Consider the following 72,089-nt stretch of genomic DNA (forward strand, 5'->3'; position numbering starts at 1 on the left):
ATCAATCAAATCATTGATAGCATTAGATTTTCAAATTTCAAAATCCCTTACTTTAGTCAGTTCGACGATGGCTTCCGCTTGTAGTGGGTGTGCTGTGACTGAATAGCGAGGCCATTGATCGTTTTTTTTTTAGAATAATCAGGAAAGTGTGAATTTCCTTTGCAGTCACGGTGTTTTGCCTTCCTCCCTGAAGTGTAAGAATGTGGATGTAACCTACAATATAGGCAGGACTTTCATCAGTGGTACTGTAAGAATCTTAAGAGAGAGGGCATGTGGGTTTAGAGGACTGAGGCAAACCCTTCCACCTCATTCTCCTCCAGTGACATTTAAGGTAAGATAAGGTTAGGTTAGGTTGGGTTGGGTATATGTTAAGTTTGGTTAGGTTAGGTTTGGTTAAGTTAGGCTAATAATATGGATGGGTCTGGGGGGGCGAAGCTCCCCCAGTTAGGGTACACGGTTCAACCCATGTCCTCGATTTCAAAACTAAAAATATTTTTTCTGGTCAATTTTATTCTGATTTGAATGAATCTGACATTCGTTTTTGTCAGAAAGCATTCTTTTGGGAGATAGGGTTGGGTAGGCCTGTCTCCAAATGAGTGATTTCTGACAAAAATGAAGGTCAAATTCATTCAAATCACACTAAAATTGACCAGAAAAAATATTCTTGGTTCTGAAATGGAGAAATGTAGTTTTCCAAAAATTGACCGAAGGCCCTATATATAGACATATGCTCGATCATGGTGTAAACATTACTTGTGATATTTGTTCATGTGTAACTCATTATAACTCCGATAAATGGTACCCAACAATGCATGGCTTGTGGCCACTCATATTTATAACATTTTCATATGATCCAGTGAAACCACTGGCCCAATTATTTGATTTTTTATTTTTGAATTAGGGACATTAGTGTAATTTTGGTCAGTTTTCACATATTACAACAACTGTTCTCATTCCTGCACTGCCTACGGGGATGTTCTACCCCCAGAAGGAGTACCATGGTGGTGCCCTTGTGCCAGCAAGCCCCAGCATCAGAGAGGAGGAAGGCCTGGACGACAGCAACGACGTTGTTGATCCTGACTTCCTGCCAGAGCCCCACCACGACCCAGAGACTCCAGGCCCAAGTGATGCGCCCCCTGCCACCAAGAGAAAGTGTGTCAGGCCTCCACATCAGGTGGTGGACACACTGTCATCTGAGGATGAGGAAAAGGACAAGAAAAAGAGGAGGGAGTTAGCAGTCCACAAGGGTCCAATGGGAAAGGGCCAAAGTCCAAGAAGACACCTACCAGACCTACAACCTGGAAGAAAGTGGACATCACGTATCCAGTCCTGCCCACTTTTGAAAACCCTGTTATTCTCCATGTGAAAACTCCACGACACTACTTCTTCACCTTCTTCAGAACCCAGGTGATCAAGCACATCACGTATCAGACCAACCTGTATGCCACCCAAAAGGATGTCAACACCAACCTCTCCACCACCAATGATGAAGTTGTGCATTTTGTGGCTCTGCTACTGTACATGGGTGTCATTGGAGCTCCATCACAGGAAGACTCCTGGTCTCTTAGACTCAGGGTCCCTCAAGTGGCTGAAGTGATGTTGTCAAAGAGATTTCGATTTCTGAGAAGGACATTGCATTTCAGTGAAAACTCACAACTACCTCGCACCATCGATCATTTGTTCAAGATCCGGCCCCTCTTCATCAACGCAGTTTTCCATAGTGTGCCACAAACCCCCAGGCAGTACATCGACAAGGTATTGATGGGCTACAATGGGAAGCCTGCAGGGAATCTGAGGCAGTACAGCAAGAACAAGCCAGACAAGTGGGGGTTCAAGCTCTTCTCCAGAGTCTCCAAGGATGGGTTTGTCTATGATATAGTGCTTTATCAAGGCAAGACGACCCTGCAGAGCCATGGTGTCCCCCTGACCCGAGAATAAGAAGCCCTTGGAATCACCAGCCAGATAGTTTCTGTCCTGGCCAGCATCATGACCACATCCTCAACCACTGCCATCTTTGTGGACAACTTCCTTACCAGCTTGGAGCTTGTGAGGTATCTACTGTACAGGGGAAGGACTGCAGGTACAAAGAAACTGCGAGGGACAACAGGATTAGCAAGCCTTCTCTGAAGGTAGTGAAGGAAATGGAGAAAGTGTCCCTCGTGGTGCCTACGACTACGTCACAAGTGACAACAGTATCCTTGCCCTTCAGTGGAAGGACAATAAGATTGTTACCATGCTGTCGACTGACCTGGGGGTGGAGCCAGTGACCACATGCCAGAGGTATTGCAACGAGACAAAGAAGAAGGAGGATTTTCCCTGCCTGAATGGAGTGAAGAGCTACAGTGCCAACATGGGGGGAATAGACAAGAGTGACATGTTGGTCCACCAGTACAAAACCCCCCATGAAGTTGAAAAGGTGGTACATGAGGCTGTGTTTGCCTACATTGTTGATGTCTGCATCACCAATGCTTGGGTGCTGTACCGCCGGGACTGCAAGGCACTGAATGAAAATGGGATGTCACTGAAGGACTTCCGGGTGTGATTTATTCAGCCTGCTGCAAGAAGCCTTCAGTATATCAGCCTCTGAGAAGCTCAATGGCATCCCCAACCCCAAGCAACAATGTGGACCTCCCCCCAGCCATTTGAAAACAATGCAGCCAGCAACAGGATGCTTCAGTGCACTTCGACAACACACTGTTTCATTATAGGACTACATAATAGATAGATAGATAAATAGATAGATAGAGAGACAGATAGAAGCAGGAAGTCAAATGATGAGAAGGTGTTGTGTCTGTGAGAATCTAGCAGCGCTAAACATGCTTACACGGAGGAAAGCTGACGACAGCGGCCAGTAAGGAGATGATGCAGTTAGCTGTCAGCAGTCCTCTCGTGAGAAAGATCTGTTGCCATGAGGAACATATGTGACACACCCCTACTACACCAGATTTTAGAAAAGAGAGTTTAGAAGGAGACAAGCGACCCTAGAGAGAGGTCGAGACGGAGATTAGCCTTAGAACAGAAAGAGAGAGAGAGATAGCGAGACAGGGAGGTAGCTACCCGGGACTTATACTCTTATACCTGTTTAATATTTCCAAGACAAATAAAAATAGTCCCATACTATTCTTTACCTCTCCCGTCACTACATGACATCTGGTGGGGAAACTACTACAAGATATAAAAGCCGCTCGACCACAAGTCTAAAATATACTTCTCTACAAGTAACTACAAAGTCTTTATGACATTTGGTAGCAGCGAACGTATACGAACCTCGTCTACGAATCAACATTAAATTCCTACAAAATATCAAGATTGAAAAGAACCAACAATATCAGCTCCTGACAGTATTCTCTCCATCCTGCCCCCTCCGTCTCCCAGATCATTACGCTGATGCAGAGGTCAAGAGATCACTCGACGCCTTGCAAGTAGCTTAACGACAAACCAGCAAATGCGGACATCATCTCTGAATTAAAAGCAAATTTCTACAAAAGCAACCGAGACTACAAGATTAGCTTCAGTTCTACAAAGTCTACAGCCATCTACAATCAACTACAGCCATCTACAATCAACTACAATTAACAACTCTACGTCGTCTGTATAATCTTCTACACGCACCTACAAGTAGCGGCAGTCTTCATCCCACAACGAATAAATCACTAGAGAAAAGGACCGAGACAACTTCCACATAGAATAAAGGGAACAAACAAACGAAGAGACACGACTCACAACTCATCTTCACTCAAGTTACTCATCGCTACTCATTCACTCACCACAGCTACCAGTGTGGGAAGCCGACGTCACCATGTGCTGAGATGACATCACAACGCGAGTCTGCCATGCCAAGCAACGTGTGACTGACACCAGGCACTTCTCACCCACTACTCATTACTCATTATTCACATAGCTCCTACTCATATTCACTTATTTTCACAGTTAAGTTGGAAATTCGACGTTCTATGCTGAGGTTTGCCTGGGACAGCCGTTAACCACTACAAATACCAGGCCATGGAGTTTCCTGAGTAATATCGTCCATCAACACACCACTAGAATTATCAAGAGATCTTCAATCAAACCTGTATTTTCTTCCGAGATCGACTTTTGTATCGACACCTCTACGATCTGTATCAAGTGGGTAAAATTATACTTGCTCATTTCTTCTCAGTGCTAAAATTAGCTATATTCAACTTATTTACTCATCTAGTTTGCTAGGACATAAATAAACAAGAGGCGTATTTCATAACATCATATCTTAATGACAGGAATATTTTCGCCACCACCCACGTTAATACCAGATGACACACAAATTGCCACAACATCAGACTCACAATTAAGAGACAACCCACCCATTGTACAACCCACACCACACGTTATAGATAAGGAAACAAATACGGGAGTTTCGGATGATGAGTGGGAAACCCCTTCAGATGTAGAGAGTATCGACTTTGCAGCTGCCTTGAATACGTATGCCAATATACTTAACAGGGTTCACCGGTCCGGTCATACATATTCTACCATTCCCTCACATAACGATAAACTCGTACAAGTTGAATTAACAGGGCAATCATTAAATATGAATCAAGAACCAAATACTGCTGATCTAAAAACCACACCTCACGTTTTTGTGTATCACGAGGATAAGACTGCCCCAAAATTCTCTGGCATAGACAAGGATCGCATTGATGTCATTTCATTAATCAGTCAGTGCGAACAAATGTTCATCAAGCGCCACATACTAGATGAACAAGAGAAAATTGCTATTTTTTCATCTTGCATAAGCCAGGAAAGATGTCCAGCAAGCAATTTATTGCGCTCCGATAAACTACATCGTGCTAGGACATATGATGAATTTAAAACTGAATTTCTGAAGAAATTTTCTGGAGGTATGAACTTCTTGCCAGGTATAATTCCAGAATTACATAAAATTGTAGATCTTGTAAGGGAGCACACTACAAACCATGTGCTCAGTGAAATAACTGCTGATGTCTCCACAATCAAGAGAACCCTATTAGCTACTCTGGAGAATTCTAAGTGGATAACAGATGATGGAAAGATGTCCCCAGACCTCGTCGTGGACATCATTGGTTATGTAGCTGCCTTGTGTAAATTACCTGATAGAACCCTTAAGATCGCCAAAACAATCGCGTACACCCCGGGAATGTGCTTACTAGACTTAATGAACGAGGTAGAGATGCAGTGCAGTAAAGCAGGTGTGGTCGACACACATGCACATTCTGGTAGAATCAGGGTACCTGAGACAGTATCAGCTGTGAAAACATCAACACCGACCCCAAACAGAGAACAAAATCGATCGCGACCAGAAATGAGGCAGCCCAAACAAACAAAGACGCCTAGACCTCGTTCCCACACGCCTTCCTACAGGCAGTTTCATAAGTTTCGCGCAGCCCGAGCAGGTCTCGCGCCATAAACAACACTTTTTATGGGAAATCACCTCGTAGGTCACAGTCAAGGGATAGGTCCATTCTGTGTCATTACTGTGCAAAACCAGGACACACAAGGTATGAATGCTTTATCAAGGCAAAAAGAGGATAATCAAAAGACACAAGGATTTGGTCCTTACTGTAGACATCATAGATACCAAGGGCACTGGACCAGTGATTGCAAAACAGTAGAAAAAATTGTGTCTATGTTCAAATCGGGGGAAGACCAAGTCATGACAAAAAACGAACAAACGTAAAGAAGAACAAGGTTAAACTTCACATAGGAGGCATGTTGGGAAATGAGTGTATCTTGATACCAGCTGTATGTGAGGATCAAAACGTTTCCTTATTTTTAGATACAGGCTCTCCAGTGAACTTAATAACACATGAAGAACTAAATAGAATTCTTAAAAATAAAAAGAAAGTAACTTTTCTGGATGAAGCTGATTTAGAATTATACACAGTAGATGGTCAAGAGATTACAGTAAAAGGTATGATAAGATTAAATCTCAGTTTCACAGAAACTACAAGACCATTCTCTGCATTGTTCTATATCGTTGAAAACTTAGCAATTAAAGCTCATATGTTACTGGGCTTAAGATCCATGAGAACTGAGAACATAACTATACTCCCACAAATGAATGGAATAGACTTTGATAATGAATTCATAGAGGAAATACTTTCAGAGCCCTCACCGATTGGTAGAAGAGAGCCAAAAAGAATTGGTAATATTAAAGGCTTTAACAAACATACACAAACAGATGAGTGTATAGATCCACTTACACCAGCAACCCCATCCTCCAGAATTAGTGACCCAGATAACAGTACTGATTTATAAATTTTTCCAGCCCATCTCACTAATGATTTGGTTATACCACCTAATTCATACATGAAGGTTACCATAAAGAGCAAATTACGGAATAGTACTGTTCTTGTCTTAGGAGAATTATGTAAAGTAAAGGGATTGTCAGTAGAAAACGCATTATGTCATACGAACGACGAAGGGCTAACTCAGATATTCATTATTAATCACATGAATGGGGAAGTTCAGTTGAAGAAGGGAACTTGCATAGTTAATATTGAAAAATGTTTCGCCCCTGTGAAGGAAATAAATATTGGTGGAGTAACAAGTGAGATCAAATCTACGGATAGAGAAAGAATAAAAGAGAATTTAATTCACTCAGGTGAATTTGACGAAGAAAATGATTTGTTAACCCTGCTGGAAACACACAGGGACACCGTAGCATTGCCCGGAGAACAATTAGGGTGTACTAACTTGATTAATCACATGATTAATGTGCACCCAGAAACACCACCAATTTTCGTACCAGCTTATCGCATACCACACTCCCAACGTACACTTGCAAATCAGTATGTCGATGAAATGTTAAAGCTTGGAATTATTGAGCCTTCAGTTTCTCCGTGGAACGCTCCCCTTTTCTTTGTGCCCAAGAGAAATGGAGAAATGCGTGCGGTAGTAGATTACCGTAAACTAAATAATTACACCATCCCAGACAGATTTCCCATGCCATTGCTAAGTGATGTTCTACAGAATATTGGTCCTGAGAATAATATATTCTCGACCATCGATCTCCTAAACGGATACTATCAGATTCCGGTATCTCAGGAGTCACGTAAATACACTGCCTTTTCAACAAACAGAGGCCATTATCAATATACAAGAATGCCAATGGGACTGAGGACAGCCCCAGGTACGTTCCAGCGTCTTATGAATTACGTATTGTCCGGAATTTTAGGACAAGGAATATTTGTTTATCTTGACGATATTATTATCACTTGAAGAATATTAAGGATCATCTCAGGAAATTAGACTTACTCTTACAAAAGCTTAGTGATGCTGGATTAAAAATTAAACTTTCTAAATGCAAATTTTGCTTTAAGGAAATAAATTTCTTAGGCCACAAATTAAGTTCTGATGGTATTCACACCACTGATGACAAAATACAGGCAGTGAGAGATTTTCCTGAACCCACTACGACTGACGAAGTTAGACAATTTTTAGGTCTGGCTGGGTACTATAGGTCCTTCGTACCACAGTTCTCTCATATAGCCTTCCCTCTATTCCAACTACTCAAAAAAGATGCTGTATTCCAATGGGAAGAAGAACAAAAAAGGGCATTTAACAATCTAAAAATTAAACTAACAAATGCACCTTGTTTAGCATATCCGAATTACACGAAATCATTTCTTATTTGTACAGACGCATCAGTTAAAGGATTAGGGGCTGTACTGATGCAGGAAGATAAAAGAGGAAAGAATCAACCAATTGCATTTGCCAGCAGACAAACAAGAGGTGCGGAAAAAATTATAGCACTACAGACTTAGAGGCACTTGCAGTGATTTTTGCATTACAAAAGTTTCGAGATTTGGTATATGGTTACGAAATCCACTTATTCACCGACCATAAACCACTGGTGGGTATGTTTAAAGAAAAACTCCTTTCTGGGAGGAGAGCAAGATGGAAATGTACAGTTGAAAACTACAATGTACAAATACATTATATACAAGGTAAAATGAATATAGTAGCTGACGCATTATCTAGGAACCCGAACACAATTCAGGTCGCGGCGTTAGATCTCAAAGGAAATATCCCAAACCACGAGGATATCGCAAAGGCACAAAGACTTGACCCAGTATGGTCAAAAGTAATATACAAGTTAGAAAGTGGAGATGACATACAATTACCCAAACTGCATGTCCCACTTGAACAATTCACAATGGTCAATAATACATTATACAAAATTAACTCTAAACAACCAAAACGCCTAAGAAATACTAACCAGTTGGTAGTACCTAATGACATGATACCCCAAGTATTACGAATGATACACGACAGCCCACATGCAGGACACCCTGGAAAGGATAAGACATTCAACCAAGCCCAGCTATTATATTACTGGCCTTCATTACGAAGAGATATAAACAATCATATAGACAGATGCGAATCATGTGCGAAACACAAAGGATACCCAATCACACCTGCACCGATGGGTAATTACCCTGTACCACATCAACCATGGGACGTTGTCGCTGTTGATTTACTCAAGATGCCATTATCATACAATAATAACCTATACTTATTCGTAGCAACGGATCATTTTTCCCGTTATGTCATTTTAGCTCCAATTAAAGATAAGACAGCAGAGACAGTAGCAAAGGCAATAACAGATAATGTAATATGTCGCTTTACTACCCCAAAGGTATTAATAAGTGATAATGGAGGAGAATTTAATTCTGAGATCTTACAAGAAATATGTAAACAATACAACATTAAAAAGGTTAACGTTTTGGCCTATCACCCAGCATCGAATGGGTTGGTAGAGAGACAAAATAAAAAGGTGTTAGATGTGCTACGACACATTCTCAGTGAAAATTATGCAAGCTGGGATGATTGGATTCCCAGAGTAGAGGCCTCCATTCATGGGTCTATAAATAAATCCATTGGTGACACACCACATTTCATTATATATGGCACAGATAAAAAATTACCATATGAGCTCCTAGAAGGTGACAGCATGCCTATATACAATTACGATGATTACTCTAAACTCCGTTTACGTGAATTCCAGGACATTCACAAAAGAGTGCAAAAACAATTAACGATGTCCAAGGAAGAAATGACGGAGGCATTTAACAAGAAGGCAAAAGATTCACCTATCAGCTTAGGAGACATTGTTTACGGAGTCATTCATACGAGAGACAATAAATTATCCCCTAAATTTGAGGGCCCATACAGAGTAATTAACATAAAGGCAAACAAAGTTTTAATTAGGTCACTTTCAAGTGGCGAGGAAAAACAAGTTCATACTGACCATTTAAAACGAGTTTCAAGGGAATTATCACATAATTATTCAGCCTCGGATACAACCGAACAGGTGAACGTACCTCAAGAAACCAAGCAAGAACACAACAATGATTACAAAAAGAAATTAAGGTCATATACCAAACAATCGAACATAGGTGCAACTATTCCAATGAAATCTACAGTACATCATTTACGAGAATTAAATATCGATTTAAACTCCTTCTATAAATGAAATAACAACCAACCGTAACGCACATCATCACTATCATCAACCACAGCTTTATAGGAAATTAATAGATTTTTTTTTTTCGGTAGGTTACGATGAAGGGACTTATGCTATGGATTCTCCTATACATAGTAAGAGTATATGCGCACCTAGACCCCAAGCATATAGTACGACAAGGATGCCTCATAGCTCCAACGGCCACGACTACAATCGTCAAGGACGTCATGAGTACTGAAATAAGTCTAGATTACTTGTATGACTTACCTACTTATGTAGAAAGACTTGCGACACTTGATGCGAACTCTGGACTTCAAGATAGGGAATTATGTTTCACAATCACATATCACCAAGGAAGTGGATGAAATGGTGAAGTTAGCGAAATGGAAACTAGAACAGGCGAAGTCAACTATGCTCGTCATGATCCAAGATCTCCCATCTTATGGAACGGAGGTGCTGAGCGACAGGAACAACATCACACATACTCGCCAAAAGCGCGGTTTGTTCGATCTGGGCGGCGCAATTCTTGGGAACATCTTTGGATTGGCTACAGAGGATGACCTTAAAGAAATAAACAACAAATTTAATAAGACAGCTCAGGTACTAACATACCAGGATAAATTCATCACAGGACAGAACTCGGCAATGAAGACAATTGTGAAAAATCTGAAACAAGCAGAAAACGTAGCTCTCGAGAGTATAGATAAAATAAATGACTTAGAGGGCAACGTTACTCTTTTCCAGCACTTCTCCATCATCACAGAACATATTGACACGATTCTACTACAATTAGAGAACACTAGAGATCATTTCAGGGCACTTATGCAAGGAATTTCGAATGCTGGTGATGGCAAGAACACGAATGACTTACTCCCAGTTCATGAGCTACGTCAGATAGTTAGTCAAGGCATACATAAACATAAATTGAAGCCATTGTTCCGCAGTAGGGAATTTATGCAATATTACCCATACTTAGAAGCAACACTAACACCAACATCAGTGATAGTTCATGTACCATTCATCACGGAAGACCTGTTTACAGTATACCAAATACACCCCTTCCCCTATAGAAATAACAACACTTTAGTCATCATCAACATCAACACAGACACCGAACTCATCATGGTCTCCAAGAGACGAGACACTGTCACTTTCGCAAGTGAGTCAACGATTGAGCGAAAGTGCCGCACATCCTTACATGCTGTTCATCTTTGTCCTGCGTACATTTTCACGTTTCAGCCTACTGATACGGTCCCTTGTGAAATGGCTATCATCAGCAATAACAATATTCATCATCATTGCAACTTCACTTTTGCTCCAGATAAACTTGTACACCATCAACGCATTGGACACTCGCAGTTTTTTTTCCCTCATAACACATCAGTTTACATAGTCTGTCCAGATATACCACCATCTCATACATCAGCCTCAGGATTATACATAGCACCAGACTACTGTGCGGTATTTACACCATCCATGTCTACTTTTTCCACCATCAATCACTACGCCATTATCAACCATACACACAAACATTTCCACCCACTGCCTGATATGAACTTAAACATGAGCACAAGTATTAAGCTGACTTCACCTAAGTTTGAAACTATGCAGCTGATCAATGAAACAATGAAGCCCTGGGAAGATTTGAGTTTGAGTATGTTCAACCCATATTATGTGTATAGCCAAGCACCTTCTGTCTTTATAATCATCTGCATTGTAGTTGCAGTATTGCTGTTGGCAATGCACAGAATGCATGCAAGAATTGCTAATTTGGAGTCATTGTTTAGTGGGGGGAGAGTTAACATCACAGTTAACCACCCTGAATGAAGTGTATATATTTTGTATATAGTATTAATTATATAAAAAAAAATAAATAAATAATAATAATAACACAAAGAAGAATGACCCATATATGACAGACCAGTACCATTATCTTTGAATGAAATATTAATAACTCTTACAATAATCTTAATTTTAAACTATTTTTATTCTTGCATGTATGCATTTCACTATAATATCCCAAGTACATACTGTATTACAGTTAAATAATTTACTTTAATGCATTTATTCCAATATGTATACAACTTATTTAAAATGTAGTATTACTGAATAATCACTATTTACTATGAATAATATATGTATACAATATTCATACAATTATGTTACTTTACAATATTATGTATTTCACTTAATTAGCTTATAAGTTCATTATAATGTGTATGTAGTATGTATTAATATATTATAACTATTAAATGTCGATGGTACGCCATTTTCATATGGGCCGAGCAAATATAGGACTACATAATAGATAGATAGATAAATAGATAGATAGAGAGACAGATAGAAGCAGGAAGTCAAATGATGAGAAGGTGTTGTGTCTGTGAGAATCTAGCAGCGCTAAACATGCTTACACGGAGGAAAGCTGACGACAGCGGCCAGTAAGGAGATGATGCAGTTAGCTGTCAGCAGTCCTCTCGTGAGAAAGATCTGTTGCCATGAGGAACATATGTGACACACCCCTACTACACCAGATTTTAGAAAAGAGAGTTTAGAAGGAGACAAGCAACCCTAGAGAGAGGTCGAGACGGAGATTAGCCTTAGAACAGAAAGAGAGAGAGATAGCGAGACAGGGAGGTAGCTACCCGGGACTTATACTCTTATACCTGTTTAATATTTCCAAGACAAATAAAAATAGTCCCATACTATTCTTTACCTCTCCCGTCACTACATGACATCTGGTGGGGAAACTACTACAAGATATAAAAGCCGCTCGACCACAAGTCTAAAATATACTTCTCTACAAGTAACTACAAAGTCTTTATCTACAGTATGTTACACGAAAGACCTACAAGTTCTGCAGTAACAAGGGGAACATCATTACGCTCCAACTTCCTCTGCAGGGTGTAAAAGGTGCACCTGTGCCTCAATGAGGAAAGAAACTGCTTCCTGCAGTACCATGAGACTGTGTATAATACAAGGAAAAGCCAGTATTTGTCAGTTTTAGTGGCAAATAAAGTTTCACAAAAAGTCATATTTATTTTCAAGTACTGTTTTTTCAGTATTATATTTTTATAATATAGTAAACATTATGCTGTTATTCTATGCCTTTGTTAACTCAATATTATAATTTTTACTATGTTATCATTTTTTACAGTATACCAGCGAGGGACCATATTTGAGCACTTCATTAAATGTGATTTACACTGTAAATATCTTTTTTTTGTTAACCACAGGAGTAAAAAAAGTTTTAGAAAGGGCTGAATTAACACGGTCTAGGGTAAAAAAAAAAAAAAAACGAATTTCCAATTATTTCGATGGGTGCTATGTAACGTTTTGACGTTAGTAGTGGCGAGGACACGTCACTTCTCGATTACTATGCTCTTGTTAAAGATATTACCCGTATGTGAATTGCTAACATGTTATGTGCTGCTCTGTTGTAAAGTTGCAGTGTGACTGAACACAAACTTTAAGACCATGATTATACATGCCACACTGTCTCCTACCATACCCTGACCTCCTACTCCTTTCAACTGTCACTGTCAACCCCGGGCCTAATCCGAAGCTTTCCCCGACTTCAACTCCTGAAAAACGAATCATAAGTGGGCTGTTGTTCGAGCATCAGGATCAGGGACAGGAAACAAGAATGCTGTAATGAAGTAAATTAGCTGTTCGTGAAGAAAATTTCTACTCTGTATTAGGACTACAAAACACAAACATTATCCTTACTTTAATAATGAACAAGGTGTGGTGGCATCAGGTTCACATGGAGGAATAAGAGGATAGCAGTATGGAAAAAAGAATAAATAATTTTGCTGTACACAGAGAAATATGACCTGATACACGCTGTGCAACGAAATATCTTCGGTAGAACATGTGTTCAACCGTCCTTACAGTCACAGTTATCTGAAAAACATGATTAAGACCAGAGATAGGTGTTTGTGCGTTCGTATGTGTTTATACTATATTTGTGTGTTCGTATTTACTATTCACTGTTCCCAAAAGGAAACGTCGGTGGGTCACCCTGGTACGGGAAAGAATTTTTCTGTGCAACTGTACCAATACGGAGTTATATATCATTATATACCATAATGCATTATCAAATGGCTGCCACATTTTATACACTTAAACTGTACCTTTCAGATCGTTCGTAATCTACCATCAACTCATCATCAAACACAGACATCCATTCTTTTTACACATGCATTCTACTTATTTTACTGCCCTTTTTGTGAACCAATTCATGGCTTTATTATAACTATGAATATATTATTCTTTACACAACCAAACCTATTTTGTTCCCGCTATAACTCTCAGTTACATCCTCATCTATTTCTGTCATTGGTATCTAATGAAACACCAGCTTATGCAATGAATGATTAAATACAAAAAAAAAAAAAAAAAAAAGAGCGCGACTGCTACGGTCATATGCCGCCGAACATCAAGGAAAAAACTGCCAACAAACAGAGCAAGCAATGATTTGAAAAAAAAAAAAAAAAGCGTAAAACTATATGCACTAAAACACATTAGAACACACTAAAATCACTAAAATATCAAAAAGAAGCACTGAAAACACAAGAACAAAACACCGAGTACTAAATCTTTTGCAGCAGTTCAGCTGCCACTACAAAGCTGAGGGTTCCTCCTCCCATACAACAGGCCACCTCCCCAAGCACCAATGAAAAACAGCACAGTATGACCCATCACTTCACTCGCCTGCTGCTCAGACAGGTACAGACACTCATAAAAGTTGTGGTCCTTCCTCAGCCAACCCCTCGCTTTTTGATGTGGTAACACTGTAAGCCTTGCAGTTTTGCACTGTTCAGGTGGTATTCTGAACTTCTGTGCCTGTATGAACACCAGTCAAGAAAGAAGCATCACTTCGTACACTAGGAATATAAATATTCTGTGGTGTTGTATGGCCATTTTCAAATGCAATACTGAGAAAAAATACTGAATGCTTAATAATTTTAATGACTGCAATCTAGAAAAAAAAAAAAAAAAAAAAAAGCAAAGCTAACGTCGCGCATGTCTCGAACAAGCAGCAGATTTCAATGGAATGAGGACTGAGCAAAGGGGGGGGAGGGAGTCAAGGGGAAGGGGTTGAACGCCGAAGCAGCCAGCCAGAGCGATGTGTTGCAATTTGAAACGTGTTTAGGATGAAAAGTGCAGTGAGGAAGAGGGCTCCCTGTCATAAGACTGAATGTGTTTTGCAATGCTCGAAGTTTACATTCACGCCATAATTCGTCGTTTATGAAATATACAGCTGCTGTGAAGTCTGGACACGATAAGAAAACCTCCCCCTTCCACGATATCGATAGCAAGCTGTCACAATACATTTTAGCAAACAATACACAGCAAACACCCAACACCATAAAACGATATAGTCTGTACAATACAACGTAGCACATAATGATACAAACCACAGTACACCATACATACCTTGCAAAGCACATCACACACCAATTCCAAAACACACTACACGCCAACGCTCATTTCACAACACACAACTCAAATCAACGAGAACCCTTCCACATCACACACACACAACAAAACACATCACACCATGCATATCACACACACAAACGACAAAACACACCACACCACATATATCACACACACACACAACACACCACACCACGCATATCACACACACACACACACACGACAAAAGACACCACACCACGCATATCAAACGCACACACGACACAACACACCACACCACGCATATCACACACACACACACACACACACACACACACACACACAAACAACCCCCCACACACACGCCACGCATAAACACACACACACACACACACACACACACACACACACACACCACGCATATCACACACACACACATACACACACACACACACACATGTAACTTGCAATACTTTGGTGATAGAAACTCCGTGTACAAACAGCTAGATAAGGAGTTTATTACAAGCTCACAGTAAAATAGTCTGCCCGTCTTGGCTGCCTGCTAAGAACTGATGCAATAACGCCTTCGTCCCAGGCTTCAGGTCCTGGGAAAGCGTGCTGACCTAGCAAGTTTAGTGGGGGCATGTATGCATTGGGGGGGGGACATATATACATCGGGGGTACACACACACACACACACACACTACACCAAGTACATCACACACACGACAAAACACACTACACCACGCACATCACACACACGACCATACACACCACACCACACACATCACACACACACACAACAACACACCATACCACGCACATCATACACACAGAACAACACACCACACCACGCACATCATACACACACAACACACCACACCACGTACATCACACACACACAGCACACCACACCAAGTACATCACACACAGACAACAACACACCACACCACGTACATCACACACACACAACAATACACCACACCACGCACATCATACACACACAACACACCACACCATGCACATCACACACACACACACAACACACACCACACCATGCACATCACAAACACACGACACACCACACCATGCACATCACACACACACACACAACAACACACCACACCACGCACATCACACACACATGGAAACACACCACACAACGCACATCACACACACGACAAACACACCACACCACGCACATCACACACACGACAACATACAACGCACCACTCACATCACACACACGACAGAACACACCACACCACGCACATCACACACACCACCACGCCAAACCACACCACCATGCCAAACCACACCACACACCTCACCACGCCATACCAAAGCACACACACCACTACGCCTCACCACACCACACCGCAAAACAACACACACCACAACACACACCTCCATGCCAAACTAAATCACATACACCATACCTTACCACAACACATCTATCTTTACTACACAGTACACACCACATCACGCCGCTCTACAGACAAGGACACATACCTGCACTCACTAAATCACACCACACCCTTACACACAAAACTGAGACAGTAAGCACGCCATACAACACCACACCATACCACAGCACACCTCACACACCACACCACACACAACCCACCAACACTACACATCACACCATACCACAGCACACCACACACACCACACCACACACAACCCACCAACACTACACATCACACCACACCACACCACAGCACACACACATTCACACAACACCACACCACACACACACATACACATTCACTCCACACGCCACACACATTACGCCACATACATCACCACACTGAATACACCACATAGCATATATTGCACCTTTCATTCCACATCAACCACACACATAGTATCACGTAAAATCACATCACACACGACACGACACCACACACACACACACACACACACACACACACACACACACAATAGACTGGTTGAACGTGTAAACAAACTAGAAATGGCTTTCAAAAATGAAATTGATGAAATAAAGAAGCAGATGCACTTGCAAAAGGAAGAAATAGAAAAACTAGGAAGGGAGGCCAATAAGAAAGACACAACCATCAGTGAACTAACCGTGGAATTGAGTACACTTAGGAAGAAAATTAGTGAAATGGCAAGTACAGTAATCAATCACGAGAGTGATGGAAGAGTTCAAAAATGACACAGAGACAATTAGGCAAGTTAGCAGTCTTATTGACCAGAGCAGTGATATTGAGGAGAAGATAACACAAGTAAATGAAGCTGTGCAAAGCTACAAAAATGATGTAGAAACCACGTATGCAGAAATGGTGAAAGTAAAGAAAGACTTAGAAACAAGGGTGGAGGAAAAAAGCATTAAAAAGGAGGTGAAAAGAATAATCCAAAACAATCCAAAGTTAGTCAGAGATTCAGTAGAGATAAACAAATCAATAGTAATCACTGGTATAGAAGAGGATGAAGTTAATAAAAAAGATCACAAGAGACAAAAAGGAGATGGCAAATGTAATGAGCTTACTGAAAGAAGTATCAGAGGAAATCTGTAGTAAAGACATAGAGGAACACAAAAGGTTAGGGAAATACGAGAAAAGCAAGACAAGACCTCTAAAGGTGACTTTCCAGAGTGTAAACACTGTGGAAGAGATACTAAAAAATGCAAAGAATCTTAAGGAAAAAGAGGAGTTCAAAAATGTATGGATAAAAAGATGCCTAACACAAGAGGAACTGGAATTACTGAAAGAGAAAAGTGAGGAAGCAAAAACAAAAAATGAGGGAAGATCAGAAGAGGACAAGAAGAAATTTTTTACAAAGTAATAGGATTGCAGGTACGAAAGTGGTACACAAACAGGATGGAAGAAAAAGGAGGAAGGTAGTAGAACCATGTCATGACAAGTATATAAACAAGATGATAAAGTTGATGTACTCAAATGTGGATGGAATGGTATCTAAATTACTAGAGATGAATGATTATGTCAGAGAAAATGAACCACAAATAATATGCCTAACTGAAACAAAATTAATACCAAGGATATCAAATGACATACTAAACTTAGAGGAATACAATATATGGAGAAGAGACAGATATTTAAAAAAGGAGGAGGAATTATAATATTAACTAAGAAAAATCTAAAAGTCAAGGAAATAAAACTAGATATACCATCACAAGTAGAACTGATTGCAGTAGAGATCGACACATCTGAAGGTAAAGTAATTGTAGCCAATTTGTACATGCCACCCAGATCAAACACATGGGAAAGAGACGAATATGAGGACCTGGCAGAGAGTACAATTCAGAGTGTAAGATCATTTGCTACATAAAATGGAAGAGAAATCGGAAAGAATTATACTAACTGGGGACTTCAATACAAATATAAATTGGAATACTCTAGATATAAATAGCCAAGAAAGCTGTTGGGACCAAAAGCTCCTGGATCTCATACAAGAGTTTTTCTTAACGCAACATGTGAGGGAAACCACCAGAAAAAGAGGACTTGATGTACCGTCAGTGCTAGATCTAATATTTACAAGGCAAGAAAATGATATTGACAGTTTAATATATCACCCTCCACTCGGCAAAAGCGATCATGCAGTACTAAACTATAACTTCAGAATAGCATATGACATAGTAAACAGCAATGATAGTTACAAAAAGAGCCTAAACTATAAAAAGGGAAATTATCAAGACCTAAAGAAGTATTTCTTAGAAGTTGATTGGGAAAATGAGCTTAGAGGACAAGATTTAAATGCTGTATATAAAAAAATTATGTGAATTTTATGAAATAGGAGTCCAGAAGTACATCCCAAAGCACAAAGAAGCAGATAAGAAAATACAGAAACGGTTCAATACAGAACGTAAAAAATCAAAAGAAAGAAGAGATTTGTTGTGGAATAGATACAGAAGACACAATAGTGAAAGGGCGTACAATAATTACAAACAGGCAAGAAACGATTATACAAGAATAAGGAAGGAAGCCCAAAAACAGTTTGAGGAGGATATAATAAATAAAAGTAGTAATCAACCAAAGCTGTTTTACAGCTATATCAAAAGCAAAACTAAAGTAAAAGATATAATACAATCCATTACGGACGAGGGAATCACTTATACATATGAGAAAGATATTTGTGAAGCACTAAATAAGAATTTCCAATTAGTTTTTACAGAAGAAAAAAATTTTGAGAGGGACTACGTGGAACACGCATGTCCACACATACTACCAGATATACAAATAGCAGAAAAAGTAATACAGGAGGAGTTAAGTAGATTAGACAGAGGAAAAGCAAGTGGTCCTGATGAAATTTCATGTTGGGTATTACGAGAATGTGCAAAGGAGTTATGTAAACCATTATTTTTAATTTTCAAGAAATCCTTGAGTCAAGGTAAACTACCTGATATTTGGAAAAAAGCAAATATTGTCCCCTTATTCAAGAAAGGAAATAGACAAAATCCACTCAACTACCGACCAGTATCACTGACCAGTGTTGTAAGCAAGGTATTAGAAAAACTTATAAGAAAAGCTTGGGTAAATCATCTAGAAGAACACAGTATGATAACAGAAAGACAGTTTGGTTTCAGAAAAGGAAAATCATGTGTTACTAATCTGTTGAACTATTATGACAGAGTAACAAACATAATACAGGAAAGGGAAGGATGGGTGGACAGTATCTATTTAGATTTCAAGAAAGCATTTGACACTACCACACCAAAGACTTTTATGGAAACTGTACCATCAAGGAGGAATTCGAGGCAAACTGTTTTGTTGGATGCAAGACTTTCTCATAAAAAGAGAAATGAGGACAGTACTAAGAGGAAACTACTCATCATGGAAAGAAGTGACTAATGGAATACCACAGGGTTCAGTGCTGGCACCAATCATGTTTTTAGTGTACAGTATATAAATGATATAAACAGTAACACTGGAAATGAGAGCTATCTGAATATGTTTGCAGATGATGCAAAAATACAAAGGAGAATTACTAACACAGACTCTTGTAAAGAGCTACAAGAAGAATTAAATAAACTTCATGAATGGAGTAGTACATGGCAAATGGAATTCAATGTGGACAAGTGTCATGTAATCAAGTTTGGTAAAAGTGGAAAAAGACCTGATTGGGATTATAAGTTAGGAAATAAAACCCTATATACATCAGAAAGAGAGAAAGACCTAGGTGTGATTATCAATAACACTCTATCTCCGGCTGACCACATCAGCGAAAAGGTACGGAACATGTATACACTGCTTGCAAATATGAGAATAGCATTCACATACATAAATGAAGACATGCTAAGAAGGATAATAACATCATTCATTAGACCAACCCTGGAATATGCATCAGTAGTCTGGAGTCCTCATCTCAAAAAGCACACAGACAAGATTGAAAAAGTTCAAAGGGCCGCTACAAGATGGATACCAAGCTTAAGGGACCTAAGGTACGAAGAAAGACTAAATAAACTGAATCTACCAACACTACAGGAGAGAAGGAAAAGAGGTGACATGATAATGCTATATAAATGCATATCAGGAAAGGAGAAAATAGACATAAATGATTACTTAACATATGGAGAAGCATCAGCAAGAGGACACTGCAAAAAACTGCATAAGAAGAGAGGTGATAAAGGCGTAAGGAAATTCAGTTTCCCAAACAGAGCAATTGATCAATGGAATGCACTACCGAATGAAATAGTGTGTGCCAAAACAATTCACAAATTTAAGGATATGTACGATAAATATGGTTTAAGACACGGGACAGTACGAGCTTGACTCATTCCTGTAAAGATACAATTAGGTAAGAACAATTAGGTAGGTAAGAACACACATGGACACACGTACATCGAAAGAAAAAGCAATGACGAAATTATTTTATCACTTAATGGATGGATGCTGACATGAGGTCTTAGGCAGTGGCTCTTAACCAAGGATAAATTTACTCCTAGGGGTAAAAGGAAATACTGTTTGGGTAAAATAGTCCAACTCCAAAATTACAGACAAAAATGAAAGAGCAACATATGACATTAAAGAAAGAAAACTAAATCGCAACTTAAGTGAAATACAGACACTGTCTTTCATGTTTACTAGTTAGTATAACAGACTTACATATCTCTTTACCAATACAGCATAATATTTATAACTGTATTATACGATTTTTTTTTTTTTTTGTCTGTTTCTTCTGATTAGTGCTTTTACATGGATATCTAATGTATCCTACATCTGATGTCGTGGCTTGTTCATGGAGTAGGAGAAACATGGTTAATAAATTCATGGTTTAGCGGACTTCACAAATATTGCCGGCCTCCATAATGGAGATAAGTATAACGATAAGTGAGAGCATATAGTTTACCTCTATTCATAACAGTGCCTTGTCAAACCCTACGTATTTTGTGCATGATCTATAGCTTTTGACAACAACCGTATAGTAAGGGAATATTTTAATGCTCTCATTATGATGGCATTCTTTTTTTTACTACCATATATGATTTTGCTCATGCTACACAAGACACCATATTCATGACGGCTTTTAAGCAATCTCCAATAAAATTTCAATTCCAAAATCCTTCTCAAGGCTGAGTAGTAAGAATAAAGGAAGTACCACTGAAATGAAGAGGTCAACTGGCCAAGTGAAGGATGTGATATAAATACGTTTGAAAATGTGTGGGCCATGATGGTTAGGACTCGGATATCGGAGATGAAAGGACGCTTGCCACGACTGATAATATTGCAAGAGACGAATGGGATGTCTTCGCATGCCTTCCCAACTATTGGTAGTGGCTTGTGGTATTAATGCTGTGGTTAGATATAATTATCTCAGAAGATGGGGGTTGGGGTAAGCATTAGACCAGCAATATCTACACTGACCCTCACTAACCGTATTCAGCAAAAACTTCTCTTTATTTGCAACAACTGTTTATGCACTACTTTGCTCTAATTTGCCCTTAAATGATCGATTAGTAACTTGTGGCGTCATTAATATTTCAGTTCTTGGTCTTTATTAACCAAAAGGTCTGTGCATTTACTGAAGATTCACAACGCATGACATTACATATTTCATCCTTACCGTTACCTTTTCTACTCCCCACCTTTCTTTATGATTGCACAGATTCTGTCAATAGGTGGAAGACTCCAACAAGTAGGGTATGCTTCGACATGCACTGCCACCATTGATGCTATTGAAATCTTATTTTTTTCCCCAGATGGAGAACTCATGTTTTAGATATTAATTTTTCTGACTATGTAGACTAATGCACACTGTATAGTTGAGTTACTGACTTTATTTTAAATACAAATATATATGCTAAGACGTTAATGTATTCACGTAGATAAACACAGCATTTTCATTTAGGTATGAATATTAATATTTAGTCAGTATTTAATGTTTAGAGACTATTTAGTATGAATATGAGTTGTTTCCATAATCAATCAATCAATCATTTCCTGTGGCACCCTCGGGGATGCATAGGGCCTCGATGAACTCACACCACCACATCCTATCTTGTGCTAACTCCTCAAGATCTCCCCAACACTCATCTCCAGCTTCCCGTCTCATTGTCCTCACCCACGTCTCTTTTGGCCTTCCTCTACCTCTCCTACCATGTGCCACCCACCCTGGTGTACCTCGTACTATTCCCTGTCTCCTATACACATGTCCTAGCCACTTCCATCGTGAGAATCTAACATATTCATCGATCGGCTACACTCCCGTTATTTCTCTAATTCTACTATTTGGTATCCTTTCCCACCACTTAACTCCTAATATTCTTCTAAGTGATTTATTTTCAAACACCAAGAATTTATTTTCCATAGTCACTGTGCTGTACCAAGACTCGTGTCCATAAATTAAGATACTCCTAACCATTACCTTATAAAGTTTGATTTTTGTATGCACAGAGAAATTGTTATTATTCCAAATATTTTTAAGCATTCCCATTGCCTGATTAGCCTTCTTTAACCTTTCCTCGAATTCAAAGTTCAAAGAACCATCCTTGGCTAAATAAGTACCTAAATATTTAAACCTATCAACTTGCTTTACAACCATACCTCCAATTACACATTCCTGCGCATTTTCCATATTCATATTAATTATTTCAGTTTTTCCACAATTAATAACCAAACCCACCTTGCGACCTTCACTCACCAAACAGTCCAACACTCTCTGCATCTCTTCTAGCCCATCACAAATCAAAACTATATCATCTGCATAATCTAAATCCAAAAGTTTCCTGTTCTCTCCCCAAAGTATACCTGCACCAGTTTCTGTTCCAACGCATTTCATAATGTAATCAATGACCAATATAAATAGTAAAGGCGATAGAACACCACCTTGAATTACTCCGAACTTGACTTCAAACGAATCACTCAGACAACCATCAACCATCACTTTACAAAATGTGTCCTCATGCATGTTCATAATGACCCTCACAAACTCCTCTGGTATTCCATAATGTCTCATGATCATCCCCATAGTCTCTCTCGAAACACCATCAAAAGCCCTTTCAAAATCAACAAAACAAAGACTTAACGGTACTCTCATTTCATCAACTTGCTGCATCAAATGCCTAACTATAAAGATCTGATCATTGCAACCACGTCCCTTTCTAAAACCAGCCTGTTCATCCCTCAGAATACCCTCAACCACCGGCTCCAACCTATTTAACAACACTCTACTGAAAACTTTCAAAGCTATCGGTGACAAAGAGATTCCCCTCCAATTACCACATTCACTCAGGTCTCCCTTCTTCGGAACTTTAACAATTACACCATTCTTCCAAACTGATGGTAGTAACCCCGTCACCCATATCTTATTGAATAGCTTGGTCAAGATCATTATTAATCTATCCCCCTCCACTTTAAACATTTCCGGAAATAAACCATCCTCCCCTGGTGCCTTATTATTCTTTAACTGTTTTACTGCTTTCTCCACTTCTGCAAGCCTCAACTCTCCTGTTTCTATATTTAAATCTTCCTGAGCAGACGGTATATCCTCTTCTGGTGGTATTGGTCTATTAAGAACTGTCTCAAAATGCTCTTTCCATCTGTTTTTAATATCTCCATCTTTGGTCAATAAATTTCCTTCCCTGTCTCTAACTGGTATTTCCTTGCGTTTACCTGCATTACCACTCAGTTCTCTAATCGATTCATATGCTATTCTTTGACTCTGTCCATCATTTTTGTTTATTAAGATTTCAGTCTCTGCAACCTTTTCATCCACACATCTTCTTTTATCTCTCCTAGCTAACCTTCTTACTTCTGAATTCAAACTCCAGTACGCAGCTCTTGCTAATTCAATCTCTCGTTCATCAACGCATTGCATCTCACTCCTCAATTTAGCCTCACCTCTCTTTTTTATCATATCCCACGTTTCCTCCGATATCCATTTCTTTCTCCTGAATCTATGTCTCCTTCCAATCGTACATTCAGCAGTCTCATGCAAAACTTTGTTCACATCCTCCCACATCTCATCTACACTTCTCTCCCCCTCTTCCAACGTTTCCAACACCAAAAACCTATTTCTGCATTCTAATCTGAATTCCTCCTTTTCTTCTCCTTCCCTTCTAAGCTTAACAATATCGTATCTACCAACACCAGATTTTTCCTTCTTCTGATTTTTAAGTTTAAACCTTATTTTTGCAATCCTGAGTTGATGGTCACTACCAATATCCACTCCCCGTTTAACATGAACATCTAGCAGAGAACTTCTATGCCTCCTACTGATAGCGATGTGATCAATCTGATTTTTATATTTTCCACACGGCGACACCCAAGTTGTCTTGTGTATATTGCAATGCTGAAAGAGTGTGCCCCCGATGACTAAGTCATTTGCTAGACAGAAGCTTCCAAACCTCACTCCGTTTTCACTCATCCTACTACCAACTCCCATCTTACCCATACATGCCTCAAATCCCTCATTTGAACAGCCCATTACTGCATTAAAGTCTCCAACGCAGATCAAAACATCATGTCTAGGTACCCTTCCTACTCCTTCTTGCAACTTTTCATAAAATGTGTCTTTCCTTTCATCGAGTGCATCATTAGTAGGTGCATAACACACAAACAGACTGATGTTGCCATGATTTGATTTAAACCGTGCGTATAACAATCGCTCATCTATAGGATCCCACTCACATAAAGCCTTATTTGCCTTACAACCCAGCAACAATCCTACTCCCTGATAATGCATTCCGTCCTGTCGACCAGATATCAATAAACGTATACCATCCTCCAAATCCAACTTATCGACTCCAGTTAATCTAGTTTCTGTCAGAGCACAAATATCAAGTCCGTAATTTTGAAAAACCTTCACTAACTCATCGATTTTACCATCATGATTTAGCGTTCTCACATTCCAGTTACCAATTTTAATTGTATTTTTTGCATTGACAAAGGAATTAGATTGTAATTGAGGCAACCGTGAGATTCTTAGCACCCCCTGCCCATTTAAGGGCTGCACGGGACTGGGGGCCATTATTGTTCTTTCAGAGTCCATCAAGGTTTCTTTGGCTAACTTCCTGAACACCTCGCCATAGTGTTGCAGTCGCAGTAGGCAGCTAACTTGCCTGATTGCCCACACCCGAAAGACCCAGCTATGCTGTAGCCAGTCACGTGCCGGCATGCTTCCCAGCCATTTCACTCTTAAGGAGTTCCTCTGCCTGAGAAAGCAACCACCCCCCTGCTCCCGAGGGCTTTTGATCTGTGTAGGTAGAGGGCGATCGCTCCCTCACTAGCCATTAATTTTTCTGACTATGTAGACTAATGCACACTGTATAGTTGAGTTACTGACTTTATTTTAAATACAAATATATATGCTAAGACGTTAATGTATTCACGTAGATAAACACAGCATTTTCATTTAGGTATGAATATCAATATTTAGTCAGTATTTAATGTTTAGAGACTATTTAGTATGAATATGAGTTGTTTCCATAAACATATAACAAATTTCTGCGACATGCGTCATGGAAGATAACTAACTCGAATTTTAAGAAATAATATTAACATGCATAGTATATATATCAAAGCATATTTTTCACCAAACAACTACATCATTACTGCATCTATATGTCGCGTCCTCTCACCCAAAATTGTCCGGTGTCGTTTATTATGGGCATATTATTTTTTATGGCAGTAAAAAGTTACGAAGTGTGTTTAAATTTACCTTTTTTTCTGTAATATTTTTAACGTAAGAAGATCATGATTCCTTTACTGAATGTTATTTTATTCAGCATAATTAAGACTAACTGCAGTAAAAACTATTGCCATCACTGAAATCGGTATATTTTAAGTTGGATATATTATAGCTGGGGTATACAAGGTAGGTAAACATTCTTATCACATGACTACTACCCTTTTAACTACTGAAGCAATTAAATTTGTCGGATATTGTGTGGTTGTGTCTAATGAATGCCAAATTCCAGCTGTCCTCGCCGTATTTCTGACATCACACCTAGGGAATTCTCTAATCGTAATAGACAACTTAAGCAGTGATCAGTATATGGATAACGAAATTCCCAGGCAACAAATTTCGAAAAGAAAATTACGCAGGAATCCTTCATTATGTAAAATATATATCCTTCCCATGTATTTCTTATCGGTCAGTATAATGCAGGAATGGCCATCACTTACTTTAAGGACCATCGCTGTCAGCATCTGTGATATTCTCGTAATACATTGCCTGTACGTAGTTTATGAGTCTGATTTTCGGAACACTTCAAACGTTGGTGGCATAACTGATAAGGGAATTTATGCCTTCTGATACCAGAACTGTTCCATACTCAAAGTCAGGCCTCACGTAATGGATTACTTGTTAAAAAGGAATGGGTTCATGTTCCATCAAATAAAAGCCTGGGATTTTATGCATATAAAGCGATGATAATGCTTGTATCATAAGAGACGGCTTACACATTCTCTGATATGGCAGGCCGTTCTCCTATACACTTACATGTAATGTTTTAAAGGTCATGAAAGGCAAGTAATCTGTAGGGCTAGCGAACACACCTTTATATCACTAAAAACTGACTTACCCCCATCCTGTGCTTCACGCATGGGTAAAGATGTAAAACAGTTTCTGGAGAGCTGGGTGGGAAATGCATAGAAGCTGTGTTGCAGTGGCTGTCTTTGAGAGTGAGAGAATAAATGTCACTGAAAGAATGCGGACAGGGTGGAAATAAGTGCCTTTACGTGAAAGGACACACTATATATATATATATATATATATATATATATATATATATATATTATATATACAGTAATCCCTCCAATATCGACGTAACAGAGCCATAGGCAGGTCCCGATAGTGGTCCTGTCCGGATATTGGGCCCCAGCTTCTGGACTTGTACTCATGGACCCTAACTCAGAAAAACACCTATACAACTCCCTCTGGACATGCATTGCACCTATTTAAGACCCAAATCACACCAATAAGGGACATACAAGACTGATATAAATGCAAAAGAACCATAAAATGACGTTTTAGAGGTGAGTTTATACAATATTAAACATTCTGGGTACTTACAAGTCCCTTGCTCCTGGACTGGTTTGAACTGCCAGTTTGTAGTCCACAGTTAATCCTCTGCACTCTAAATTCTAATTTCTTGACACTGCACAACACTGTGAATTCCTGTGTTCTAGTGGCGAGGTATTGCAGTTTATTCACTGTTTATTCACAAAAAACAAGCACCTGTGGCTTGCACTGCTATGAGCATCTGCTCTTGATCGGAGTTAGACTGTGACTGTTGATGATGGCGAGGTAACAGATTTGCCAGATCGCAACGGCCACATTACCAATCTCCTCAACTTTCATTACCAAATTTAACTTTTCATTACCAAATTCGTAAAGCTGTTCTTCGGTAATTATATACACAAGTAGAAATACATGTAATCACTCTCCTTATAATTAACACCAGGTTGATTATTTTCATGCTATGTAGGGTAGCAGATTAATCAGAGAGAGCAAACAATCCACCATCTCCATCCTGTGTATCCTCATACATGTGAAAAATCCATTTGGTAATGCATTATTGTGATTCATTACCAAACGAATTTTTCATTACCGAATTGGCCCACACTTAGTAATGAAAAATACCAAATGGCAACCCTGACAGGGGAGGGGGGAGGGAGGAAGGGGTGAAGGGACCATGGTGGAACAGCTGTTTGGCGTCAGGCAGCAATTTCAAATTACGGGTGGGAAAAAAAGTCAGATTTTTTTTTAATTTTTTGCGGTTTTTGGCCCATTTTGGGAATATTGGATCCCAGGACGATTATGTCGGCTGGTTAGTGGGGATGTTCGGATATTGGGCATTCGGATATTAGATGGATTACTTATATATATATATATATATATATAATGAAGTGTCACCATTTACGGAAGTAACTATGATTTATTTTGTGATGTAATTGGAAGTATCCCCATTTAAAAACTATATTATTATTTATTTTCATGTGCTATAATATTAAGTATCTCCATTTAAAATATATATTATTTACTTTTTGTGCTATAATATTATCTCTAATTACAATTCATGTACAAAGTGCTTATTTTTGTTGGGATAGTCATTGCCAGCACATTATACAACAATGTACCCTCGATTTAAAAAATATATATATATCGGCGCCTTGGGAGTCGGATAGGATTTGAAATGCTTCGTCTTTGGCTCAGTAAGCAGTGTTGGTATGCCTTTTTCATTTATAAAAATGATTGAGTTGCCATGTAGTACAATGTTAGTATGATGAATCCATCTATATATCTGTAAAATATAAGATAACAGCACAAATGAAGGATACAAAGTGACAAAATCGTGTCATTTCCCGTAAATCATTGGCCGTGTATCATAATGGCTCGCACTGAAAGGGTGCTGATACTTTTTTTTTTTTTTTAGAGGGTACAGTATATACTTTATGATTTCCAGTTTCTAGTATATACTTTATGATTTCCAGTTTCTAATATATAACAAATGTCACAAAGTCAGGTACTGATTTTCTACTGCTTGTCAGCAACTAAGCTCTTACTTTAGTGGTATGTTATACTTGTGATGGACATAACTTACTTGTTTGGTTTCTAAAGGCTTATACAGTACGTGCTTGCATGTTTCTACCTTTGTCACCTATAGGCAGCACTCCATATTACTTGTTCTTTAGCAGTGTGCTGTTTTTAGTTCCAATTTACTTTGGTCACACTAACTATAGATACTTCAAGATCTTGCATTTTTTTAAATTCACACAATACAGTCTTCATTTCATGAGGATTTCAGAACAGTTCACGAGTAAATGTACCACTGTCAGGCATCAGTGTTTCCCTAACATTCATACCCATCTCATTTACCTTGAGTCACATGAACTGTTGACAGTTCAGTACCTGCTAGTTAGTGTTATGTTTGCTAGCACTTCCAACTAGTATTATATAAAGTAATGTGTATTGTCCTCCATAACAAATGTATCGAATTGATATACATTATATTTAAAGTTGTTTATGGTCGTTAGCTACTAGCAGTCATCTGCAACAGTTTAAATAATGCATCACTATAATTTATTTATTGATAAGAAACGGTTGTTGTCAGTGATCCATAGCTGTGATTTTACCTATTACAAAACTAACCCAATTGGTAATCTCACAGTGTACAAAATTGTCTGTGATAAATAGTCATGTTCCTTTATAATATTTTATGTTTGGTGGAGCATACTAATGTATAGTCGGGGAACAAAGAAGCTGGACATAATTTGCGACCTCTGGCAACTACTCCTATAGTAAACACGTAAGTGATAGTGGAAATGCACGAATGGAGGGGTAACGTTTGTATCATAGTGTGTGATTGGTCGGCGCATCACCGTCTGTCATTGCCATGTAGTCAAATATTGGAGAGGGGTTTGAGTATGAATACACTGTTTTTGATGTAATAGATATTTACCCTGTGTCATAGGATATACAATATCTTAATTATTATACACAATTGGCAATTGATTAGCCGTATTAATTAATGTCACTCATATTTAGGGCACTGTGCAGCTGAAAGTATTTGTGGAGTCAAGATCATCTGTCCAATGTAGGTTCAATACAAGATCGAAGCCTCAGATCCTTGAATAAATCATAATTATTATCAAATTAAATACATAATTTGTTAGCGTGTTCGTCTGAATGCTTCAATAACGAATATGTCATTGAAATACGACGTTGGTGCTAATAATCTTATATGACTTTGTTACCTTCTGAGTCAAAAAAAACGTTCCTCCCATGAACATGGACAGAGCTTCATTGAGCTCCATCCCTTACCGTGCAGGGACTGGGAGGAACCGTGTACACACGCATTATTTATTAGTTTCATCATTCAACTGCTAATGAGAAAAAAATATTATGCAGTTACTAAACATGGTTGCTCCATCCATGAGAAGAAGAGACTGCTCCTTGAGAGACAGATATCTCTGATACTCAAGACTTCTTAGGTGATATCAGTCACACGTTTTCCCTCTCGAGTTGAGTTGGTGAGTTGGCAGGGTGAAGTAGAGCCTTTTCAGCGGCACTTCTGTCGCGACTGTTTTCGCCCTACAACATATCCATTGAACTATCGTCGCACGAGCACTTTCCTCCCGCATTCTCTTCCCTAACCTAGCCCAACCTTTCACATTACCAACATGTCAAGATGATTCGTATCTTCCAGTTCAGTCACAGAATTTGCACGTTAAGTAATGATCTGTTATCCCACAGTTCAAATCAAGGAGATTATTTTGAGGCGAGTGCATTTTCAAGTTAGTGCAAATGTCCACGCTCATAGGTTACATGTTACCAGGTGAGAGCAGTTATACACACTATAATAATTCATTCAGAAGACCTGATGAATATGTTAGCGTTATATACTAGCTAACGCTACACGATTCTAGTTCATTTACAGGGCATCCTTGCATATTTATGAGTAACTCTTTCACTGCGAGTTTTCTTGTGTCTGGTGCTAGAGTATATAACTAAAGTCACGTGCAGTAAAGCCCTAAGCACTAAATGAAAGGTGACGTAAGTTTGAGAATGTTACTGAAATTACGATAATTTCATTTAGTACTCACAATGTCTTTCTTTATATAAAGCAAATTTGTGATGCATTACGCTGAGTAAAAGTGCCACACACGGATTACAGTATATTTTTTTCACCTTAGGTGATTTCACTCGTATGGCATTCAAAAACCTATACATTCGTAGCATCTTCTCCATAATGTATTTTCAAGCATATAATTGAAATATTAATTGGTTTAATATACTACTATGCTTAGCGAGAGACGATTTTGCTGATACCTTGAAACAATTCGCCCTCAATAAGGACTATTCGAAGAATAAAATTGATGAAGATAAGGTTCCCAACAGGCAAGTATTATCAGTGATATAGTAATGTGCTACAATATTGTATATGCATGGCATATCATTTACGAATGGTTTTTTTCCTTCAAACCTTTATTAATAGCAAAGAGCTCGAAATATTTATGTCGCTTAATTTTGCTAAAAACATAGTCTTAAAACCTTGGTATCGTTTGACCATCGCCTGGTGGTATGCCGACATTCGCTCCACGCACCTCGGCGGAGCCAACTGTCAAAATGAACTCGACTAAGAATGCTCAATGGGGACACATTGTGGGTATGACAGACTCTGGCCTGACAACTTCAGAAATGTCATGGGAGCTAGGGATATCTACTCAGAGGAGTAGACTGTAGCACCAGTTGAGCAGGGCAGTACTCCCGAGGTGGATGGAAAGCTGATGACAAGGAGTGCTGGAGCTCCCGTTTCATCAGCCCTCAGGACTAGTTCCTGGCCATCCCCCTTTGCTGAACTTTTTCAGTGTCTCAGTTACACAGAGAGTAGGCCAGCATGCTCTCCAGTACAAATTTCTCTAACTATCTTCACCAAACTACATGCACAGTACACACTACACTTCCTATTTAAAATTTACCAAAAATGGCGTCGTTTTATCAAGCCTCGGAGTCCCCAGGGGGGGGGGACCATAAATGCCCCCACCATCTGCCCCTCTCCCGATGACGACTCAAGGTGCCTGGAACCACTGTCTGACTCTCTTCTTCTTCATTTCTGCAACATTCGCGGCCTTTCCTCTAACTTTCGCTCTGTTGAGCACCACCTCTCCTCCTCTAAACCTCACCTTCTTTTTCTAACGGAGACTCAGCTGTCTGAGGCAACTGACAGCAAACCCTTTTCTGTATCCTCCTACTTTCTCTATACTCATTTCAAAGCCAAAGGTGGCTGTTGTGTATATATACACAACGACTTATCTTGCTCTTGTGTTCCTGAACTTGATTCTTCTGAATTCTCCACACTCTGGCTTCGGCTTTCCTGTCATTCTCTAAATATATCTGTGCTGTTTACTTATCCCCTAATTCTACTGACTATCAAAAATTCTTCGACTATCTTACTTCTACGATGGAACACATTCTATCCATTTCTCCTTTCTCTGAAGTCTCCATTCTTGGAGATTTCAATGTTCACCACCACCTTTGGCTCTCCTCTCCTTTCACGGATCCACCTGGTGAACAAGCCTACATCTTTTCTATCCTTAATGACCTAGAGCAGCTTGTACAGAACCCTACCCGTATCCCTGACCGCCTTGGAGAGAGCTCCAACATACTTGACCTCTTCCTCACAACTAATCCTTCTGCTTACTCTGTTAATCTTTTCTCTCCGTTGGGCTCCTCCGATCACAACCTTATTACCTTAACCTGTCCTATCACTCGATGCGGCTCTGTGGACCCTCCAGGAAACGTCGTCTGTGGCATTTTGGAGCCGCAGACTGGGGAGGCCCTAAGGCAGTACTTCTTTGATTTTCCCTGGAATGATTATTGCTTCCATGGCCGGGAGCCATCTGAGTGTGCCTTGCGCATTACGGAGGTTATTCTCTCAGGCATGGAAGCATACATTCCTTTCTCATATCCTTTGACTAACGCAAGAAAGCCTTGGTTTAATCACACTTGTTCTAATGCTGTCCGCAACAAGGAGAGGGCCTACAAAAGGTACTAGAGCCAACCCACCCCTGAATCACATCATCTTTACGTTTCTGCCCGGAATCATGCTAAGTCTGTTCTTCACTCTACTAAAAATAATTTCATCCATACTAAATGCTCTCAACTCTCCAACTCGAATTCTTCCCGCTCCTTCTGGCATCTTGCCAAAAATCTTTCTAACAACTTTACCTCATCATCCTTCCCTCCTCTTTTCTACTCCGATGGTTCTGTAGCTATTTCTTCTACTGATAAAGCAGATCTCTTCGCACAGACTTTCTCCTCCAATTCTACCTTAGACGATTCCGGTGCTGTTCCTCCATCACTTCCCCCCTCTGACTTCCTCATGGCTGACATTAAAATTTCTTCAGTTGATGTATTTTCTGCCATCACTGGCCTCAGTACTAACAAGGCATATGGGCCTGATGGGGTCCCTCCTGTTGTTCTCAAGAACTGTGCTTCTGTGCTTACACCTTGCCTAGGCAAACTCTTTCGTCTTTGTCTGTCAACTTGTACCTTTCCTTCTTGCTGGAAGTTTGCTCTCATTCAGCCAGTCCCAAAGAAGGGTGACCACTCCCAACCCTCCAACTATCGTCCAATTGCTTTAACGTCCTGTATTTCAAAGTTTTCGAGGTCAATTCTTAATAGAAAAATTTTAAGGCATCTTTCCTATCACAACCTTCTTTCCGATCGTCAGTATGGGTTCTGTCAGGGACGCTCCACTGGCGATCTTCTCACCTACCTTTCAGACTCCTGGTCATCCTCCTTTCGGGACTTTGGCGAAAGCTTTGCCATTGCACTTGACATCTCAAAGGCTTTCGATCGAGTCTGGCATAAATCTTTAATTTCCAAACTGCCCTCTTACGGTTTCTATCCTTCTATCTGTGCCTTCATCGCTAGCTTCCTTTCTGGTCGTTCTATAGCCGCTGTTGTAGACGGCCATCGTTCTTCTCCTAGATCTATCAACAGTGGTGTTCCTCAGGGCTCTGTCCTATCACCACCTCTCTTCCTTTTATTCATCAATGATCTTCTAAGCTGTACATCTAACCCTATCCACTCATACGCTGATGACTCCACCCTTCACCTTTCCATTCGGTTCCTGCAACGCCCATCTCAACAGTTACTTCAAGAAACAAGGGATGAGGCTATGGCACACCTAATGTCTGACTTGGCTCGTATCTCTGACTGGTGTAAAAATAATATGGTTGTCTTTAATGCATCTAAGACTCAGTTCTTACACCTATCAACCCGACAAAATCTTCCACAGGTATACCCACTAATGATTAATAATATTCAGCTTAATCCTGCATCATCCTTGAACATGCTTGGGGTTTCATTTACTCGGGACCTATCTTGGAAAGATCATATTACATCTCTTGTAAAATCTGCTTCCAAGAGATTGGGTGTGCTAAGCCGACTCCGCTCTTTCTTTACCCCTGCACAATTGTTGACTCTATACAGGGTTTACCCACCCCTGTGTAGAGTACAACTCTCATGTGTGGGGAGGCTCCCCACATATAGCTCTTCTCAATAGGGTGGAGTCAAAGGCTTTCGTCTCATTAACTCTCTTCCTCTTACTGGCTCCCTTCAACCTCCGTCTCTTCGCCGCACTGTTGCATCTTTATCTCTTTTCTATCGCTACTTCAATGGTCACTGCTCCTCTGAACTGTCTGCTTGCATTCCTCCACCTCTACGACGGGTGTGTAGCACCCGTCTGGCAGCAAACTCTCATCCTTTTTCTGTCCAACTCTCTAATGCAAGAGTTAACCGTTACTCCCAGTCTTTCATTTATGCAACAGGTCAGCTCTGGAACTGTCTCCCTCTGTCTGTATTTCCTGCTGCCTATGATCTCCAGTCTTTCAAACGCAGTGTGTCCAGGCATCTCAAAATGATTGGATCTTGAATTTGGCTCTATATTGTATTTTGTTTTTCTCTTGGAGGGAACTGTTACTGCGGGCTCATGGCCTTTGGTTCCTTCTTCCTCGCATAAAAAAAAAAAAAAAAAACAGTGTATAAGTGGTAAAGAAGCTGGGATGAGGAAGAACGTCCTGATGATCGAGAAAAGTCAGGACACCCAAAGACTCTACGCCAGCTGAGGGTGAAGCTATACGTGGAGCGCAGCAGCGAACCTCTACATGAATGCTGTCGCCATCAGGGAACAGCTGGGATTCGACATAACTTCAAGGACAGTGAAGAAAAGGCTACATGAATCTGTTATACATCATCGAACGCCCCCTGCCAAAGAGAAGCTCAGAAAGACACACAGGGAACACCGACTTCACTTTGCCCAAAGGTATGCTGAAGAGAGATTGAATTTCTGGGAGCATGTCATTTGGAGCGATGAAAAGTCCTTCTGTTCACATCACATGGGAAACTTCATTGTTTGTGTGGAAATAATGAAAGGCAAGACTGTATGACTAAGATCTCGAATGCTGAGACTGCAAACTGTTATATGATTTGACATTCAGTTATTCCTTTGTCTTCATCTTCAATACCATTATTAAAAAAATGTTCTTGTACACTGGAGATGAAGACAATGATTAAATTCTGATCAGTGTCTGTGGTTAAAAAAGATATTATTTTGCTCTGTAAAACACACACACGCACACACACACACACACACACACACTGCCCTTAACTTTCCATCCGTGCTCCTACCCTTCTCTGTATCTTTTAACTGCAGAACAAGTGAATGTTATAACATGTAGTGTACCGTGACTGGAAAAAAAAAAAAAAAAGTGTCTCATACTGATTGTCCATCCGATTATTACTCTTAATTTTTTATATATCATAGCTGTATAAAGAACAGCAGAATATCCCAATTAACATAAAAATCATGAACCAGGTATATCAGTTCTAACTTGTACGAGGTGACCTGGAACGATCACGTCACTGCCAACTTATGGGACTGGATCTACTTGCACGGGGTAGGTGAGCTGGTTGACAACTAGGGCCGGCTAACAGCAGACAAATATATAGAAATACACGAAGAAGTAATGCTCTCTTCGGTGCAGACTTACACTCTACGCTACCTGGAGGAGATCATCTTTAAGCAGGACAACTGTCCCATACACACGGCTAGGAACGTCAGACGATGGTTTCAAGATCAGAGGAATGTGGAACTTCTCGACTGGCCAAGCAAAGCATGCGATCTCAGTCCAACTGAAAACATATGGACAAATATTGTTAATATGTGGGAGACAGCACAGGAACGAACATCACGTGAACTAGTACTGCACGCCCATAGAGAATGGAAAGTCCTGAGGAGGAAGCCTGAACTGGTGTTTAAGCACGTGGCTTCTGTTCCCAAATGGCTGCGGGATGTAATTGACAAGGGCGGGGCCTGGACTGGCCACTGGGTACAGGAAGGAAATGTGCGCTTGAGAGCATGCTTGCATGTTTAGGTAATTGTATGTATGTGTAATTATTTATGACTGAAATAAAAGTAACCATGTTATGATATTTTTAATTGGAACCTTTTTGTCATATTCGGAACAGCACAAATTTATATGTGAATATATTTCCCCTTTACCATATTGCTGAATCCAAATGAAGGCCAACAAGTGAACTGTAGTTACATGATGGATTAAAGCAGGTCATAAGACCATAATCCAAGATATATCGCACCATAACAAATCGGAAACCAATGTTGCAATAATAAAGGTCGAGCACGATTCCAAAGTTCGTGTAGAGGACTGATGGCTCGGCACCATGACTGTGTAGAGTATTTACAAATTTGTGGCTTACGTGTTATCCGCATAATTCCCTGCAAACTGCTGCTCGACGTTTATTACATTATCAATCCAACTGGTGTAGAAAGGCAATAATTCCTTATAATTAACTGTACGTATCCTATTTATGCTTCTACTTTGCCTGTTCTGTCGCGGATACAAGGTGAACGCACACCCCTCCAGTCTGTTCGATGAGTGGAGAAGACTTGCTAGCTTCAAATTACCTCAACCTGTTACGGTAAGAAAAGAATGTGAACTATCATGAATGAAGCACAAGAAATCCTATAGGACCCACAGACGTCATTTTCATGAACATAATAGAATCAAATATGAGGCAATGCGGTGATGTTATTACTTCGATTAAAAAGAAAATAGTTACAAGAAAATAAGCTGAACAGAGATGTCATGTGTAATATTGAAGTTCATTACTGCAACATTGGAAATACTCGTTTGTTGATAACCTTATCCTTATCACCTTTATTCTTTGGATAGTCCTTACTGAAGGCGGATTGTTCCAAGGTACCAGCAAAATCGTCTACCATTAAGCATATGTGTATAATAAACTTTTTGTTAACTTTAGTTATAAACTTATGAATACGTTATGGAGAAGATATTCGAATGTAAAGGTTTGTGTTATTTTATACGAGTGAAAAAGAATATACTGTAATCCGTGTGTGGCACTTTTACTCAACTTAATGCATCACAAATTTAATTATTATTTGGAAAAACATTGTATGTGTTAAATGGAATTACTGTAATTTCAGTAACATGCTCAAGCTTACGACTCCTTTCAGTTAGTGCTTAGAGCAATACTGCACGTGACTAGTAATTACCAGCGAGATGGCAAAGCTGGTATTGATGTCAATTTGTCTGTCTATCTGTGTGCGTATCTGTTAGCACGATGACTTCGCAACTGCTCAAAATACCATCACAAAATTTTTCAGGTGTGTAATAGGGATGAAAATCTCCTACGAGTTCGACATTGGTGAAAGTTGACCAAGGTTTGTGGGTCTGTTAGAACGATAACTTCGCAACCCCTCACGATATCAATCAATCAACCATTTCCTGTGGCACCTCACGGGATGCACAGGGCCTCGATGAACTCTCTCCACCAATATTTGTCTCTTGCCATCTCCTTCAGGTCCCACCAACACTCCTCTCCCGCTTCTCTTTTCATTGTCCTCAACCAGGTTTCCCTCGACCTACCTCTTCCTCTTCTTCCTCTAGCAGTCCACTCTGGCACATCCTGTATTAAACTGCTTTCTTTTCTATATATGTGCCCCAGCCATTTCCAGCGAGACAGTCTCACATATTCAACTGGTTTCACGCTCGTAATATCCCTTACTCTTTCATTTGTAACTCTGTCTTGCCACTTTACCCCAAGAATCCTTCTCAGTATTTTATTATCAAATCCTAATACTTTCTGATCTGTTGCAATTGTACTGTACCATGACTCATGCCCATAAATTGAAACTGGTCTAACCATGGACTTGTAAATTGTTACTTTAGTACGCACCGAAAGCATATCATTATTCCAGACAGATTTCAACATTCCAACAGCTCGCCAAGCCTGTCTAATCCTCTCCTCAATTTCATTGCTTAATGATCCATTAGATGATACAATCGTTCCCAGATATATAAAATTTTCTACATTCTTCACCACATTATTTCCAATTACACAATCAACTTGGTTCTCCACATTCATATTAATACTTTCAGTCTTTCCACAATTTATTACCAATCCCACTTTTTCTCCTTCCTCAACCAGACAATCAAGCACGTCTGCATCTTGCAATTACTTCCGCAAACCAGTACAATATCATCAGCATAGTCCAAATCCATCAGCTTCTTATTTTCTTTCCAGTTAATTCTTCTACCGGTTCTCCTTACAACCTTTCTCATAACATAATCCATAACCGAAACAAACAGCAAAGGCGAAAGAACTCCTTGAATCACTTCTAACTTCATATGGATCACTCAAAGAACCACCCACCATTACCTTACAGAAAGTACCTTCATGCAGGCTTCTCATAATATTTAGAAACTTTTCTAGCTCCACGTGAAACACCATCAAATGCCTTTTCAAAATCCACAAAACACATACTAAGTGGCATTTTCATCTCATTAGCTTGTTGCATTAGATGCCTTACAATAAAAATCTGATCATTACAACCTCGACCCTTTCAAAATGCCGCTTGTTCTTCTCTTAAAATTTTATCAATTACTGGCTCTATTCTGTTCAACAAGATTTTGGAAAAGACTTTTGCAACTACAGGTGTCAGAGTTATCCCCCTCCAATTTCCACACACTTAAATCTCCCTTTCTTTGGTATTTTTATAATCACTCCATTATTCCACTCTTCTGGAATTCCACCATTATCCCAAGCCACATTATCTATCTATCTATCTATATACCTAGGCTGCTTCCCCCAAGGAAAGGGAGGTAGCCGAGATAGGACGACACACTCACCATTTACTCGTCCATTCACACACATTCATTCGCATCTTAGCCCCAAAGGGGAGAACGGACAGATCCTCACCGCACCACACCACACAATGGTCAACTGCGCAATGCAATCAGTGACATCCGCAGCAGGGCCTGACAGCAGAGCTGGTTTACCCCTGCCACATCATAACAGACCCATTCCCTTACTCGCACCTGACCTGACTAGCTGATCAGACCAAATGCGAGAGAATATCCCCTCAGGGCTGCGTCATCACTTATTCATTCACAATTTCTCTCCATTTATTTCCGTCATGCACAGCCAATCTTCCTTGCTCAACAGACATCCCTGTCGCACCCAGCGCTCTCTTCACACTGTCCATCCATCCTATTCGTGGTCTTCCTCTCAGCATTACACCTCTCACATCAGATCTAGTTATCTTTTTCACCAATTGCTCATTATCCATTCTCTCCATATGCCCAAACCATCGCAACACCCTCTGCTCAACTCTACCAGCCATCTCCCGAACAACTCCAGTTCTCCTTTGCACTTCATCATTTCGTACTCGATCCATACGCATCACTCCACACATACTCCTCAGACACCTCATCTCCATTACATTCAAACTTTTCCTCTCTGCTACACCCATATTCGATGTTTCAGCCCCATATAATGCAGTCGGAACCACAACACCCTCATACAGCCTTCTCTTTACATCCATTCTAAGCGAACGACATCTAAACACTTTTTTCATTCCTCCCAGCACCTTTCCTACATCATATATTCTAAACTTCACTTCTGCATCTATTCTTCCATCCACAGCAACATGTGACCCTAGATATTTAAAACACTCTACCTCCTCAAGCAACTCGCCATTCAAAACTATATTCATCCCCCTACCATCTACCAACCTCGTACACTTCATCACTTTACTCTTATTCTCATTTACTTTCAATTTCCTCCTTTCACACACCCTTCCAAACTCCTCTACCAACTGTCTTAATTTCTCCTCTGAATCAGCCACCAGTGCAGTATCATCTGCAAACAGCAGCTGCTTCAGATTCCACTCTCCACCATCAACATTCACCAGACTCAGACCTCCACCTAAAGCTCTTGCATTCACCTCCCTGACAACACCATCCATGTAAATATTAAACAACCAAGGCGACATCACACATCCCTGTCGCAGCCCCACTCTCACGGGAAACCAATCACTCACAGCATTTCCCACTCTTACACACGCTCTACTATTTGCATAAAAACTTTTCACCCCTTTTAGTAACCTACCATCAAGTTCATACAATCTTAAAACAGTCCACAAAGCCTCCCTATCAGTTCTATCATACGCTTTCTGTAAATCCATGAATGCCCAAAACACATCCTTGCCTTTCACTAAATACTTTTCAAACACTTGTCTCACAGCAAACACCTGATCCATGCATCCCCTACCTTTCCTAAAGCCACACTGCTCATCACCAATCACTCCCTCTGTACCCTCTCTAACTCTCATAATTAACACTCTACCATAAACCTTACCTACAACACTCAACAGACTTATACCCCTAAAGCTAGTACATTCATACTTATAGCCTGCAGTCCTGATTGACGCAGGTTCGAATCCCGGCTGGGCAGGGAATAGTTTAAAGATTTGAATTTCATAAAAAGCAGACTTTCCTGATCTACCAGATGATCCGCCGACATGTCGTAAAAATACCCCCGCTAATACCAATACACCAGTCCTGTATGAGACAGCCATAGCATGTGTTCAACATGGACGGTGGGTGTTAGTGCCGAAGTGGTGACATGTGGAGATGTAGGAGGACTACTGGGCCTTGGGATAGGCTACTGCCCCCGAGATATAGGCCCTGAAGCCTTTGCCCAAAGTCGGACACATAAAAAAAAAAAAAAAAAAAAACTGCCTTTATACAACGGGACCACACAAGCACTTGCCCAGTCAATTGGCACCATACCTTTCACAAAGCACACATTCAACAATCTTACTAACCAGTCAACAATAGTCACTCCACCACCCTTCAGGCATTCCACAGCACACCCATCCATACCTGCAGCTTTCCCTGTTTTCATCTCCTTTACTGCCTTCTTCACTTCCTCCTTCGTGATCAAAGAATCATTCAACTCTCCCAACACATTTATTCCTTGCACCCGTCCATCCGCCACAATCTCAGCCACCCTTTCCTGCTCTATATTTAACAATCTTTCAAAATACTCTGCCCATCTCTTCCTTACTGCATCCATCTCAACATCCTTCCATTCTCTGCTTTTACTCGTTCTTCCTTCCCAGACTCTCCCTTTCACACCCTTTTCACCTCCTTTCAAAACATTTCCTTATTCTGTTGAAAATTCTCTGTCAGCCGCCTACCCCACCTCTCATCTGCTGCCACTTTAGCATCACGCACAGCCCTTCTCGCCCTATTCCTCTTTTCCTTATACCTTTCATATGACATCTCATCCTTCCTCTGCAGCCACACTTCATATGCACGTCTCTTCTCAGCCACAGCCATACTTACTTCCTCGCACCACCATTCACTTCCTTTTCTTACACCACCACCCACACGTCTCACACTACACACCTCTTCTGCATGCCCCACCACAACACTCTTAAACAACTGCCATTCCTCCTCCACACTGCCATTTTCCCGATCTTTCAATTTCTCCTCATACTCTATCTTTTTCTCTCTTTTATCCAACTCACTCACTTTCAAAACCTCCCTGCCACACCTAACCCTCCTAGCTCTCACCCATCTCTTACCTACTCTTAACTTTCCCTCCAGCAGGTAGTGGTCAGACATACCTCCACCCTCCCCTCTCAGAACTCTCACATTCAACAATCTTCCTATTACACTCCTAGACACAACCACATAGTCCATCAAAGCTCTATCAACAACCCTTCCACCCTCCTGTCTCACCTATTCATCAACTCATCATTTTCCACCTTAAGCATTTCAGGAAATATTCCATCCTCTCCTGGGGCCTTAAAATCCTTTAATTCCTCAATAGATTTTGCTACCTCTTCCAAAGTTATATCCCCTGTTTCTATCTGCAAATCTCTCTCGGCTGGCAAAATGTCTTCTTCAGCTGGGATTGGTCTGTTTAGAATAGATTCAAAATGCTCCTTCCACCTTCCTTTTATATCCAAATTTTTAGTCATCAAGTTACAATTTCTACCTCGTACAGGTATTTCCTTTCTTCTCTTTTCAGTCCCAGTTAACTCCTTTATGGCCTGATACGCTGTTCTTGTGCTTTGGCCGTCATTTTTACTTAAGTTCTGTCTCTTTTGCCTTTTCATCATACGTCTCCTCTTATCACGTCTAATGAGTCTTTTTACTTCGGAATGTATGCCAGTACTTTGCTCTAAGTACTTCAACTACCTGGCCATCAACATGTAGTTCTTCGCTTCGTAACTTCGCCTCTTTCCTTTTCTGAATTGCATTCCATGTTTCATCTGACATCCACTTTTTCCTTCTCGCTTTTCCCGTTTTCTTATCAGTAACCTTAGCACTCTCATGCAAAACCTCTTTTACATCTCTCCACATTTGATTAATATCATTGTCTTCAGATTCCATCAAAGTCTGCAGGACCAGAAACCTGTTCCTATATTCAGACCGAAACTTCTCCTTCGTGTTCTTATCATTTCTCAGCTCATCAAAATCATATTTATTACCTCCTGTACAATAACCATTAACATTTCTCTTAAGTTTTATTTTAATCTTTGACTCAACAAGTTGATGATCACTACCTGTATCTGTCCCCCTCCTTACACAAACATCTTGCAAATAACTTCTATGCCTTCTGCTAACTGCAATGTGGTCAATCTGGTTACAATATTTACCACATGGTGAAATCCAAGTAGTTTTATGTATTTTTCTATGCTCAAAGATGGTTCCACCAATTATAAGGTCATTTGCCAAACAAAAGCTTCCAAATCGCACCCCATTTTTGTTTCTTATACCAACACCTTCCTTACCCATACAATCTTCAGAGCCATCCCTACTACTACCGACAATCGCATTAATATCACCAATGCAATCTAACACATCATGTCTTGCCACTCTGTTCACTACATCCTGCAGCTTCTCATAAAAGTCATTTCACCACCAGCCTCATTTTTTGAAGCGTACCCTACCATCAGACGGATATTACTATGGTCAGAGTTTAAACGTGCATAAAGCAAGCGCTCATTAATTGGCTCAAACTCATATAGTGCCTTGCAAGCATCTCTACTCAACAATAAGCCTACTCCTTGGTAATGATTTCCATCACTTCTACCAGAAACCAACAAAGTAATACCATCTTCCAAATTCATTTTATCAACTCCAAGCAACCTCGTTTCTGTAAGAGCACAAATATCTATACTGTATTCCTTAAACACTGAAATAAGTTCTTCCATTTTACCAGCCTGATTGAGAGTTCGAACATTCCAGTTTCCTATTCTTAAGGTTCGTTTTGGATATAAACTTATTCCTACGCCGTGGGATTCTTAGCATCCCCTGCCCACTTAAGGGCTGCACGGAACTGAGGGCCATTGCTTCGTAACCAGAGATCATCAAGATTTCTTAGGTAGAAAAATATTTTATCCTGGAGCCAACGCCAGTGGCTCGCAGGAACCAAACAGTGGAGAGAGGAAATCAATTAATAGAAAATAAAATGCTGAGGGTTAGGACAAAGTACAAGAGAAAAAGAGACAGCAAAAAGAATGTAGATAAAAGTGTCCCTTTTAGTCGCCTCTTACGACAAGCAGGGAATACTGGGGAAGTATTCTATCCCCCCTTCCCAGGGGGTAGGCATAAAAAAAAATACAGGTGTGCAGTAGGGATGAAAATCGCCTGCGAATTCGGAATTGTTGGAAGTAGGTCAAGGTCAAGACAACATTCCGAGCCTGGCTAGATATGTATCGGCTCTCGGGTAAACGGGGGCTCTTGTTTACTCTAGCACCAGACACATCACGGGAAGAAAACTCGCAGCGAAAGAGTTAATCATAAATATGCAAGGATGTCCTGTAAATGAACTAGAATCGTGTAGCGTTAGCTAGTATATAACGCTAACATAATCATCAGGTCTTCTGAATGAATTATTATAGTGTGTACAACTGCTGTCACCTGGTAACATGTAACCTATGAGCGTGGACATTTGCACTAACTTGAAAATGCACTCGCCTCAAATGAATCTCCTTGATTTGAACTGTGGGATAACAGATCATTACTTAACGTGCAAATTCTGTGACTGAACTGGAAGATACGAATCATCTTGACATGTTGGTAATGTGAAAGGTTGGGCTAGGTGAGGGAAGAGAATGCGGTAAGGAAAGTGCTCGTGCGATGATAGTTCGATGGATATGTTGTAGGGCGAAAACAGTCGCGACAGAAGTGCCGCTGAAAAGGCTCTACTTCACCCTGCCAACTCACCAACTCAACTCGAGAGGGAAAACGTGTGACTGATATCACCTAAGAAGTCTTGAGTATCAGAGATATCTGTCTCTCAGGAAGCAGTCTCTTCTCATGGATGGAGCAACCATGTTTAGTAACTGCATAGTATTTTTTTCTCATTAGCAGTTGAATGATGAAACTAATAAATAACGCGTGTGTACACGGTTCCTCCCAGTCCCTGCACGGTAAGGGATGGAGCTCAATGAAGCTCTGTCCATGTTCATGGGAGGAACGTTTTTTGGACTCAGAAGGTAACAAAGTCATACAAGATTATCAGCACCAACGTCGTATTTCAATGACATATTCGTTATTGAAGCATTCAAACGAACACGCTAATAAATTATGTATTTAACTTGATAATAATTATGATTTATTCAAGGATCTGAGGCTTCGGTCTTGTATTGAACCTACACTGGACAGATGATCTTGACTCCACAAATACTTTCAGCTGCACAGTGCCCTAAATATGAGTGACATTAATTAATATGGCTAATTAATTGCCAATTGTGTATAATAATTAAGATATTGTATATCCTATGACACAGGGTAAACATCTGTTACATCTAAAACAGCGTATTCATACTCAAAACCCTCTCCAATATTTGACTACATGGCAATGACAGACGGTGATGCGCCGACCAATCACACACTAGGATACAAACGTTACCCCTCCATTCGTGCATTTCCACTATCACCTACGTGTTTACTATAGGAGTTGTTGCCAGAAGCCGCCAATTGTGTCCAGCTTCTTTGTTCCCAGACTATACCATTGGCTAAATATGAACCTGCTACACTCCCAGTGACTTGCTGGCAGTTCCTGGCAACCCTATCGTAGAAAATTCTGGATTCCTGTGGATGAATTTTAGCATTTGTAACGATGATTGTGACTGGTTGATCTATTTTCGGTTGCATGCATCAGGTGAAGATGCATTTATCACCAAAGAAAAATTATGAACATTCCTGTCAAGTAATAACGTACTATTAGCGATTTTAACGAGCTCTACTTACCGTCGGTGTGACTAAACAGAAGAAAGAGAAAATACGAAAGTGGCAGTCTACTACTGTCGGGCTTCCCACAGGTTGTGAAGCCATGCATAAATGAAACAACGAGTCTTTCTGATGCAGGAAAGTTAAACGAAAGATCGACCTTTCGCACATTTCATGCATAACTATATTCCAACTTTTAAATTACAGGAAGAATCAAGGTCCATGAGAAATGAAGAAACAGAAGAAGGGCAGGACAGGAGGAAGTCTTCATACAAGGAGTAAGAGGGAAGTGGAGGAGCGATTGGGTAAATATGGACTGGAGAATATGGGGAACATGGAAGGTGTGTGCAAGACATGCACAGAAGAAATCTGTGCAGCATGTGAGGTGGTATGTGGGGTGAAGAGAAGACGAAAGGAGATGCAGGAAATAGCATGGTGGAAGGAAGGCATGAGAGAGGCTGTGGCACAAAAGAAGAAAGCATATAGTGAGAGGATGAGAAACTGGTGCATGGAAGAAGTTCAGTGAGGGAAGAGAGAGTTATATGCTGAGAGGAGGAAAGAGGTGAAAAGACTGATAGGAGAGAGTAAGAAGAAAGTGGATGGGGAATTTGGAAGGAATTTTAGTGTCAAATGGAGGGAATGTAAGAATATGTTCTGGAAAGAGGTGAAGAGAGTTACACAGGGTGCCAAAGAAGTTAGTTTGGGGGTGAAAGATAAAAATGGTAGATTACTAGTGGATAAGGGAGAAGTGAGCAGATGGAGAAAACACTTTAACAAACTCTTGAACATAGAGAATGAGAGTAATGCAAATGTAAATGGCTGAGGAATGGCTGGGAGACGGAGGGATGTGAGAAGAGAGGAAGAAATCAGTAGGATGGAAGTTGTGAAAGCGATGAAGAAAGTTAATATCGGGAAAGCCCCCAGGAATTGATGGAGTGTGTGGTGAAAGGCTGAAGCATGGGGGAGAGACAGTAGTAGAACAGATGTGGAAGATGTGCAGACTGGCCTGGGAAGAAAGTGGAGTCCCGGAGGATTGGAAGTCAGGTATAATTATTCCCCTGTACAGTGGAAGAAGGGAAAAAGAAGTATGTGGTAATCATAGGGACATTTGTCATCTTACTGTAATATGAAATGTATATGATAGGATGCTTACTGACAGAGTTAGTAAAATGACAAAGAATTTAGTTGGAGAAAAACAGGGAGGTTTTAGGTAGGGAAGAGGTGTAGATCAGATATTCATTCTTAGATTCTTAGTGGAAAAGTTTCTAGAGAAGGGAAAGAAGTTCTATGTGGCCTTCATGGATTTGGAAAAGGCATATGACATGGTGGATAGACAAGGATTGTGGAATGAATTAAGAATGTATGGAGTAGATGGGAAGTTGGTGAATCCCATGAAGAGTATGTATGACGGTGCTAATAGTATGTAAGGCAGTGCGTGTGGATAATGAACTGAGTGAATTTTTCTATTTGAAGATTGGATTGAAACAGGGATGTGTCATGTCTCCATGGTTGTTCAATATGTATATGGATGGTGTTATAAATGAGATACAAGGTAGGGGAGTGGATGTTGGAGCAGACTTCATGAGAGAGACCAGTGTCTGGAAACACCCTGTACATTTGTTTCCAGATGATACTCTGTTGTTAAGTGAGGACGAAAGGGAGCTGCAAGGTTTGGTGGATGAGTTTGGGAGAATGTGTAAGAAGCGGAATCTAAAGGTGAATAAAGGAAAGAGTAAAGTTATGGTCTTTGGAAGAACTGATGTCAGTGAATGTACAGTGAGGTTGGATGAGGAGGAAATAGAAAAGGTGAGTGTATTTAAGTATTTGGGTAGTATGATGAGTAAGGATGGAAGTTTAGAGGGTGAAGTGCTTGCAAGGGTACAACAAGGAAGAAAAGTTGCTGGATCCTTGAAAACAGTGGTAAGAAACAGGGAAGTGAGCATGGAAGTGAAAAATTATTACATAACAGTATTGTGATACCAACTCTAACGTATGGAAGTGAAGTTTGGACCTTGTTGAAGGGACAGAAGTCAAGACTGACAGCAGTGGAAATGAGTTATTTGAGAGGAGCATGTGAAGTTTCATGGAGAGACAGACTGACAAATGAGGAAGTGAAGGAGCGTTGTGGTGTGGATGCGGATGTGATAGGAAGCGTTAGGAGAAACACAGTGAGGTGGTTTGGCCATGTGGAGAGTGAGAGACTGACAAGAAGAGTGTATGTGAGTGAGGTGGATGGGAGAGTGGGAAGGGGAGGCCAAGGATGAGATGGAGGAATGGAGAGGTATATGAGAGAAAGGGTGTGAGCTGGGAGAAGGGCAGTGAAATGGCGGCTGACATGGAGGTGATTTCTTTGTGGCCACCCCTTACGGGATTGAGGAGTCTGGCAATAGACAGACAGATAGATAGTTACAGGCAAATAGTGAAATCAGTCATATCGTGAAATAAGATTAATTTATTTATGTTAGGCTGATTTACGATAAGGTTAAGTTAGGTTAGGTTAAGGTTAGTTTAGGTTAGGTGAATTTGGCCTGAAAAGAGAAGGGAATGGTAACTTCTAGGATAAGTCACTCCGTGGATATGACACCGGCAACAGCTTTCATATATTGCTACTACAGACTATCTACAGTCTACAGTATGCATAACTAATTTGTTTAGGAAATTATTTGCATAAAATTAGCTTTTTCAGGCTTCAATATAATAAGGCTGCACCTGGTAAGGTTATTCTATTGTATATTTTTATTTAATAAACATATTACAACAACAGCCTGCATAAACATACATTATTACTGTACTTACCCATTGAATAGATGTCTCCAAACTGACCAGCCTCGAAACGTTCTCTCAGGGGGCAGTTTCTCTAAATGACTGAATCATGGGTGCTACCTGGATACTTTGCCGCATAGCTAGTGATAATGTTGCTGCTGTTGTACACCACTTGTACAACAGCAGCAACAGTATCACTAGCTATGCGGCAAGTAATAAAAATTTCTTCATCGGGAGCTTTGATTGGGATATGAGTGCAATCAATGACTACAACAACTCTGGGGAAGCCACCGATTCTACTAAAGTCTTGTACAGTTCTGTTAACTTCATCACCACCACTGGTAATTCTTATCTCTAGTATAGCCTTCATGTTAAGCACTCTAATAACTCTATTTATGACTCTGCTGACACTGGCCTAGTTAAGCCAACAAAGTCTCCAATGACATTTTGGAAACAGCCACTAGCAAAAAATCTTAGGACAGTCATCACTTGTGTGTGCACTGGAACTGTACGCGACCTCAGAGTCCGACATTCCAAAAAAGGTCTAACATCATCACACAACTGTATCAGTTCTTGCCGAGGAAACCTGTACAAACGAAGGAGGTGTTCATCACTAATTTGGAGTGGGTCGAGATCTATACATTTTTTCACGGCACAACTGGCGACCATGAACATATGCTATTACTAACTCCATCACTTGCACCACGTCACCTGTCAAAGGTTGTAACAGAGCTCCCGTGTGTAACCTTGTATCACGAATATTCCAAGTATTCACGAGTATGGCAAGTGTCAAAGGACACTTGCTGCCAAAAAATATTCAATGACACTATATTTCAATGTTATTAAAGTCGCACTGAGGCACAAAAGTAATGTTCAGGTGCAGAAAGGCCAATACTACAGCTATGAGTTTTCCGATTGGGTTATTCTTTGGATGTTTATCAAACCTGTTTCTAGGTTATGTTCGCCTACGACACCTCCATGGGTGTCCTAAGTAAGGAACATAGTTACATGTGACGTCACAAGATGGCGGCTGAAATGCTTTGAGTATCGATGAAGTCACACCGTGGGCGAAATAGGACTGTCATAGCGAGATATGACAGTCCTAAGTGTTTTGAATATCTGGCCCCTGATGTACTGGTATTAACAGGGGTGGTTTTACGACATGTCGGCGGGTCTTCTGGTAGATCAGTAAAGTCCACTTTTTATGAAATTCAAATTCATAAACTGTTCCCTGCCCCGGCGGGAATCTGAAGCGGGGTCCATTAGGACTGTAAGTCACCTCTCTACCGACTGAGCCACCTCTTCCCCTGCACGAACTTTTCTGGGAGGGAGGAGAGGAGGAGAAATTCAGACAGATAAACATTTCGTCAATGGGTTTGTGGTGTCAGGATCACATACCACGACGAGAGCAGACTCTACCTTCACCGACCAAAAAAAAATCTCGAATATTGTGATACACAGCAATTGAATGCATTATGGGACACTGGTGGGAAGTGGCATTATCTGTGTATTGCTAAGGCTGAAATGGGTACTGGGTGGATTGAGATGAGGGTTATTAACAATAACATTTCGAACAGTGATGGTTAGACCCAATTCACTTGAACAATTCTTGTTGTATTGCATAATCAGAATGGCACCAACAGTGAACTGAAACCGATACTTGAAAGATCAGAGGCTGCACAGTCTTGAGTATCACACAGAATCATGACAGCAATGTATTTTTGAACTTTGACATTGCCCAAAAAGTTCACTGCAGCAACATTAAATACTTCACTATACACATACCGTAGCTTATGAAACCAAATAATGTCACGATAATAAAAACATGTTATGACATGTAATGAGTCGCGAGGTGAGTATAATGTCAGTGGAATGAGCATGCACGCTGGGCCTACTGAGTGTATTATTTTTTACCCTTGGTGTGATTAGTAAATCAGTGCTATTAGCATTAGATTTGCTTTATTTTAGTTCACGCAATATGAAATAAACAAATCGAATCCCGATGCATAAGGCATGGTCATCGAGATCACAGTTATTTTTATAGATCTTTACAATAATTACGTCAATAGGAAGTCACTACTACATCATACTTACGTCGTTTGCCTAAAAATGACCTTCATGATGCATGCTGCCTATTAATTTTTGTAACCTAAAGGGATTTTTTTTTAATAGCTGAAGACAGTAGGGTGCAGGTCGACAGATTTTTTTATATGTATTTATTGCCAGATGCCTAAATTCCACGTCGCCCTGTCCACCGCCATTTCACTGCCCTGCTCCCAACTCTTTCTTTCTTTCGGTTTTATGGCTATCAGCCACATGGTAGGCCATTGTCAAAAAATCAGTTATACACTCACATACATAAACACACAGTTCACAATATATATACAATTTTTCCATTTTATATGCAAGTTCCCTAGTAGGGCATAATCTAAAGTCCTTTTGACAGGGCAGTGGAACGTTATTTTGACTAGTAACCAAGGAGACTCAAGGAAAAAAAAAACGGAGCAGTAGGGTAGGGAGGCAGTGGAAAGAAGACTGCTGGCAGAAGGCTATACTGCGGAATCACTGAGTCGGAGTCGGAGTCAGTACCAGTGGATAGATGGGACTGCATGACTTCAAGGGTGTAAGAGAGGATATGATACTCCTCGGGGCCGGTAAAAGCCTGGAGGGACCCCCAGCGCAGCTCAATAAAGGAATGCAATGCCCGCCGGGAGTGAGTCCTGGCACACTCAAGCTCGCCAGTCTCCTCTGGCACCAAGCTATCATACTGGCGCATCTGGTCTTCAAAGATATCGAGACCCAGCTGGGGAAGAGAGGCAAAGTCATCCCAAGATAGCTGTTGGGCTGAACTTGAAGGCTTTAAACTCGCCAATGCCAGTCTCTCTGGTGGAGGAGGGGTCACACCAGGAGGCGCCACTGAAGTCACTGGGACGTCGGGAGCAGCAACCACGGGTGGTGAGGAGGGTGCAACATTCCCCACCTCCATGGGCACCTCAGGGAGGAGTTGCGAGGCAGACCGACTAGAGACAGCTCACTCAGACAGCTGGATCCTCATCAGGGGAGTACAGGGCTGCAGCTGCAGGACCCTCGGAACCAAGGAGGTGAGGGGATTGCAGATGGCCAAGGATGAAGCCAAGGAGCCCTCCTCCCAGGTCTCCTCTGCACCACAGGTGTGGAGAAAAAGAATTGGGAATGGAGATGGCAGGAAGCCCATTGGCCTGGAAGATGACAGGCAGGCGCTGGGCAAAAACCGCCAAATCTTCCCCCAAGAAGGCCTTGGCAACCTCCATACTGAGGCAGGTTAGGGTGAGATTTGGGATGGATGTGGACGTTCCGGATAAATGTGCCCAATTTTCTCTACGTGCTACCCATTACCTTACCTTTCCACTTTTTGATAAGCACCACTTTCTCCCAAAACATTATGGTGGTCATATTGAATTTTCAAGATTGCCACCATGTAAATATATATATATATATATATATATATATATATATATATATATATATACCAATATTGCACCTTATGAGCCACTTATGATCATGATGTTGGTTGCTAAACATACATTTTTAGGGTCAATGAACACACCTGTACCATATGCATAGATTTAGATAGTCATTAGGTCAATAATTAAAAAACTAATAATGACATAACTAATTCCTTATAACTAATCATGCAGTAGGGACCACACATATTCACTGACATTGCAAATTCATATATTTTCAGACTGACTAGCAAGATAGCTTGGAGCCTGTGCTTGATCTGTTAAGAAAAGACTACAGAACCTCTGAAATGCCCACTCAGTGGATCACGAAAGGGGGACAAGTTTAACCATACAGCCACTTCCTTAATCACGTTAATGCTTTTAGAGGCCTGGATGCATTGCCAGTGGTACTGAATTTTGGAGAAGAGTGTAGGTGAATTGGTCCAAAACCGGGGTACATGGCACAAATCTTGTAATGTCAAGTTCAATAAAGACAAACTGGAGACAGCTACCTAAAAGTGAGACAGGGAGGACACTGCAGGGAGCAGCATCCCATGGGAAAAACGGCCACACTGTCGGTTGATGAACAAAATGGCCAGTCTATTTTGTCATGGAAAGGATGGACACCTCCATGAATTTAGAACACTTGGAGCTGATGAGAACATAAGACAAACGGCTACACAGGTGCAGTAAACAGAATTAATGGCTAGAATCGAACTTCGCAATCTCATAGCACTTGAAGCTAAATATCATCTGGAGTGCTTGACAGCACTACGCAACTATTTGCATTCATTTCCAACAAGACTGCCACTGTGGACTGCCCCAAAGACAAGGAAATTATCATCACATCTGGTACCACAACTCTTCTTCGAGGAACTGATCAATCCATGACACCATGTGATCCTGCAGAAGCAGACACTAGGCTGCTAATCGACTTACAGGATGACCTTCTGAATGGGTTACCAACTGTCTGGTGAGCACCGTCGACACAGATGTAGTGGTGATCCTCATAGGCAAGTTTCATCACCTGATCACCTTGTGCTGAGATGAGAACATTTGGGTTGTCTTTGGTACAGGAAAGAATTTTACAAAACATCAAATCAGTGCAATCTATGAAGACTTGGGTACAGAGAAATCCCTTGCCCTCCCTGTCTTCCACAGTTTCACAGGATGTCACACCACATCTGCATTCTTTGGAAGAGGTAAGAAGTCAGCATATGAGGCATTTCTTTGTTATCAAGATATAACACATGCCTTCACATACATGGCACTCAAGCCTTACACAGATGTAGAGATTGGTGCTCAACATTTCCAGCTGCTGGAACTCTTCATGGTTATTTTGTATAAGACCAGTGACCTGGAACATGTGAATGAAGGGTAAGACAATGGAGACACTCCCCCCAACCCAGGATGCACTATTGAAGCATTGTAAGCATATCAAAGTGGAATATGGTGCACCAGTGAGCAGAGTGAACAACATGCACCTAGTCCGGAAGGTTGAGGTTGGACTCTATTTGAGAACAGCAAGTCTTGGGTTCCTATGTGGACCATGTCACCTGTGGCCTGTGACGTATGCAGTGAACTGGTCAAATGTGGCTGCAAGAGTCAAAGAGGATGTGGTGCAAGGTATGCATGCAGAAAGGCCAATTGGAAGTGCACTGAACTCTGTAGTTGTCACTGTGAGATGTAAGGCAAGCATACACGGCAAGGTCTGATGACATACTGCAGTCAGATATAGTTTTTATGTTATTAAAAACAATCTAGTCCTTTTCTAAATGGTATAGTTGTATTCCTTGACCTTGAAAACATGTTTTGACACCAAGATTGTGATCCTAAGTGGCTTAAATGCTGAGATATTGGTAGATACAGGTTATTATATGATGGTAATCTTGAAAATCCAATATGGCCACCATAATATATAGGGAGGAAGCGGTGCCTATCAAAATTGGAAAGCTAAGGCAATGGGTAGCATGTGGGGAAAATTTGGCACTTCTGTCCAGAACGCCCACATCCATTTGCTAACCTGCTTGACGACCACACACATGGTGATGATGGCAGAGGCAGAGGAAGCAGGGGAGGAGGCAGTAGCGCCAAGTGGAGGCTGACGCTGACGCCGATGACGGGGAAGAGGATGAGGAGAGCCCTGCACTGCTTGGCCTGTGGGACCAGTGACAGAGGCAGCTGCAGGGCCTTTGACATCCTCCTCTACAACAAACCCCACTACCTTGCTAGCAGCAACAGAAGGCACAGGGTGGGCAGGGTTGGGGGCCATGATGGAGGAGTAATGGAGGAACACATCCCCTCCCACCCTGTGTCCTGGCGAGTCATAGCCCCTCAGGATGTGGCCCATAATTTTGGATGCTCGATTTGATCAGTGGTGGAGGAAGTTGTACCTTGAAGGCTAGTTTTGTCTGTGAGAGAACTTCCAATACTCCGCTTGTTGGTTTCTCAGACCTCACGGTAGCAACCCGTAGACAACTTCCCTCGTCACAATGCAAGCCAGCCCCAGCTCACACACACCCCTCTCTCATATACCTCTCCACTCCAACCCTCCATCTCATCCTCGGCCTCCCCCTCCCCCTCCCCCCCTCCACCTCACTCACATACACTCTCCTCGTTAGTCTCTCGCTCTCCATCCTCTCTACATGACCAAACCACCTCAGTGTGTTTCTCTTAACCCTTTCTATCACAACCACATTCACACCACAACATTTCTTCACTTCCTTATTTGTCAGTCTGTCTCTTCATGTAACTCCACATGCCCCTCTCAAATAACTTATTTCTACTGCTCTCACTCTTGACTTACGTCCTTCCAACAAGGTCCAAGCTTCACTTACATATGTCAGAATTGGTATCACATTGCTATCATGCAGCGACTTTTTTGCTTCATGATCACTCCCCTGTGTCTTAATTTATGATATTCCTTGGTATGTTCTGACATAACGGCACCCAGCTGCTAGTGTCACCATGATTTCTGATAAGTATAGTCACAGGTTACAGGATTAAATGTTATCATCTCTCATGAAGTAAGTTTACGACTTTTGTTAAAAGAATATGGGATTTACAAAGAAATGCAAGGACGTTTCAGTGAAAATATACTAATACTGCAGTCTTTATTTTTTCAAAATTAAGGCATCTTTGTATGTAATAAAATTTCACTGCTTCCAATATGATGTTATCAAGATATTAATAACCAAAGCAAAATTATGATGAATATTTTCACACTCGCCAAAGCTACATTAGTCAACTATGAAATGAAGACAAATCAGAAACTGGAGTTCACTCATACAAAAGAGCCCAGATCCCCACCCGAATCACCTGAAGCAGTAAGACCTACAGTGTTATCTTACCAAGCACAAAGGGGCTGGCTAGTGAGGTTACCACTTCTTTAATGAGTGACTGTACCGATGGCAAAAATCTCCAAGACTGGGGCACTCCACCGGCAAGTGCTTAACAGTTAGGGGAACCAAGCAATCCTCAAAGAGTAAAGGGGGAGAGCCCTCCATTAATAACCCATGAGAGAACCGTGTGTAGCCAATGCATAAATGGCATAAGGCAGTTTCCCACTGGTGAGACAATCCCCAGTAAGCGAAGGAGCCCACCTCACTACAAATAACATGCATCTTGTTAGACCCCACCGCATCCCAGTGATCCTGCCAATAATGCCGAATCAGTTTAGCAATAACAGGGTAAAAATCATTTGCATGCAGCCGATGCAGAGGAGGATGGCATCCTACAGATGCAGGAGGGCGAGCCGATGCTGCCATAACCAGATCAGGCCACTCATTCCCGGACGTCCCCACGTGGGCAGAATCCCAACAAAAGCCCGCAAAACGGCCATGACGGCCAAAAAAAAAAAAAAAAAAAAAAACTCACGGAAACTGATATTGTATAACCAGTGGATGGGATAAACTAAGACTCCAGTGCACACAGAGCACTGCGAGTCACTAAAAATAACAAAAACAGATTGAGGGGAAGTAAAGATGTTTTGGAGAGCATATAAAGTCACAATCAGTTCTGCCATAGCTGTATATACTGAAGCAATACCTGGAGGGTTACCGCCTCAACTGAAGGAATAGAAGACAACATCAAAGCCTACTTCAGAATCAGTCTTCGATCCATCAGTACAGACAGGGACAGGGCCCTCATGAGTACAGCCATAGTCTGAGAGGGAAGTGAGCTTTTTTTTTTTTTTTTTTTTTTTTTTAACCAACAACGGACCTACAGAATATCACATGAGGGTATTGCCAAAAACCCATCCTTGGGATCTGACGTGGACAAACTGCCAGTCTTTGAACAGAGAAAGCTGACATAACGGACTGAACCCGGTAACCAAAGTTTCTGGAAACCAGGCCAAGTGTAATAAACAGATGATTGGGAATCCTGGGAAATCATGGCACAAAGCACTGAATCCAGAAGGCAGTGAAGACGATACCAACTCCTTGTCATCAAAGACTGGCAACGTAAATCTAAAGGAAGGGTATGCATCCATCAACAAACTTAAAGTCAGGAATGACTGGAATGCCCTAGTTGCCAGATGCACACCAGCATGATGCACTGAATCTAATATCCAGAGACAGGCATCTGTAGGAGAGTAGATTTCACATCCATAATCAAGCTTAGAAAGAATAAGGGACCTTTGCAAGATGAGGAGGGTCTGATGGTCAGCGCCCCAAATGGTAAGGGCCAAAACCATCTAGCGACTCAAGGCTTTAATACAAACTACCTTAACATAATGAATATAAGGAACCCAAGTCAGTTGCCTATCAAACAGGAGACCCCCAAACTGAGTCTCTTCCATGCAAGAGATTCTCCGTCCAAAGATCTACAGGTCAAGGTCTGGGTGAACCGCCTGAATATGACAAGAATGCAGAGCCACTGTCTTTGAAAAAAAAAAAAAAAAAAATGGAAACCACAAGACCCAGTCCACAGGGAATTCTGTTCAGAGCCAGCTGCAACTTTCTCTCTCTCAGGGACATTCTAGACGCAGTGACAAACTGAAAGGTAATCTACGTGTAGTAAGCCATGTACACCATCTGGTAGTACAGTTGTGGACATGTCAAACAGAAAAACCCCGTCCACAAGTGAGGTGGTGTAACACTCTCCACACCTGGTAAAATTGAAAGGTATGGAACTTCAGCAGGTTTCGTTCGGTCGCTAGGACAAACCAAACATGGTGATCATTGCCACTGTGTGCAGGTATTGGTGGTATATAAACAATGTCCTGTCTAACAATGTACTGAAAATAAACGTTTTGTGAGTATGGTAATAAAACAATTTCACACCATACATATTCGTATTTTATTCACATGAAATACACAGGTTTTGTAAGTGTTACTTTCGACAAAGATCATGAACCATACAACATATACTGACGGCGAGCATATAAGCCATTATAACATTATCTGCATTACTACACCTATCACAATCACGAAATTACCGTGACCCCCCTCTCCCCTGACTGTGAGCCTGAAACTGGTTAACCTCTTTAATCAACACAATTTGAAAAGAAGTGGCACCACAGGTGGAAGCAGGGTGGGGCGGCTGAGAGACATAAGGGAGGTTGGTGAAAGGAGACAATACTGGTCTGGCTGGTGGGAGGGGAGGGGGGTTCTACAGGAGACGAGTGATGGGGTAGGGGAGAGTGGACTGTTGCAGGAAGCTAGGATGGGATGGATAAATGATACGCTGGTGACATGGTGCCAAATCAGCTATAGTTTAACACTGACTATGGAATTTGATAGTCAGGCCAGTAAATGTTAGGGAGACTTTGGCATATTACGCAGTCTACCAGCATGTTCTGCTATATCTTCTATAGGACGACCTACTGCCCACGGGGTGACACATCACACAAACCCCGCGTTATTTGTGTATGGTGACTGTTATGTCATCACTTTGGATATATGAAATGCCCCTATATCCTCTGATGTCACACCTGTTGTCATAGCGACTGGGAGGTATTCTTTCTGCATTTACTTAGTAACATCATGGATGAAGACTGATATCGAAAGGTCGGGAGGAGAAGGGAGGAATTTTCTCTTGCCACAATAAATAGTAGTTAACAGTGGTGATTCGTGCCTATGATTCTCATTAACCCGCACAATCCCGCCGTCGGCATGGTGCCGACGGTACAAAACGTCTCGAGTAATCCCAGTGATGTGATGGTAACGCAAGCGAAATTCGAGTGCTGTAGCGCATCTCAAACTGCTTCAATCTAGCTAATTTATTGCTAAGGAGTAGCTTAATGTATTGGCAACATTGTGCACAAACACTTGTAGCACTGAGTTTGGTTCTGCATGGCTGGTTAAAATCAGTGTGCCACTGTCCGTCACAGCATTTGAATATCGCAGAAGTCACGCCATTTTTCCCCCTCATTGGACTGGAGGAGGCGGTTGAAACTGTCACATGGACCCTCTCTCCCTTCATTTAGTGATTCCATAGAAGAGGAACACCTGGAAGACTCTTCTGAAGAGGAATATGAGCCAGTGGAGAAGGATATTGAGAATGGGGATTCCCCCATTCCGGTCCCTCATTCTCTCTCATCCTGCCCAGCTAGGTGGGAAAACGTAGCTCATGGCTTGGGAAACTGGGCTAGAAACACGATGGACGGCCATCCTGCCTTTATTTCTCCTATAAGGAGTACTTTTTTTTGCTTTTCCTTGATTTATATGTCCTTTTGGATTGTTTTATGCAATAAAATTTTTTCCCGTTTTTGGTCCAGGATTGGGTGGGTATAAAATTGCACAAATGCCTGGGATGGTACAGGTTAATATATGCATGCCAAGGATGTAAACGAAAACGTGATTTATTGAGGGAGGAGGGGGGATGCTAGGTCCCAGAACATTGGTGGCAAAACTGGGGTGGGCTTATAGGTGGGTAGAGAGATGCCCTATCAGCTGTATTACATGACCTTTATTTTGGATTACTGTAAACCCTATACTGATAGAGCAAACTGTGTATGAAGGATGCCTGTCCCTCTTCCCGACAACTGCGTGCACTCACACATGGGTACTGACGATGGGGGGGAGATGGCAGTAATGACTGCTACACTATGAACAGAGGATCTCATGTTTATACATAACGACAGTGGCTCACCTGCCTCCTTTAATGGATTGCAATATACACCGGTACTCAGCCAGGGCAACAGTTCCATGTTCGGACACTGCTGAAATGTAAGGCTCAGTAGTTGCTCTCCACAAACAGGGCGATGGTCCTCATATTTATCTTTATCCTGTCAATTTCATACAGTGTGAACGCTACTCGGTTGTTTAGCATAACAAGACACATTGTAGACAAAGTGTATGTTTCATTTAGTATACGTGATTTCTGGAACTGATGGCATAGTTAATGTAATATGAACGTGCTCTGACTGGATAACTGCAGACATTACAACCTTGTTCCACCATTACTGGCTCGACAATTTGTGAAGGAATGCTTAGGGTATACGACAGTTGCTCAGTATGAACCTAAATATAACAAATAACCAGTGGCAATAAGTAAAACCAACAGCCAAACACGGCATACAGGAAACGGTAACTTAAACCTGGATTCAGTAAATCCACCTTTATTTTACACTGGTGCCAAATAGATAACAATAAGAACCATTGGGACCATCATTAGTGTCAGACTGTTTATATTTATTGGTGATAAAGGAAAAATCTACATAGGCCTATCCCTAATCTGTTTGCGATATCAGTCGTCATCCATGATGATCCTACGTAACAGGCTACAAGAGAAATTCCCAATCACTATAACAACAGCTGTAACATTTGACAAACTGAAAGGACGTGTCATGTATCTGCACATAAACAAAATAGTCACCATACTCATAATGCAGGGGTACTGAGCCACTCAGTGGCATGTGTCATGAATTGTTACAAGCCATGACGGTCAGTTACAACACGTCGCAATGTCAACATAACGTTTCACGGTCTGACTGTTAAATTCCATATTTTCCATGAAAGAATGACTTGGCCCAGTCATCACCTTGTAATCTATCCCTCCCACTGTAGCTCCTGTCGTCTACCAAAGTCCACCGTCCCCTACCCCATCACCCCTCTCCTCTTGCCCCGAGTTCGACACTGTAGCCCCCTTCCTCACCCACCTCCCTCCTCCTGTCTCCCAGGTCCCCCATCCCCACCCTGCCGCCTCCTGTGGCAGCACCTGTATGCTGTGAACTTGCTTCAATTTCAGAGGTCTACCAATGTCAGGTTCTCGGTAGGGAAGATGGGCATCACGATAATTTTCTGTTCATTGAGAGCTGTGGGGAAGCTGCTAACTAGGACTTATATGATGAATTGTTAACTGTTGCACGGTTCGTGACTCGAAACTAAGCCACTCATGAGTCCGTGTCATTTATAATAACTGCCATTATGCAGAGGGTGTAATGTGTGACAGTTTCAAAAAACTTAACATAATCACAACATGCTATTATTAGTATATTTTTTGGGGGAACGTTGCTTATAAATTTTAATCCACCAATACCTGCGCACGGCGGCATTGATCACCGTGTTCGGTTCATTCTAGCGATCGAATGAAACCTGGTGAAGTTCCATACCCATCAGTGTTACCAGATGCGGAAAACATTACACCACCTCGCTGGTGGACGGGGTGTTTCTGTTTGATATGTCCGCAACCATACACTGGCGGTCGAAGGTTCTGTCCTGATCCCACGCACAACATGAATCTCTACCAACTGAGGTTCAACCAATGGTTCTTCGGGAGGAAGGGGATGCGAGGTGCCGGGGTGGCAGGAGACGGGGTCAGAGGCAGGGATTCAGTGTCCAGATCCATGGGATGATAAGTAATTAATATTGCCATTATCTCAATATGATTCACTGATGAGGTTATACTAAATTAATCAATATGAACATGATGTTATACAGGTAACTATAAACTCCACGACATAATTTTTTATGAGGTGATTTAGAGAATCATGGTTAGTACTATGATGTTCCTCAGTCCTCAAAGCGTACAAGCAATCAGTTTGTATTTTATTTTTTTAATCATCGTTCGCATAACTGTGATTCGTTGGTTTGTCTGAAGAGGGGCCAGTCGTTGTTATCATTGGATAATAAATTTTTCAGTGTATATTATGGACATACTTTCCTGTCTTTAACCCGCCGCGTGCCAGTGCCATTTTAAAATGGTCTGACATAATGCCACTGCCAGTGCCGTTTTAAAACAGTCTAAAATAAAAAAAACTTCACTGTGACCGCATTTTTCAAGACTTGCGGGTAAAAATTGGCAGGCATGTAAGGTAACTGTTCCTCTACCATCCCCCAGGCTATCAAGGCCATACACTCACTCGCTTCCCCCATCACACTCGCTCTGCCTCACTCTGCCTGTGTACCTCACCCAGTACTGTACATAGTGAAGGCATTTTGTAAATATTTTCATGTAAGTGTAAGTTGTAAATATTTTCTTGTAAGTTTAAAGACTATATAGTGAATTCAAGTTGTAAATACCTTCTTGTAAGTGACAGGACTGTACGTAATGAAGTCAGGTTGTACCTATCTTCAAGTGTAAGATAATGCATTCACAGTGAGAAAGACACGCAAATTGTGACAGATGCTGAAGTAATAGGTGATAAGAAAAATGTACTAAACATTGCTATACCCTCCCAGCATAAATAACTGAGTATACCCTACATAGAAAACGGCTTTCTCTTACGTATGTGGTGAGCGTGAGAGAGTGGCTATACCTGTACACAAGTATGCAGGATTCAATAAAACTAATTTCCGAGCCTCAGTGAGCATTTTAATGGCGAAATTCATTGTTTCCACATCAAAATCTATCATTTCAGCCAAAAAAAAAAAAAAAGTTGAAAAATCGCCGGCACTGGGGTGACCCAGAGGGCTAAAAATAGCCGGCACATGGCGGGTTAATAAGGTTATAGTTCATACCACACTTACAGGTATACCACCATTATTTTTAGTCTCTTCAGCTAAGGAAGAACTTTATGTCAAAAGCCTGGTCATTTCAATCAGTTTCGGGAGAAGGTGTTCGGGATGAAGTTAGAAAATACATGGGTAAAGATTAATTTAGATGAAACTGAAACACATGAGTTAAACAAATGCTTTTATATCAATCAAACACTGTTAATGACACAATAAAGTAGTTAGTGTATTTATGATACAGATTTGAAATATTACTACTTACATACTGTATACAAGTAACTCACCTTGACTGTATTAAGAAAAACATTCACATATAATTACACTAATTTATGGTAACCCTAGGAAACATAAGGATGACACTGACATAAACATAATACCAGGCTTTTGGTAAATCACTGCCTACAGTATATACATATAGAATACATACAGTATTATTTTTCATTGTGAAAGCTATCTCACACGGAATCGAAGAAAATTACATCATCAAGCATTCAAATGATGCAAACACATCAATACAAGGTCCAGCCACCTTGAGCTTGAACAACTTCAACCACCCTTCTGGGTAGGGATGCTACTAAATTATGACAAATATTTGGACGGTTCCAAACAGACTCCCAAACCTCAAGGGCTTTACGTTCTACAGCTTGAACACTTTTTTCTTCACCCACGTCCCAGTCCTTGCACATTATGGCTCATAAATTCTCGATTGGGTTTACATCACAACCCTTTGAGGACCAATCGAGGACTTCCACTTCCGGGTGCTGATTTAACCAAGCCTTTAACACTGTGCACAAATGCACAGGACTCCTGTCGTGAACGAGTCTAATAGGATGAAAAAGTGGGATTGCCGTGTTTCGCACGGATGGCAATAAAACGTTTTCTAACACGTCAATGTATATTTGCCCTGTAAATCTTCCTTCTGTTTTCGTCAGTTCTCCAGGAACATTGGCCCACATTCATCCCCCAAATGATAGGATCACCCGCCCACTTTTGTCCTTCAGCATATTTTTCATCTCATACCTAGCAGTTCAGTTTACTTGGATTTTACAGTTTCCTTGCGATCAATGGACGACGAGAAGACGCATTCACGAGATAGGCATTCACTATTACAGGACGGCCAAGAAATAAAAACTCTCTTAAGCCAGTAAAGCATGTAGACCAGCCTTTGCTTTACAGTATTAAGGAACACTTTGACTGTTCGTTTACCATGTCCGCTATACAGGCGACATCTTGACGAGTGAGAACTCGAGGTCTTTCACTGCAATGCTTTGTCTTCACTAAGCCCTGCATTTGCCACCGACGAATCCATCGATTCACAGTCGTGACTGAGACACCTGTGAGGAGGGCAATTTCTCTTGATGATTTTCCCACTTTCCACATCCCGATGATACGGCCATAGAGGGTAATGCTCAGGATCTTCTGCACTCTTCCCTTCACCCATCGGATTGCCGCACCTCTTTCCTATTTCTACAGTGAATACAAAATAATGCAATAGTTGGTATAGTTTTAGACTATTCATAGTTCATTGTTGATTATATTGCACGATAACAATGGTAAAACCATCTTGCACTGCGGCTGTCCTCTACATTCAAACCAACCTCTCTCTCTCTCTGTATCGAACAACCAATCATGTCATTCACTACATAATTATGGGGTTTTACCCTCCTGCCATTGCCACATTCTTGCCATCCTTGATAACTTGCAATGCTTAGTAAAGAATTTGCATTGAATCAGATCTCTCTCTCTCTCTCTCCCTCTCTCTCCATTATCTATCTATCTATCTATATTTATTTATTTATTTTATTTATAATATACATAGTGTATATATATATATATATATATATATATATATATATATATATATATATATATTTATTTATTTATATATATATATATATATATATACATATTTATTTATTTTATTTATTATATATATATTATATTATATATATAATATATATATACATATATATTTTATTTATTATATTATATATATATATATATATATATATTACATACATAATATTTAATATAATATATATAATATATATTATATTACATATATAATATATATATAATATATATAATATTATAGTATATATAATATATTATAGATATAATATTTAATATATATATATATATATATATATATATATATATATATATATATAATATATATAATATTAGTATATATATATATATATATATATATATATATATATATATATATATATGGAACCGTATCGGATACGATTACATGAAGCTATAGAATATGGTGAATGTTTCTGGCGTATCAGAGCCAGATTCCGGGGTCTTGAATTATGATTGAATGGAAGCATGGTCCATGGGATTGGGCAGACTTGGGCTGTCAGAACGTTGCTACTCACCCTGCCGTAGGGTGGGAATCGAGGTCCGGATGAGAGAGAGAGAGAGAGAGAGAGAGAGAGAGAGAAATGAAATGAAAAGGTAGCACCAGATAACAAAGACCATACCGGTATGGCACTAAGTCCCATCACAGTGAAAATATGGTAAAGGAGGAAAGTAAGGGAAAAACGGAAGATAAAATTAATTATCATACAAAATCCCTAAATGAGTTAGAAAGGACATTAAACGGGTAATAGAAAAATACCGAGACTCACTTAAAACATCGCTTAAATCTGGAGGTCGGCAAAGTGAGGTTAAAAACGTGCATAGTGGAAGGCGAACTCCTGTATGTTGAGGGCAGGCAATGAGAATGTGGTGTACTGACAGGGGAATATTGCAAGCAGGGCAGAAAGGCGGCGAATCGCCAGACATCAAATACCCATGAGCAAGACGGGTATGGCCAATCCGTAAACCAGCGAGGGCAGTCTTCCAACGGCGGTTACGATGACAAGGATTGGACCACAGAGAAACAGAAGATTTGACAGTCTGGAGTTTATTACCAGTCAACAAGGGCCAGCAAGACTGCCACCGCTGTCGGAAGAACGCTCGGAGGACAGGAAAAAAATCAAAAACTGGAACAGATCGAAAGGGTACACAAGGGGACTGGAGCATCCACAATTTCGTTACCAGGAATGCCGACATGGCCTGGAACCCAGCAGAAAGACACTGATTTTTTCTTAACAGACAGACGAAACAGCCACTCTTGAATCTCTACGATGAGAGGATGGACGCGAAGTGAACTGCAACAGACGGAGTGCAGAGAGGGAGAGAGAGAGAGATTCGTGAAATGAGTAAGGGAAGGTTTGGAAAATTAGTATTTTTTCTGATAATCAAGAGGCAACGAAGAAAGCCGGTTAGTCTGTCTCTAGATATTTATGCAATGAATGTCGTGGTATACGTAGTAACGGGAAACTTTCCACTGCCACTGGTATTTCGATCACCAGTTGGCTCTCCCCGTATTTTTAAACACATATAGTACTGGATCAAAACACGAGGTCCATGGACCCTCAGGGGAGGGAGTAAGTAGGTAGGAAGAGCGAACATGGGCGGAGAGAGGTACGGAAGAGGGAGGAATGAAGTAGGAGGTTGACAGGAAGGGTGAGAATGGGTGGAATGGAGGTCGAGATGTACGAGAAAGGGATGGATATACAGGGGAATACAACAAAATAACCAGAGCTGTTTATTTTGATCGAAGTTAGTAGTAGTCTGGAGTATTTCTATAATCTGCAAAACCTCGTCACTTTGTGCTGTCCGTTTCCTCCACCACTGAACTGCAGAGGCTGAAAACCACTACGAGAGTTACAAGGCTGACATTCACGTATTCTGACAGTCTCATGGAATACCTGACCATACTCATATTATTATAAGTCATCAGTATCACAGCCCAACCTTATCAGTGAATCATATTATCATGGCAATACTGGTTAATTATCTTCCCATGGATCTAGACACTGAATCCCTCCCTCTGACAATGTCTCCTTCCACCCCGGCAACTCACATCCCCATCCTCCCGAAGCACCGTTGGTCGAACCTCAGTTGGTAGAGATTCATGTTGTGCCTGGGATCAGGACAGAACTTTTGACCGCCAGTGTACATTGCTTACACTGTACCACAGCAAACAGAGTAACACTAAGAATAATCCCCTGCAGTACCACATTCTAAAGTGCACAGGCATTAAAAGCACACACCTCACTTCGACCCTAAAAAAATTACAACAAATGCATTCGGAGTCCGAATGCTAATCGCCCTCCAAAATATATCGCTGGATAAGGTACAAAACAAATTAGCAAAATAAATCGCAAAACTATACAGAATTCAGTCACTGTGCTTCGTAAAAAGCCAGTCTATATTAAAAAACATGTGGCGGCTGGCATTCGGCCGTCATTGATCAAATCCACGCCAAAAGTAATAGGCCCCTGCACATCCATAAAGTTACTATTTCCCGAAAGTTTGGTGAAAATTTGTCCACAACTTTTGGAGACGTGGGGAACACCACACACACACACACACACACACACACACACACACAATATATATATAAATTGGAATACAAATATAAATTGGAATACTCTAGATATAATAACCCAAGAAAGCTGTTGGGACCCAAAGCTCCTGGATCTCGTGCAAGAGTTTTTCCTAACGAAACATGTAAGGGAAAGCACCAGAAAAAGAGGACTCGATGTACCCTCAATGCTAGATCTCATATTTACTAGGCAAGAAAACGATACTGACAATTTAATATATCACCCTCCATTCGGCAAAAGCGACCATGCAGTACTAAATTGCAACTTCAGGATAGCATATGACATAGTTAACAGCAATGAAAGTTACAAAAAGAGCCTAAACTATAGAAAGGGAAACTGTCATGACCTAAAGAAGTACTTCTTAGAAATTGATTGGGGAAAACAGCTTAGAGGACAAGATTTAAATGTTATATATAAAAAATTCTGTGAACTTTACGAAATAGGAGTCCAGAAGTACATCCCACAGCACAAAGAAGCAGAAAAGAAAATAAAGAAATCGTTCAATATAGAATGTAAAAAATCAAAAGAAAAAAGAGATTTGTTGTGGAATAGATACAGAAGACACAATAGTGAAAGGGCACATAATAATTACAAACAGGCAAGAAATGATTATTATTTTTTTTTTTATGCGAGAAGGAACCAAAGGCCATGAGCCTGCAGTAACAGTTCCCTCCAAGAGAAAAACAAAATACACTAGAGCCAAATTCAAGATCCGATCATTTTGAGATGCCTGGACACACTGCGTTTGAAAGACTGGAGATCATAGGCAGCAGGAAATACAGACAGAGGGAGACAGTTCCAGAGCTGACCTGTTGCATAAATGAAAGACTGGGAGTAACGGCTAACTCTTGCATTAAAGAGTTGGACAGAAAAGGGATGAGAGTTTGCTGCCAGACGGGTGCTACGCGCCCGTCATAGAGGTGAAGGAATGCAAGCAGACAGTTCAGAGGAGCAGTGACCATTAAAGTAGCGACAGAAAAGAGACAAAGATGCAACAGTGCGGCAAAGAGACAGAGGTTGAAGGGAGTCAGTAAGAGGAGGAGAGTTAATGAGACGAAAAGCCTTTGACTCCACCCTATTGAGAAGAGCTGTATGTGGGGAGCCGCCCCACACATGAGAGTTGTACTCCACACAGGGGCGGATAAAACCCCTGTATAGAGTCAACAATTGTCCAGGGGTAAACAAAGAGCGGAGTCGGCTTAGCACACCCAATCTCTTGGAAGCAGATTTTATAAGAGAAGTAATTTGATCTTTCCAAGATAAGTCCCGAGTAAATGAAACCACACGCGTGTTCAAGGATGATGCAGGATTAAGCTGAATATTATTAAACATTAGTGGGTATACCTGTGGAAGATTTTGTCGAGTTGATAGGTGTAAGAACTGAGTCTTAGATGCATTAAAAACAACCATATTATTTTTACCCCAGTCAGAGATACGAGCCAAGTCAGACATTAGGTGTGCCATAGCCTCATCCCTTGTTTGTTGAAGTAACTGTTGAGATGGGCGTTGCGGGAACCAAATGAAAAGGTGAAGAGTGGATTCATCAGCGTATGAGTGGATAGGGTTAGATGTACAGCTTAGAAGATCATTGATAAATAAAAGGAAGAGAGTTGGTGCTAGGACAGAGCCCTGAGGAACACCACTGTTGATAGATCTAGCAGAAGAACGATGGCCGTCTACAACAGCGGCTATAGAACGACCAGAAAGGAAGCTAGCGATGAAAGCACAGATAGAAGGATAGAAACCGTAAGAGGGCAGTTTGGAAATTAAAGATTTATGCCAGACTCGATCGAAAGCCTTTGAGATGTCAAGTGCAATGGCAAAGCTTTCGCCAAAGTCCCGAAAGGAGGATGACCAGGAGTCTGAAAGGTAGGTGAGAAGATCGCCAGTGGAGTGTCCCTGACGGAACCCATACTGACGATCGGAAAGAAGGTTGTGATAGGAAAGATGCCTTAAAATTTTTCAATTGAGAATTGACTCGAAAACTTTTGAAATACAGGACGTTAAAGCAATTGGACGATAGTTGGAGGGTTGGGAGTGGTCACCCTTCTTTGGGACTGGCTGAATGAGAGCAAACTTCCAGCAAGAAGGAAAGGTACAAGTTGACAGACAAAGGTGAAAGAGTTTGCCTAGGCAGGGTGTAAGCACAGAAGCACAGTTCTTGAGAACAACTGGAGGGACCCCATCAGGCCCATATACCTTGTTAGTACTGAGGCCAGTGATGGCAGAAAATACATCAACTGAAGAAATTTTAATGTCAGCCATGAGGAAGTCAGAGGGGGGAAGTGATGGAGGAACAGCACTGGAATCATCTAAGGTGGAATTGGAGGAGAAAGTCTGTGCGAAGCGATCTGCTTTATCAGTAGAAGAAATAGCTACAGAACCATCAGAGTAGAAAAGAGGAGGGAAGGATGATGAGATAAAGTTGTTAGAAAGATTTTTGGCAAGATGCCAGAAGGAGTGGGAAAAATTCGACTTGGAGAGTTGAGAGCATTTAGTATGGATGAAATTATTTTTAGGAAAGCGAAGAACAGACTAAGCACGATTCTGGGCAGAAACGTAAAGATGATGTGATTCAGGGGTGGGTTGGCTCCGGTACATTTTGTAGGCCCTCTCCTTGTTGCGAACAGCATTAGAACAAGCGTGAGTAAACCAAGGATTTCTTGCGTTAGTCAAAGGATATGAGAAAGGAATGTATGCTTCCATGCCCGAGAGAATAACCTCCGTAATGCGCAAGGCACACTCAGATGGCTCACGGCCATGGAAGCAATAATCATTCCAGGGAAAATCAAAGAAGTACTGCCTGAGGGCCTCCCAGTCCGCGGCTCCAAAATGCCACAGACGACGTTTCCCTGGAGGGTCCACAGGCCATACCGGAGTGATAGGACAGGTTAAGGTAATAAGGTTGTGATCGGAGGAGCCCAACGGAGAGAAAAGATTAACAGAGTAAGCAGAAGGATTAGTTGTGAGGAAGAGGTCAAGTATGTTGGAGCTCTCTCCAAGGCGGTCAGGGATACGGGTAGGGTGCTGTAAAAGCTGCTCTAGGTCATTAAGGATAGAAAAGATGTAGGCTTGTTCACCAGATGGATCCGTGAAAGGAGAGGAGAGCCAAAGGTGGTGGTAAACATTGAAATCTCCTAGAATGGAGATTTCAGAGAAAGGAGAAATGGATAGAATGTGTTCCATCGTAGAAGTAAGATAGTCGAAGAATTTTTGATAGTCAGTAGAATCAGGGGATAAGTAAACAACACAGATATATTTAATCAGAGAATGACAGGAAAGCTGAAGCCAGAATGCAGAGAATTCAGAACAATCGAGTTCAGGAACACGAGAGCAAGATAAGTCGTTGCGTATATATACACAACAGCCACCTTTGGCTTTGAAATGAGTATAGAGAAAGTAGGAGGATACAGAAAAGGGTTTGCTGTCAGTTGCCTCAGACAGCTGAGTCTCAGTTAGAAAAAGAAGGTGAGGTTTAGAGGAGGAGAGGTGGTGCTCAACAGAGCGAAAGTTAGAGGAAAGGCCGCGAATGTTGCAGAAATGAAGAAGATGAGAGTCGGACAGTGGTTCCAGGCACCTCGAGTCGTCACCGGGAAAGGGGCGGATGGTGGGGGTCATTTATGGTCCCCCCCCCTGGGGACTCCGAGGCTTGGTGATGAGACGCCATTTTAGTTGAATTTTGAATAGGAAGTGTAGTGTGCACTGTGCATGTAGTTTGGTGTAGTTAGAGAAATTTGTACTGGAGAGCATGCTGCCCTACTCTTTGTGTAACTGAGACATTGAAAAAGTTCAGCAAAGGGGGATGGTCAGGAACTAGTCCTGAGGGCTGATGAAATGGGGGCTCCAGCACTCCCTGTCATCAGCTTTCCATCCACCTCGGGAGTACTGCCCTGCTCGACTAGTGCTACAGTCTACTCCACATACAAGAATAAGGAGGGAAGCCCAAAAACAGTTTGAGGAGGATATCATAAATAAAAGTAGTCATCAACCGAAGCTATTTTACAGCTACATCAGAAGCAAAACTAAAGTAAAAGATAAAATACAATCCATTACGGATGACGGAATCACCTATACACAAGAGAAAGGTATTTGTGAAGCACTAAACAAGAAATTCCAATAAGTTTTTACAGATGAAAAAAATTCTGAGAGGGATTATGTGGAACATGCATGCCCACACATTCTACCAGATATACAAACATCAGAAAAAGTAATACAGGAGGGGCTAAGTAAATTAGACAAAGGAAAAGCAAATGGTCCTGATGAAATTTTATGTTGGGTACTACGAGAATGTGCAAAGGAGTTAAGTAAACCATTATTTTCAATTTTCAGGAAATCCTTGAGTCAAGGTAAACTACCTGATATTTGGAAGAAAGCAAACATTGTTCCCGTATTCAAGAATGGGAATAGACAAAATCCACTCAGCTACCGACCAGTATCACTAACCAGTGTTGTAAGCAAGGTATTAGAAAGGCTTATAAGAAAAGCTTGGGTAAATCATCTAGAAGAATACAATATGATAACAGAAAGGCAGTTTGGTTTCAGAAAAGGAAAATCATGTGTTACCGTACTTTTCTGTTGAGCTACTATGACAGAATAACAGACACATTACACGAAAGATAAGGATGGGTGGACAGTATCTATTTAGATTTCAAGAAAGCATCTGACACAGTACCACACCAAAGACTTTTATGGAAACTGTACCATCAAGGAGGAATTCGAGGCAAACTGTATTGTTGGATGCAAGATTTTCTCATAAGAGGAGAAATGAGAACAGTACTACGGGGAAATAACTCATCATGGAAAGAAGTGACTAGTGGAGTACCACAGGGCTCAGTGCTGGCACCAATCATGTTTTTAGTGTATATAAATGATATAAACAATAACACTGGAAATGAAAGCTATTTAAATATGTTTGCAGATGATGCAAAAATACAAAGGAGAATTACTAACATAGACTCTTGTAAAGAGCTACAAGAAGAATTAAATAAACTTCATGAATGGAGTAATACATGGCAAATGGAATTCAATGTGGACAAGTGTCATGTAATCAAGTTTGGTGAAAGTGGAAAAAGACCTGATTGGGATTATACGTTAGGAAATAAAACCCGACACACATCAGAAAGAGAGAAGGACCTAGGTGTGATTATCAATAACAGACTATCTCCGGATGACCACATCAGTAAGAAGGTACGGAACATGTATATACTGCTTGCAAATATGAGAACAGCATTCACATACATAAATGAAGATATGCTAAGAAAGATAATAACATCATTCATCAAACCAACCCTGGAGTATGCATCAGTAGTCTGTAGTCCTCATCTCAAAAAGCACATAGATGGATTGAAAAAGTTCAAAGGGCAGCTACAAGATGGGTACCAAGCTTAAGGGATCTAAGCTACGAAGAAAGACTAAATAAACTGAATTTACCAACACTACAGGAGAGAAGGAAAAAGAGGTGACATGCCATATAAATGCATATCAGGGAAGGAGAAAATAGACATAAATGATTACTTAACCTATGGGGAAGCATCAGCAAGAGGACACTGCAAAAAACTGCATAAGAAGAGAGGTGATAGTAACGTAAGGAAATTTAGTTTCCCAAATAGAGCAATTGATCAGTGGAATGCACTACCGAATGAAATAGTGTGTGCCAAAACAATTCACAATTTTAAGGATATGTACGATAAATATGGTTTAAGACACGGTACAGTACGAGCTTGACTCATTCCTGTAGAGCTAAAATTAGGTAAGAACACACTAAACTTAGAGGAACACAATTTATGGAGATGAAACAGAAATTTAAGAAAAGGAGGGGGAATTATAATCTTAACAGAGGAAAAACTTACAATTCAGAGAAATAAAAATAGATATACCCTCACCAATAGAACTGGTTGCACTGGAGATTAACACATCTGAAGGGAAACTAACTGTGGCAGATTTATACATGCCATCCAAAACAAACACCTGGGAAAGTGGCGAATATGAAGACCTGGGAGAAAGTAAAATTCAGAGTTTAAGAACAT

Source organism: Coenobita brevimanus, chromosome 45, assembly GCF_032717465.1.
Source record: "Coenobita brevimanus isolate Jiangsu-jjx chromosome 45, ASM3271746v2, whole genome shotgun sequence".
In the NCBI taxonomy this organism is placed as follows: Eukaryota; Metazoa; Arthropoda; class Malacostraca; order Decapoda; family Coenobitidae; genus Coenobita; species Coenobita brevimanus.